This window comes from Vicia villosa, unplaced genomic scaffold (genome assembly GCF_029867415.1).
Source record: "Vicia villosa cultivar HV-30 ecotype Madison, WI unplaced genomic scaffold, Vvil1.0 ctg.002106F_1_1, whole genome shotgun sequence".
NCBI lineage: Eukaryota > Viridiplantae > Streptophyta > Magnoliopsida > Fabales > Fabaceae > Vicia > Vicia villosa.
Window position 1 is genome coordinate 64,352 of NW_026705842.1, and position 72,089 is coordinate 136,440.

The window sequence follows — 72,089 nt, forward strand, 5'->3', positions numbered from 1 at the left end:
CCTATAGTTCCAACTAGGTTATCTGCTTTGGAAACATAATCCATCTCATTCTAGCTGTACTATCACAGTGCCTAGTTGTAGCCAAGTAATTGTATATTGCAATGTTTTAAAAATCGGACCGGCTATTAACTGGTGAGGCTACTGAGTCACTAGTTTATTGGTCGAATCACTGAGTCACTGGTCAAACCGCATGACCAAACCGAATTAAACCGGATAAAACCTGTCATTATAATAAAACTATATAGGTGTAAAACCGATCGAACCATATCATTCAATTTCTAAAAAAAATTATATTTAGCACTTAAAAATTGATATTTTCCCTACTGCTCCTTCATAACATTCACACTGATATATCAATATTCAATGTTAAAGAATGTTAAATGTTTCCATGTTAAATGTCAAATGTACAAGTTGCCAAAAGATTCATCAACTCTAATATTTCATTGTTAAATGTAAAACAAAAACACATTTTAATGTTAAATGTAAAAGTGTAAAACAAAAACACGATGCATCCATTTTATGAATAAATTTCACGATGCATCCATTTTTATGAACAAAAACACCAACTATAAATAAATTTCACAAACAGTGTATAATTTTATCAATAAATCTCCAAGAACAACAACTCTCAGACAACAAAAAAAATCAATAATATTAATTTCAACAATTTCAATTTCAATTTGAACTAACCCTAATTTTTTAACACATATCAGAATCAACAATGAAAAAACATACGGTGGTGCGGTGAGATTGAAGATGGAGGTTCGGTGAGGGGGAAGGAAACAGTCGCGACGGAGATTTGCAGCAAACGGCGGTTGTTCTTCTTCTTCGTAAGTGTATTTTCTAATTTCTATTCTGGTTGCAGATTGGAAATAGAGTGGGGTGTGTGTGCTGTGTGGGGCTTAGATGAAAACGTGTAATATTTTATTTAAAAATTTAAAAAACTCAAAAGTTAAAAAAAAACATTTGAACCACCGGTTTCCTCCGGTTCAATGACATAGGCGATCCGACAAACGAACCCGGCCGGTTACCTGGCCGGTTCTCAGTCCAACCGGTCCGACTGGCCGGTCCGGTCCGATTTTTACAACACTGGTATATTGACTTCAAGAAATGTAAATGTAATAATTATTAATTTCATAAGTATCAAACGTCTTTCAAAAAATATATATCATATTAATTTTTTTTGTTGCGATGAAGTTCGACATGTATTACAAATTTGATTATTAATTTTTTTATAAGCAAAATTCAATTAAAATGAGTACTAAGGGTACTCTAACCCGTTTACAAAAGTCATGGATTAAATTTGGAAAAGGAAAATTTCCTACCAACTAAAAATTATCCTAGATTATCCACCGGATTTTTACATAAATCATAAAAATTTCACTTGGATAAAGAAATATTACCTACACACAACCATTTCGACATTTTCAACTTAATGTTCCAACCCAAATCAATACACCGTAAAGAACCGTTTAAAATAATTTCATTTTGATACCTCCAGATACACCACAAACCGTTAACCAAATACCACAAGCACTATCCTTTAAAATCCCCACCTTTCTACACTCCCTCAATCACCCAAGCATACTGACAGAAAACGACCCTCCCAAAACCATCTCTATGTCCAACCATAAGCTAATATCATGCCAAACATGCCTAGAAAAAGAACAATCCAAAAACAGATGACTCAACTCTTCTTCCCCCGCAAAACACAAAACGTAACTAGGATCCAAGCTAACTCCTCTTCTTATCAACGATTTCTTTAAAGGCAGTCTGTGAATCATACATCTCCATCTGAAAGCTTTAGTTCTATAGGGGACAATAAACTTCCAACACGCAACTAAGCTCTGCCTGGTCGAATCTGAAACAGTCAGAAAAACATGTAAACCAAACAGCGCCAAGTAACCACTCTGAATTGAATAACACATATGTTTATCCTTTAACCAAACCAACTGGTCTGATTCAAAAACAGAGAAAACGACATTTGCAAGCAAAACTTGCAAAACCTGCAGATCCTCCAACAACATTGGCTCATCTGAAAGGATACCAAGATTACCCTAGACCGACACAAAACCGCACCAAGCTCCCATCTTATTAACACTGCCTCCCTTATCATCACTAACCAAAAACAGACTTGGAAAAATATCCACCAGCCTCCCCTCCTGCAGCCACTTTGCGCTCCAGAAAGGAATATCCTTTCCATCACCCAAATTGAACTCACAGTTATCAGACACAATTGAAGAGGAGAATTTAGATTCGATTTTCAACAAATCAGACCCCCAAGTAGACTTGGATTTATACTTTCTCCTTATACCAGAAGAAAAAGTTATATGTTTCAAATTAACGTGCCTAGCCGACAAAACTTTTGCCCAGAGAGAGTCAGGCCCTTGCATAATCTGCCAAATCCATTTGAATAATAGAACTACGTTAAACTCCTTGAAGCTCTTAAACCCCAATGCCTCCATCCATTTCACCCAAAGCTCCCCAAACCCCATTCTCTTCAGCATATACTTAAGGAAGCTCTAATTAACTCTATCGTATGCCAATTTACTTAGTTTTTATTTTGAAAAGAAAACATTAAAAAACCTTAAGATAAGGCACACATCTCAACTGTTTGAGCCTTCCTCCTCCACTTCGATGAAGGAATCCTTAAGATAAGAGTTTGTCAAAATAGTAAGAATGTTCTTAGGGGCTCTTCGTCGACGCGTGCATATTTTTTTTCATTTGGGGGTGGGATATGTTTAGTGAAATTTTCTTACCCATTTCGACCTGAAATAGACAAAGGAAGAAAAATAATTTAACATATTACCAAAAAACACAAAGAGGAAAACCTTGTCCAAGGTAACGAGTGTTAGAATCAAGTTGGTTAAGAAACAATGATCTCCAATTTTAGTTTTAAAGATAACAAGATGTAAGAGAATTAGATGAGGTTCATTTGGTTTTAATGTTTTGTGAAGGTTTGAAGATTTCAGGTTGGTAGTTCTTGTGTGGTTATGGAAGAGATTGACAATTCAACCATGAAAAATAAAGAGGTTTTTTCCAAGATTGCTTTAATAGAAATGTGTGAAAGTTTCTATAGAAATAGTTGGAGTTTTTATTGCCTTCAGACAAGCCAAGGCACAGACAAGAAACTTGCAGGACTTAGGAGAAGTTTATATGGAACAGATGATTGGAGTAAAATTCTTGAATCTGGAAGGTGGAATTCAAAATTGAGTAAAGATCTTACAAATATTAGTTTCAGACATTGTATACATTTGAAGCAAATTATTCAGGTAAAAGATTGTTTAATTTTTAGCATGATCTTGAATATTATGATTGTATTAAATAATATATAAAACAATTGTAAAATCATAGTAGAATACTACAAATTTTCAATTGCAAACCATTTGATAGTGGATTAAGCACAAAGCAAAGACGAACGTGTTCAACCACTATAAATCATGTGTACTATCTCTCTCTCCCTATATCTTTTAGATTCCGTTAAGAGTTGTATGCTTTTGATTTATCATTTTCTTATAAATTGCATGTAATAAGGTTTTATCGCCATCATAGCGGTTTGTTGTATAAAATTTGGTTTGTATTAAATCAATATTATGAACGATCTTACTTGTGATTAAACCTAGAAACTATAATAATAATAATATATTTCTCAATTAATCGAATAACTTTTATTTATACATCTCATGTAAAAAAATTAGACTAATTGAGGCATTAATTGTTTTAACTTCTTCATCCTTCATTCATTTTGTTTTTGAATACAAGTGTATGTGACACAATCATTTCAATCACATATATTGTACAAAATTCTACTATGTCGAGTGATTTCATAAAACTCAAATTTTGAAAAACAAACATGTCTTTAAATTGGTCTTTTTAGAAACAGACTATTCAACCTCTCTCCTCTAGAACATTTGATTCCATATCCTCCTCCAATAATTAGCCTCAGAGTTGGTCTTTTAATCAGTTGTGACTCCAAAATTTGAGAATATAGGAAACGATCCAATGGTGCATACAACAGATCCCTGATTTTTAAAGGCAAAAATTATGCCTATTTAAAGGATGATATGTATGTTAACTTAATGTTAGTAGAGAAAATGATTTGGGTAGCTATTGAAGGTGGGAAAATACACAATGAAGGGGGTTTAATTGTGTATAGTGAATTCTTTTTAGCTTCTTAAAACCAACTTCGGAAACTAAACTAGTTCATAATTCAACTACAAAATTGATAGCAACAGAATGAAATAAAGAGAAAAAGCAATAAGTAAATTCATACACAGAGTTATCTTGGTTCCTCCCACAAACTAAGAGTAGTCCAGTCTCCTTGTCCAACAAGTGATTTTTCACTATAATCAATTAGATCCCACTTGCTCAAGCAAACTAGCAAGAGACTTCTACTGCTCAATAACACTTGAAATAGACTTCTACTCAAGCACACAAGCATGAGACTTCCACTTCTTAAGTAACCTAACAAGAGACTTCCTATACTCTTAAATAAATTGCTTAGGAGGAATAGATAACTAGTATACTTGATGTAATATTAGAAGTATAGAAACGATACAAAATATGTATAGAATTCTGTAAACACTTAAGATTTCTAAGATATACAAGGATAAGAATATATAAAATCAAATCAAATCTTTCAATGGCTAAAGGTTTGTAAATATATCAGCCCATTGATGATCACTATGAATGAATTGAATATCTATCACACCCTTCTGAACATAATCTTATAGTGGGGAAAATTTGAGATCAAAGCCATTGGATTGACTTGACTCATTATTTCAGTGAAAGTCTCCACCGCACTTTATTGTTTCCAAAGGAAATGGGGAAAGAGCGAAATAAACCCAAAAAATAAGTTTTTGAAAAAAACAACAAAAAAGATATCTTAGTTACGCGTGTTGATTATACAAGGGGGAGGTTTTAAGCCCCCCTCATATCTGTGATACTCCACAGGAACCTTTTTGGAAATCTGTGTTTATAAAAAAGATGTTGTGTGCAAAAGAAATGGTCTTGTTTGTTTTTTTAAATAAGCTCGGCAAGAAATTACATATTATGCCTACATACCTTCTCGGTGCAATGGAGAAGTCAGAGCTAATGTAGTTCCACTTAAAAGGAAGATTTTTAAAAAAGGAATTAACACTTTATGATCATAGGAGAGAATACTCAGTCATTGATCTTAAACATGAGAACTAATAGATCATTTGCATCACAAATGAAAGAAGGGCTCCAACTTGGATAAAATTAACAAGTATGCCACTAGCTCTCTCAAGTGGAAAATATTCCATCGTATCAATCAATATCAAGATCGTGGGGGTATCACAACTCACCATAATAATTAATAGTGTATGAACTTTTAAAGAAAAGCCACTAAGGGCAAAAGATATTTTTTTTAGAAAGATTTTTAAAAGAGTTTGCAAACATAAGAAGGTTTTAGAAAAAGAGAGAAGATTTTGAAAATCTAAGAAGGGGGAAGAAGATGAAGGGACTATCTTAGAGCATAAAATAAAAGCTAAGGAAAAGAACGATCTAACCAAATAAGAAACCAACACTTGACATTAAGAGTCAATGTAGATTTCCCATCCTTTAGACTACCATAAGAAAGAAAATATAATACCAATTAGGAATCCAGATGAACTTGATATCTTTAACAAAACTTTCACCAAGCCTTTGGAATACATCATAAGCTCTTGACAAAAGTCGGGTAGAGTAACAGCTGTGTACAAATGATTTCCTTATCACAATGCCTTGGAATTAACCATCAAGGACTTTCAAAGAATCACCTGCATACACAAAGAGAAAACATAATGCCTTAGAGTAAACTCCAAGGACTTCCAGACAAAGAGAATATAACCACAGTCAAAGAACTCAGATGAAACTCTAAGGCGCTAGGGTCAAGGTCCTAATTCTAAGTCCATAGATCCTTCTTCCGAGTTTAGGGTATGGTAACCAAAGTCCAAGTCCACATTAAGTCTTTTAAGATTTAGGTTGAATATTAATATTTTAGTGTAAAATTAAAGTATGGTCCAAGTGGACAAAAGAAAAAATGGCGTAAACATAAACATACGTCTAGGTGGACAAAAGAAAAACTGCATAAACATAAAAATAAGTCAAAGTGGAAAAAGGAAAAATGGCATAAACATAAAGATGATGATGAATGATAAATGATAAAATAAAAGTATAAAATGATAAAAATAAAGGACAATATAATAAGGATCATAAAAGTAAAGTTAGTTGTTAATTTTTAATAGTTAGTAAATGAAGATCAATGGTAAGTGAATGATGAACTCGAGTTTAAATTCAATGAAAGCTCATCAGAAGATTGGTAGAATAAAAGCAACTACACGATAATCTTTCAAAAGTCTTAAACCAACCGCATATAATCTCGGCCATTTTTTTTATTATCTTTTTCCAATTCTGGACAAGAAATGTAGCGCTATGTTAAGCAATCGCCAAATAACTTATATAGAAGTCACCCTACAACGAGGCCGGTCAATAACGATTTGTGTGCTAATGCATGCGAGAGAAACGATATGTAGATCGTTTTTCGAAAGCGATGCCGCACGAAAAGAAAAGAGGTAACGGTCTCATCTTCATCAAGAACTCAAAAGATTTCCAATGATATCGAAGATTTTCATCGACCAAAATAAAAGTGAAGAAAAAGATGGAATCACATTAAAGGTTCCTTCCATCTTCAAGTTCAATCACTTAATATTGTGGATTAGGATTTTCACCCCATCAACACCCTAAGTCCATTGAATTTAAAGAGGAATTAGACCTCTAAACTTGCAATTTAAAGTAAACATCAAAAGAAGGAAGTAGGAGAAGAAGAAGAAGAACCAAAAACAAGTTTAAAAAGGCAAAAAACAGGATTCTGTCAGCATGAAATTGATTTCATCAGCTTCATTTTTCAAAAATTGTGTAAAACAACAGCATGAAATCGATTTCATCTAGAGGGAAATCGATTTTATCAGTGCATTTCTCAGAAAAAACAGCATCTAAAGGGAGAAAACTTGTGTAAACATAAAACCAAACACCTTGTGATCTTGGATACAATAGTGCAAAAAAATACCATCAAATCACCATCAAATAGCACCAAAGTAACACCATAGATGTAGCACACATAATCAACAAAGGATCACATCTTGAAGGATGGAAGTGGATCTAGTAATTACCAATTGAAATAAACTTCTTCAAGAAAAAATACCAACAAGCCTTGATCTACCAAGAATGGATGAAGAAAAAGTATTTCGATAAAGGTTTAGCTCAAAGATTAGTAAGATTCAATGTGAATCTCACTAACTTTTTGTGGAAGAAGAGCTTTGAGTGATTTGGGAAAGGTTGGGAAGAGAATTTGCAAGGGTGATTTTGGCTCTCAAAAGTTTGTTAATAAAGGAGAGGAGACCTCTATTTATAGAATTGGGAGTGAGGGTAGTGGCAAATTGGTAATTGTCCCTTGGAGATTAATTTGAATTTAATTGGTAAGAAATGGGATTAAAATGAGGTTTTTGAAGGAAATTAATTATGGTAATGATGTGGAATGTTGGTAATAATAAAAAGTGATCCAAGAAATGATCAAGTGGTGCACATGTCATCAAATGAGGGTGTATGGTAGGATTTAATCATGACGAGGCATGGAATTATGAGATCAAGAATATTCTCCCAAAAATGGTGCCCCAATATCACAAAGCTTTAGAATTGCTTCTTTTTGGCTCAAATTTGCTGCATGAAATCGATTTACCCAGGAGGGAAATCGATTTCCTCTGGGAAAAAGTGAGAATCTGGCCCAAAATGCATTAGGGAAATCGATTTATCCTAGAGGGAAATCAATTTCATCTGTCAGAAATGTTGAAAACGCCTTGTTTAATGGATGTTTTGGCTTGATACCTACAAAACACAAACATACAAAAGGAACAAAGCAATATTTTTGGTATTTTGGTTAGTGTAACATATACAAGCTAAACAAACATAGGTGCTTGATGGTTCCCCTCAGAGATGAAGTTAGCATAACACCAAAAACAAAACTTTAAGATGTAACTCTTGATTAATGATCGAGATGCAAATGATGTATGATATTAGGGTCAAAATTTGGGGTGTGACAAATCTCTAATAAAGTGATGTTTTATTTAAATATGTTTGGTTTTAGAATGTTGAACTGGAATCTTTGTTAAACAAATAGTAGCAGTATTATAACAGAAAATAGGTATACTGCTTCCACAAATTTGATAATCCTCTAGCTGGTATTTCATCCAGAGAAGTTGTGTAGAACATTTAGCATCTGAGAAGTGTTCTGCTTGTGCTATAGACAAAGAAATAGTTGGTTGTCTTTTACTAGCCCATGATATTAGGTTTTTACCAATGAATTGACAGTTTCTACTAGTGGATTTTCTTTCAATTTTATCCCTAACATAGTCAACATCATAGAATCCAAATAACTTATAATCTATGGATTTTTTATAAAGAAGTCCTAGATTTTTTGTTCCTTTCAGATACCTAAAGATTTTCTTAACAACAATTAAGAGAGCCTCTCTAAGATTTGATTGAAATCTTATACAGAAGCAAACACTGTACAAAATAACAGGCCTAGAAGTTGTGAGGTAAAGCAAAGAACCAATCATACCTAGATATAGATTTTGATCCACCTTAGTGTTACGCCCTTCTTTGTTTAGGTTGTAGGTTGGAGGCATAAGAGTTGCCATAACCTTATAGTCTTCAAGATTGAATTTCTTCAGCAGCTCCTTTGTGTATTATGACTTATGAACATAGATTTAATCTTTACCTTGCTTGATCTAAATTCCAAGGAAGAACTTCAATTCACCCATCATGCTCATCTCAAATTCAACCTGCACAGTCTCAGAAAATTGCTTGCAAAGAGAGGCATTAATAGAACAAAAAATTATGTCATCAACATAAACTTGGACAATTAAGATATCCTTATTCAGAGTCTTTTCGAATAATGTAGTGTCAACTTGACCTTTTTGAAAACCGTTTTCTAACAAGAAACTGCTCAATCTCTCATACCTAAAGATAATTGTAAAATAATGATTTTCACAAATTTGATTTCTCTTAAGCTATTATGTTTTATATGATTTATTTTATAATATCGTACTGTATGTTTTGTTTTATTTGATATGGATGATGGAAGATTGACCCCTTACAACCAACATTTTAGGTACCAATGAATTTGAAGATGTGAAATGAAAATAGTGTGATGTTTCAAGTGATCGCGGAGAGAAAATTGAGTTTTTTTTATCAACCTCATTTATTTTACTTTAAATTATATATCTTTCCAAACTTGTAATTATAATTTTATATTAAAAATAAATTGCAGCTTTTTTTCAAAGTAAATATAGTTTTTGAACAAATGTTTTGGATTAAAATCTGTGGCATTACAGAATGCGTCTATTCTCTTGCACCAATCTTTTTCATCTTTCTTCTTTTTGGTCAACGAGAGTGTGTGTCCCCTTAGAGAAAAAAACTCAAAAAATGTGTGAGGAAACACATCTCTAATACCATTGTTGTTCTTGTGTTCTAGTTCTTTTTGGATAAAGGATTATATTAAAAAAATAAGATTGATACACAAAAAGGTGGGGGGACTAGACCAAAAATCCACTCAAAAGTATCTAAATCTATAAAAAGTGAAAAGAGTTTGATCAATCAAGTGATATGATTGATCAATCTACGAACAACCACAAATGAACCTTGAAATTCAATTTTTCCAAGAACCTTGAGAGAACTTAGAAAGTGTTCTTCATTCACCAACACCTAATTCCTTGTTGATACATTGTGATTAACCTCCTAGAATGTGGATCTTGTGAATTTTTCTTGCGCGTGTGAGATTCTTCAAATACTATTAATCATCTTCAACCTTTTTCAAAAACCATTGTTATGGACCTTCAACTTTAAAGATTGAGTATAAGAGGTAGATAAAAGGTACATTAGGAAATCTAATGTTTTTCTTTGAAGTTATGTTTTTGGTGTATTAGGTGGAATAATCGATTATTGAATATGGATTTTGTTTGTGTTTTATTCACAAAGAAAGAAGACTGTCCCTATACTCCATTGAAAACTTTGACAAAACCATGTGAAGTATTTCGTAGAACAAAGTTGGGATTTATCCAATTAATCGAGGCGAATGGCAATCGCTTAAACAAGTTTTCGTCAGATTCGAGGGAAAAATGTTGCAGAAAGGAAGTTTAGAGTAGACTATTGTGGATAACAAGATTATTGGATTAAGATCATTGAGGATCTTGTATGTAGTAGTTGAGTATTTGCATCAATAGAAAGAATTGTTATTGAATTCGTGCGTAGGCTAATGCAGTCTAGCTATTAGCATCCAAATTGATGATAATTCGTTGTATCAAAATACTTGTATATTAATTAACTCTTGAAAATAGTGGAAGATTTGGTTATTTTTCCCAATGGTTTCATACCATATTGAATAGTGAAGTAGGCATAGCGAGGCCGATTGCCGAACTAATATATATATATATATATATATATATATATATATATATATATATATATATATATATATATATATATATATATATATATATATATATATATATATATATATATATATATATATATATATATATATATATATATATATATATATATATATATATATACTTTCTTCCTTCCCCATCTCTCTTTATCATGTAGAAGTTAAATCATAGCATGATTTGTATGTCATTTATGTTAGATCAGGTTTGTAGTGATTTGTTATATATGCATAGGTTTGTGTTGCATCGAACCTATTGAATCATGCTTAAGTTGATTGTGTTAAACAACATTCTAAGTTAAGATATAAGATTATTTGAATTAAGCAACTTGAATTGTCTTAATTGACTCAAATCATTGTTTGATCATTCTCTTATCGATAACATTAAAATACATTGGATAGAATCAATATTGATGAGATTGCATGCTTTCATGTTATGTTCTTTTTACTTCCGCCCAACAAACTCTAATTTTTTAATTGAAAATTTTCAAATTGTTTAAAAGGGAACCAGGCTTATTTAACTCACTTCTAAACTTTTTTTTCATACTTATATTTTCAACCAACACCATCAACGTGCAGAACATCCTTTAAAAATAACTTATATAAATCAAGTTTGATTCTCTATCTCAAATCAAGAACCCACTCTTAAAAATAAATAATTACATATTTTAGCATGATAGGAAAATGACTTACAAAGACAGAAGATTTAACTCTAGCTATAAATAATAACCTATCACAAATTTGAAATGTAATAAAGGAATTTTGTACCGAGTTTTTTTATAGAAAAAACTAGAGGAGTTTAGTATAGAATTTTTTTACTGTATAAATAAAGAATAAGGAAGGTGTTGCTTAACCAAAATCATAATTGAGTTTGGAGAGCACCAAAATCTTTAACCAATCCAGACACAAAGTAATGGACTCTTTGATACGCCAAATCTCTAAAATCAAATCAAAGTTGGATCCCTTCACATGAACCTTACAAATTAGTGACTATTCTTTATTGTACTATTAAAAATCTAAAACATATTTGGGTCACATGAACCACCTTAAATCAAAGCACCAATCACCGCCACCTTTCTCTGCATTTGCTCTATTGGTTAAGCAAAGAAATAGGAACAAAAACAGCATATACTAATACTAAAGTCTAAAGACCAAACATCATTGCAAATCCATGTTATGCCACTCACTTAAACAGAATCAAAACACATGCAAAGGTCCCTTAAACGTGGGACCCTTTTACTACCGTAACAAAATTTGTCACATGTATTCACATGATGGGTATGGAATGCCATCTCTATTCTCACAAATAAATCACCATTAAACCATAATTTCACTGTAATAAAGACACATAGAATCTAGGGTAGCAAAACGGGTCGGTAGGTCAGAAATGTCTGTTTTGTCCGATTATTTTTTGACGAACTTAGGCTTTAAATTCCCTCCCCCTCAAATATCTCTAATGAGTCAAAAATCTTAGACCCGCATCTTTAATTATATATGTTTTGTTACTTTCTCATTTTTTTTTTCAAAGTTTTACCGGTCGTTCTAATCGGGGTGGACATGGTACATAGATTCCACCATACATTTCAAAATTTAAATTTCAAAGAGGCATTTTAGCCAATTAAAGCACCTACCCTAAAAACCAATTTCACTTTTTTTTATACATATATTTAATGTATTCATTTTATAATATATATTTTACATGTATATATTGCCATTACCCATAATACTATGAGACATAAATTCCAAGCACTCTTGTACAAAAAAACTCCTTATTACCAATGGCAGAGCTTGAGAATCCTAATGAAATGCCAAAGCTTATAGCTTTTCTATCTTCTCTTCTAAAAAAAGTAGCTGAGTCCAATGATATCAACCAACAACAACAACTACAACATCAAAAGATCTCAGTTTTTCAAGGCTTAACTCGACCCAACATCTCGATTCAAAGCTATCTCGAAAGAATTTTCAAGTATGCAAATTGTAGTCCATCATGTTTCATTGTTGCATATGTTTATCTTGACCGTTTCACTCAAAAACAACCTTCTTTGCCTGTTAATTCCTTCAATGTTCATCGGTTGCTCATTACAAGCGTTCTGGTGGCTGCTAAATTCATGGATGACATGTAAGTTTATTCATCTTGTGTTCTTATTAAGATACTCATATTTTTGTTTCTTTCATTAAATAAATATGTTATGAAAGTTTATGGTAAACAATGATGAATTGTGAAGTTTTCTTATGTTATTCATCGGTATAGAATTTATGTGAAATCATCCTTTTGGTGGAGTTATTTAAATTTGAAGAAGAGCATACTCTATTTTATTTTTAGTTCTAAAAGATTTAGCTGCAAACTTCAGACATATATATGTTTAGAAATGTTGGAGACTGAAAATTCTAAATTTTAACAGGTTCCATCATATCAAATATTTATGCAATTTTTTTAATATATATATATATATATATATATATATATATATATATATATATATATATATATATATATATATATATATATATATATATATATATATATATATATATATATATATATATATATATATAAAAGTATTCAAATTTCTAATTACAATTATTACTTTTTTTTAATACCATTAATTTGCATTGGAATACAAAAAGTCGATATTAAATACATTATACAAACTATACAACATATTAATTATATTAATAACATTTTTTAATATGAGTAATAATTCAAAATAAGTGTTACATGAAAACTGAAAATCAATTATTTTAATTAATGGCATTTTTTTCAAATGTTACAAAGTATTATATAACGTGTGAATATTTAAAACCATTTGAGAATTTTTGAATTTCTCCACATGAAATTTATGATGTTAGATACACCTAATCAGATAAAAGCATTCATTTATGTTATTTACTACTCCTTTCTAGTTTGTACAATAATCATGTGATATTTATATGTAAATTGACAGCGACCATACAAGTTAAAAGAATATAGCTTTGCTTGTGAATAATATACTATGTCCAGCCTGTCGTTCCATTAGATGGAGACAACCCACCCATGTGATCCCCCTTATTACATGGAGATGCACACACCCATCTAACTTTTATTCATGCTCCACCAAATTTTCAATAAAAAACATTTTATTAATTTGATCAATTAGAGAGGATCAAATTAATAAAATAAAAAATTAATAATATGTGAGTGAGGGTTAGAATGATACTTTTTTCTTCGTCTTTAATTTTTATGTATGAGAGTTGGTTGAAGTAATTCCGTTCTGAATCAAATGTGTAATAACTATGATATTTAGGGTTTCGAATTCTGACGATGATATTCAATTTTTCTCAATTAAGCTATGGTTTGCTGAACATTTTATTAATAAATTATGTCATATATTATAATTTATAATATAATGCTTCCATATTTTTAAATTTTCAGATACTACAACAATGCTTACTATGCAAAAGTTGGAGGAATAACAACCATAGAGATGAACTTTCTTGAATTGGACTTCTTATTTGGTTTGGGATTTTGTTTAAATGTAACTCCAAACACTTTCCAAGCCTATTGTGTTCACCTACAAAGTGAAATGATGCTGATGCAACCTCTAAATTTTACAGATTATTCCTTAAGTTTAGGAAAATCACTAAATAATCATTTATGCTTTAATGAAGATGAATCTTCACATCAAAAGCAACAACAGTTAGCTGTTTGAAATTTTTCTTCATTTCATGTATGTAATGTAATATTCTGGTTGTAGAGGGTTGAGAACCAATTAAATTATTTTACTTGTGGTCTTCACTTGCAGTAAGAAATTCTCATTGCTACAGGTTTCATCCACCATACCAATTTCCAACTATGAATTAATTTTCTGCCATATGCATTTAGAACTGACACACTGAAACATCCGATGAACTAAATTCTCTTCTTGGCTGAAGCACATAAGAAAGACTATGTATGCTCATTGTACAGGATTCCTCTTTTGAATAATGATTATATATAAACATAAAAGCGCATACAAGTAAAGCAAAGAATTTGATTAGCTTGGTTGGTCAGGGTAGAACTTGTATTTTCCAATCGTATGAGTTAGATTTCATTTGACATTATTTATAAAATTCTCCATCATTTCTTCTTTTAAAAATTTTGGTGGCCGAAACTTCTTCATCATCTTTATTATTCGAAACATATATTCTCTTTGATGAAACTTCTTCAACATATATTCTCTTTGCCATATGCATTTAGAACTGACACACTGAAACATCCGATGAACTAAATTCTCTTCTTGGCTGAAGCACATAAGAAAGACTATGTATGCTCATTGTACAGGATTCCTCTTTTGAATAATGATTATATATAAATATAAAAGCGCATACAAGCAAAGCAAAGAATTTGATTAGCTTGGTTGGTCAGGGTAGAACTTGTATTTTCCAATCGTATGAGTTAGATTTCATTTGACATTATTTATAAAATTCTCCATCATTTCTTCTTTTAAAAATTTTGGTGGCCGAAACTTCTTCATCATCTTTATTATTCGAAACATATATTCTCTTTGATGAAACTTCCTCATTAGCAGACAATGATTCTTTGGAAGATCATTCATCTACTGAAATTATTTTTCAAACGAAACCATGAAGTTGGATTCACAATTTCTTCAATAAAAGAATCTCTTTAATGAATAAAGATGATTCTTTTAGGATTCTTAAAGTAATCCTTTCACACTTCAACATTTGAACTAACTTGTTGAACTTTTCACCTAGATTTTTATCTTCTGAAAATCACAATCATTTGATATTTTGATTTAAAGATTAGATCAAGTTTTTGATTCCAATTCTTAACTCTTAGATATTTGTACACAAAAGAACTAACATATCTTAAAATGTTACATGATTTTGTTAGAATTTTTTAAAAAAATATTAGAAGTTATTTGAATTATTTTTTTATAAATTAAAAGAATAATTTTGACTTTTAATTATTTAAATCTTTATCATTAAAGATTATAATATAACTAAAATCATATAGTTTTTTAAAATGATATATCTAAAAATTAATGTTTTTAATAAAATAAAATTATATTTAAATGATATTTTAAAATCTAAAAAATAATAAAATATTCAAAACATAATTTTAAGTGTTTTATAAAAATTCAGTTAAATTGTTGTAGTTTTAAAATAAAATTAAACTTGAAAGCTTTATAATTATTTTGATTTTCAAAAAAACAAAAGCCAAGGATTGAACTCATAACATATGGATCCAACCGTTATAGCATTAAGTTACCATCACTACCGCTGGGACGTGTTGAACGTTTTGTACATTTAATGAAATATATTATATTTAATATTATCACTATATTCTCAAAGCCCATAAAATAAAAATTTTGAATGAGAAAATCAGAGTCTCGTAGTTCGTGGGTTGAAAAAAAGTATTTGTTGGTTGTTTTATTAAACAACATTAACGTTCACTCGCGTTCTAACAATTAACATTGCTTGTATGATGCTTACACGTGAGGAGGCTTAAGCATATGTTCGTATTGTAGTAGAACGAAAATAACGTGTTCTTTCTAGAAAAATTTCAAGGTTGCCCTAAGGCGAAAAATGAGATTTGATTGGTTGGAGCTGATTATTAGGAGATGTATATCAAATGGTCCACTAATACAGCGGGTATTTGAATATATAGGGAATCGGGAAGAATACACCACCAATTCCTTTTTCATCCTTTAATTACAAAAAATTGTCCTAATTTAAATTGCAACAAAGTATATGAATGGAGATGAAAGTGACATGATCAAAAGGATTGTGTACCAAAAATAGGGAAACTAACCTAATTTAGTCATGCAAGTATATACCTAAATTTCTAGGATTTTGAAAAGGGAATGGTATTTTTTTACTTAAGGGAACATTATGGTACAAGTCCTAAATGCTTTAATTCAAATTAAATTGATCAATTGGCACTTAATCACTTAACTGAACCAAGAATCTAAGGGAGCATGCAAGTACTATACGTCATTATTGTCAAGCATACAAGCCTTAAGCATATAATCAATGATCATGACCCAAAAGAAAGAAAAAAGAGAAACATAAGGTCGAATATGATCAACCCTGATTTCTAACACATTTGCTAAACAAAATTTGATCAAAACTAATTTAAAGATAGACAAAAAATTAATCAAATGTGGTGTTTATTACTTTATTATTTTTTAAAAGCGAAAAAAACCTAAAGAAAATGAAAGAAGAAAAAGGAAAAAGAAAAATAGGTTAAAAGGGCCTCTGGGGATGTATACCTAAAATTCTGAGTGTATGGCCACAGTGGCGCTGCTGGGCATGGGGCTTGAAGGCCCAAGTTCGTTTTTGTTTCAGAAATAAAAAATAAAAAAAAAAGGGTGGAGAATAGGAAATGGGGTGTACGCTAGAGTAATGGTATTGGAATTTGAGAATCAAAACATGGGCAACCTCTCAATCTCCCTTTTCTCTCAGACCAAGTTTCCTCGCTGAAAATCGCCCCGCCGCGGCGGAGGCGGTGGAGCTTCACCAAAACCACGACTCCTCCCATCACCACACACCTCTCTCCACACTTTATTCCTATCTAACCTTCATTTTCTCATAAAACCCAAACTCATCCCTTCAATTGATTAGAGCATTGAAAAACCCTAATCCAATCAAATCAAAATTAAATGCTCATGACATATCGAATGGGATGGCAAGCTTAGGGCTATGATTCAGTGATGCAAAGGCTACATTGTGGTATCGAAAAAAAAGGAGAAAGGATGAATAAATAAGAGTATTGTGCACTGACCTACGGAGCAAATTTTTGATTTGGTAAAGGTTGTAAGTTGAAGATGAGGAGCGAAAAAAGAAGACCAGAAGGGAGATTCCTAGGTGCTCAAGTAAGCTTGCTTAACTTTTCGTGCATGAATTCCCGTTCCTTTTTCTTCTCCCTTCTTATTTTTGCTTAAAGTTTCTTGTTGAATTATTGTGAATAGTTGCTGAGATTGTTGTTGTGTTGATGGAATATGATAGATGATAATATGATGATGTAGATAGAACCATATGGAAGTAATTAATTGAGATAGATTTATGATGAGGTATTGGTGATGATGCCTCAGATATAGATGAAAATGATAAGGTTAAGCTTCAGCTCAATCAGAACTTTGATGAAAAGCTTTGAAGAAGATGTTGAGGAAGCTTTTCATCTAAATGTGAGGGTTTGGAGAGATTTTAGCATAGTAGCTTTAGAGTGAAAGTGACTTAGGGATGAAGAAAGAAATGATTGTTTAAAAGGCGAGGATTGAGTGATTTTGGGAGGGAAAACAGTTGGGAGGTAGTTAGAGATGAGTGGATGTGAGCTATTAAATTGGAATATGTGGCTCTATCTTATTATCAATGGTGGAAATTTAGTTAGATTGGGTTTTAGTGAAGATTTGAGAGTTTAGTTTAGTTTGATTCATTTTTGGCCATTGGATGAAGAATTAGTTTGGTAGAGAGATAGAGGGCTAGTATGAAGGTAGTTAGAAGTTGGTTTAAAAGTTGGTTAGAGTAGATTTTGAGAGAGTTTGAGAGAATGCGTAATGTTTTGAAAGCTGGAAATAGTTGGAGATTCGGGTAAAGCAGTTAGTAGTTGGAATCTTGTATATCCTAGGTAGTTGAGTGGAAGTTAAGGGAAGATAGGTAAATGAAGGTTTATGGAGAAATAGGTAGTTAAAGGTAGAAAATGTTGGGATTTTGAAGAAGTACAATGTTGGAATGTTAGGTAAAGAGGCATTAGTGAAATGAATGAATAAAACTTGAATTTTGGCTATGAACTTGAAACTTGAATGCTTTAAACTTTTATTATTTGATGAATGATCCATGGATGATATAAGTTCATTGAAAAGTTCTTTTTTATGTTGAAAAGTGGATTTTCGAGTGGTGTAAATTCATGAACCAACTTCTGATTTTTTTGTCATAGAATTGCCTTGAAATACCTTGGGAAAACTCATGATTTCAATTCAACATTATGTAAACTTTTCTATGCTTTTCCTTGAGTTATTTTCATACTTTTCCATGACTTTTTGATTGTTTAAGTTCATGATATGGAAGGTTAACTTGATTCTCCTTTTTCCTTGTAGCTAAGTGTTAGATACATGGTTTTAGCATTGGTAGAATTTTGCTAAAACATGATTTTTGAAAGATGTTAAGCAATATGTCATAACATTTTGATCAAACAAATACAGCTGAGTATGAGTTTACATTGAAAACCTGATGTTCTCACAAATGTCGTGACATTCTAAACCAGAACATCAATACAGGCTATTTAAATATTGACATATTTGATTTGATTTTGTGATATCTCTTTTGGATATATATCAATGATTTGCACAGGTCAAGAAGATTTAATTTTAAACAAGTGAATCAAATCTCCAACAGAATTAAAGATTCTAAAATTGGATGATTGAGACGATTTAGGAAACTTGAATATTTGTTCCAAGATTCAAAGAGATTTATCTGCAGAATTTGTTGCAGCTCTCAGCTTGTGGATCAAGTAAAGATTTCGAAGCCCATGGATTGTTGAAGACTATTTAAAGAGAACCCTAGACCTAATGTAACCAAGTCTTTTATAATTGAAAAATTAGGTGAAGGTTAGAGGTCTTAGGTTTTGAGAGTCTCTTGTATTTTAAGTCACCCATGTATCTTTTGATACAATGTGGTAGACTGATTGTTACTTGATTGTTTGTCAAGTTGTTATTCTCACTCTTCAAGCTTGTAAGCATAGAGTTGAGTATTGGTCTTGGTTGAAGCTTTTAAGTGTTATCTTATAAATTGGGTTGCACTTGATATAGTCACTAGGATTGAGACTGTTAGATATCACCGAGGTGATTTAGGAAGTGAGATGGTGATTTCTCATTTTTATATGTCAATTTCTAGGTAGAAGTTGCACAAGATAGTGATTAAGTGAGAAGTTGTAAACTGGGACAGTTTAGGCTTTGAATTAATATTGTCATAGTGGATTTCCTTCATGGCTTGGTAGCTCCCAGAGTAGGTGTTATTGCACCAAACTGGGTTAATAATTCTCTATGTTATTTATTATTCTGCAATTTTTAATTCAGTATCAATTTCATTTTGGTTTGTTTTCAGATGTTGTAACATCTGTCTTGACATCATGTGTTGTGGAGACAAGTGTTAGTATGTGTAGTAAGTTCCAGAATTTCAATTGACATCAGAGCATGCCCCCTGGTGTGTTTATTTGGTGAGCTTCAGGGAGATATTTTTCTGGTACTATTTTTCTTTTGGAAAGCTAGAGTGATAACATTCTGGAAATCAATGGACAGTAGAATTTTGAAGTTTGTCAGGTTAGAAGAATCTTGGTGATTAAGAAGACAGAAGGGAAGAGTATGAGACTCTTTATCACTTGTATTGTGGCCAAAGATACTTGGGAATTTCTCAAGTCCACTCATAAAGGCACATCTAAGTGTGTTTGGAAGAAAACGGTTCAGATGTGAGGCTGATCAAGAAGTATTATGGTCTCTAATCAAGAAGTTTGACATGAAAGTGACGAGCTATTGAAGAAGAACAAAAGAATTATTTTTGTTCCTAACTCTTTAGGAGCTTGTGTTCTGGTATCTAATGTAGGGTTTCTTATTGCTATTATTTTCCTTGAAAGGCAATCCAACCACTTTTGAGGAGAATGGATTGTATGTCTAGACAAATGTCCAAAACATCTGTTCTAACATCAATAAGTCTATGATGCTCAAGATAAAGCTAAAGCTAGGGGTAATTCCTTGGCTTCTTTGAAGACCTTGGATTCTTTGTGGAGTAGAATTCCTTACCTATCTCAAGAGCAACTGTATGGGTTTTCTATTTCTTGGCATAAATGAAGGATGTGTTCCTGATTTTATATCTACCAAGGATGTTACTGGTTTGACAGGAAGATGAACTTCTAATGTAGTATTTTGAATTGAAGAATTATCTTATGATTTTTCAAATTTCAAGTGGAATATGATTTTGGTAACACGATTGATGTTCTTTTGCTTCCATCAAATTAATAAGATAAGCCAACTGATCCAACGAGTCTCCCATTTTTTTATATTATTTTTTACACGAAAGAACAAATATGATTAAAATAAATTCAAAAAAAATACAAAAGCACGAAATTTAATCTAAGAAAGACAAATAAAAAATTTGAGAATTTTTTTAGAATTTTCTGACACTATGAAAACAGTAAAAAATTAATTAAAAATAGAAAAAAGAGGAGTTTGCAATTTTTAGGGTCGAAAACTTTTGGAATTCTATTGTAAAGGAGTATCATTCCTCAGTTTTTTTTTATTGTGGAAAAAAATCGGAGCAAATTGAAACAGTAGGTTTCAAAACTTACCTGATAGGCTGGAAAACTTATCACTGTCTGTAACTGGTATTGCAATCCTGAAAATCAACAAACACAACAAAAATCAAGAAAATGCTAGCAAGAACCCTATACCTATGACTCTAAAATTAGTTAATAACAACAAGAATCTCCGGCAACGGCGCCAATTTGATCCGCTGTAGCGCGCGGATCAAAAACGAGTGATTTTAAAAACGTAATATAGCGACAATGACTCGAGTCTTATCACAAGGATTCTTGTTTTGTTATTAACTAATATAAATAAAATTGGGGGTTTATGATTTTAGAATCAATTTGTAAAACAGAGTAAATAAGTGATTATCAAAATTAAGCTAAACGGTTAATCCTATTGATTCGGGTTCCGACTTATCATCGGTTATAATAACACCAATCCCTAAACGGCTTCGATCCTATTCGATTATGAGATTAATCAGACAAGCGCTTATCAAAATCATATGAGTTATGTTCCTATTTATCGAATTAAGCAAACGGTTAAGAATATGACGAGTTAACGAATTAAGCAAACGATAACACGCAATTAAATTTAGGAACATGCATACAATTGAATTTAAACAATTATATCCTATGAACAACAATCGAATTAAGCAAACAATTGTAATCAAATTAAGCAAATGATTTCATAGAAAAGAATTGAACAGAAACCAAATTTAAATTAGTATTAGAATAACCTCAAAGCAATGGAACCCATAAGCAGCAGGATTTGCCTTCGGGAATTAGTTTTTTATTCTAATCAAGAAAACAAAAGTAAAATTTGTGGCAAAAAAAAGGTAAAAACTACTGTAACATGGCTGAAACCCTTATAAACATAATAAGGGTTTCCACACCTAACTCAAACTGGGTCGGAAACATAACCCTGACCCATAACAAATGACCCAAAACTAAATAAAACTAATGATGCAGCTTCAAACAAAATTCTGGAAAATTTGCGCTCCAAATCTGACTTCGACACCAACACAAAAGTTGTAGCTCTTTCTCTTAGCTTTCTGGAGATTATTAGAACACATCGATCTGATTCCCGGAGCTCCAGTTACGATGGTTTTAGTGCAGGCTGCTAAAGTTGAAAAATAAGTACGAAAATCAAATAACAATAAAAATAAACTCAAATATAAAACATAATAAAATAGAAAAATAAACAAACCAAACCATAGAAATTCCTAAGTACAAACATAAAGGAACGTGCATCAAAATTCACTGATCAGTAACTCTATATGATGATCAAGTCTTTGAGGATAGCTCAGATCAGTTGGAAGAATTTCCTCAAAACGGGGTGATTGGAAGCCTAGAAAGGGATTGGGTTTTCAAGATATTATTAGCAAAGATAAAACTCAAGTAACAAAAGGATGGTTTCATCAAAAGGCAGGCTGAGTCAAGGGTGTCAGCATAAATGTATCAACATTGTGCTAGACATTAGGTTACTCAAACTATAGGTAGATACTTGCACTGAAGATATTTCTTATGTGATAAGAAGATCTTAACAAGTTCTTTTGTTTGTCTTTTCTTTCCTTAACTTCTATAAGGTCAAAATTAGCATTGGTTAACCAAGCAGTGGTTAAAACTCAGGGAAGGTAATAATTGCCTAATTTCTCATACCTATCTTAGATCTTCAACTAAGATCATTGGTATCTTGACTCTGACTGCTCTAGACACTTCGCTGCAGTAAAAGTGTTACTGGTAGTTTATTTAGTCTCATTCTATCAACTATTACTCTTGTTGTTGATACTAAAAGGGAAATTAAGAGCATTGGATAGCTGAAGATTACAGGACAGAGTATCCAAGTTTTGGTAATGATCTTCTTACTAAAACGACAGATGACTATTGTGATAAACATAAATCAGTTGTGTGATCAAGGTCTGAAGGTACATGTCATCAAGAAATAATTTTGTGTCTCTAATGAAATGTATGGAGTTCTTATGAGGATTTAAAAACAATTTCTATTTGTGGACTCCACAAGTATTTAATTGCTTATTCTCTTGCTTGGTGTTCAAGGAAGATAAAGTCAAGATGTCACACCAGAAGGTGCAACATCACACAGTTACAACAATGAGCAAATCTTCCAAAGATACTGGTACTAAGAAGGTTCATCTACTGGAATCTAAGAAGGATAAAGGCAGTGATCCAAAGAAGGATGGGTTTAACATTGCAACAAATGTTGGAACATATATTGGAGCATCCATGACAGGGAAAACATTTGTAACAAATATGAAACCCCTTAAGAAGAATCGGGTTCATCTACATGATTTAGATTTAGATGCTGATGAAGACTGGGTCACTCTCATTGACTCAAGAGGGTTATTTTGGATAGTTGTTATATGATATCGGTTTGAAAAAAAAAACAGAAAAACTTTTTAAAAAAGGGATTTTTTTGGTTTTGCTTGTTTCTTTTCTGTTTAGAGCTTTTTTTTGGTTTTTTTTGTCTCTTTGGGTCAAGTTCTTTTCTTGTTGTTTCCATTTTTTGTCAGTCCTAGTTGGGTGAGTCCATTTCTATTGAGTCAATTTTGAGTCTTCTTTTGGTTTGTCTTGAATCAACTATTGCTTTTTTTTATTCTCTTGCTTCCTTCTGTGTAAATTTCTTTCTACTCAATTGTTGTCAATTTTTGGCTAAAAATGGGGAGAAATGTCATTGAATCTAGTATTGTTGTTGCTTGACGTATGCAATAATTTAGGGGAAGCATGATTGTCTGTCATTTGAGTCGTGAGTCTGAGTTTGATTTGTTTCTGCTTCTGCTGCTACTTCTATTGTGGTTGTGTTTGCACAATGTCATGTAGGATGTTCTAACATCCTGTTTGTGTCTTGTGTTCTGAGTTATGAGCATAGTTGTGTCTTGTGCGCTCTGAGTTATGTGTGTTGCTTCTGCTGCATGTTCTTCTAATGTCCTAAGCCCGTGTTGGTTTTCTGGAGCTGTGGGCTTTCACCTAGAAAGTTCAGGATGGTAAATTGGGTCGTGTTTTAGGGGGAGTATCATTTAACCTATTCCTCATGTACAAAGGTTACATGTTTAGCATGTAGCTTGTGGTTGTGTAACTGTTGTATCTTTGATACAATTTCTGTGCAATTTGCTTTGTGATTTTATTCCTATCTCCAGGTTGTACCTTAGTTGTTTTAGCCAAAATTTGCCAAAGGGGGAGATTGTTAGATCCATGGTTTTAGGAGTGGGAAAATTTTTCTAAATCATGGTTCCTGAAAGATCTTAAGCAATATGGCATAACATCTTGATCAAAGTGATACAGCTGAGTATGAGCTTACATTGAAAACTAGATATTCTGACAAATGTCGGGACATTCTGAACTAGAACATCAGTACATGTTGTTTAAATCTTGACAGATCTAATTTGATTTTGTGATATCTCTTTTGGATATATCTCAATGATTTGCGTTGGTCAAGAAGATTTAATCTGGAACAAGTGAATCAAATCTCCAACAGAATTAAAGTTTCTAAAATTTGATGATTAAGACTATTTAGGAAACTTGAAGATTTGTTCCAAAGATTCAATGAGATTTCTCTGTAAGATTTGTTACAGCTCTCAGCTTCTGGATCAAGTAAATATTTCAAAGCTCATGGATTGCAGAAGACTATTTAAAGAGAATCCTAGACCTAATGTAACCAAATCTTTTACAATTGAAAAATTAGGAGAAGGTTAGAAGTCTTGGATTTTGAGAGTCTCTTGTGTTTTAAGTCACTCACGTATCTTTTGATACAGTGTGGCAGACTGATTGTTACTTGATTGTTTGTCAAGTTATTGTTCTCATTATTTAAGCTTGTAAGCATAGAGTTGAGTATTGTTCTTGGTTGAAGCTTTTAAGAAAGATCAAGTATTTTGTATTTGTAGTTTAATATTCTAAATTGGGATATTCTTGATACAGTCACTGAGATTGGGACTGTTAGATATCACTGAGGTAATTTAGGAAGTGAGATGGTGATTTCTCATTTTTAGGTGTTAATTTCTCATATTTAAGTGTCGATTTCTAGGTAGAAGTTCCACAAGATAGTGATTAAGTGAGAAGTTGTAAACTAGGAATGTTTAGGCTTTGACTTAATAATGTCATAGTGGATTTCCTTCTTGGCTTAGTAGCCCCCAAAGAAAGGTGTTATTGCACCGAACTGGGTTAACAATTCTCTGTGTTATTTATCATTCTGTAATTTTTAATTCAGTATCAATTTCAGTCTGATATGTCTGGTCTTTCTCCAAATATTGTAACATATGTCTTAATATCATGTGTTGTTGAGACAGTTGTGTTAGCATGTGTTGTAAGTGCCAGAATTTCGTATTGTAATGGAAGAATGAGTTAGGGAAAACATTGGATTCCTGAAGGAAAGTCATGGAAATTGAAGCTTGGAGGATGAAAACTTGTTGGAAATTGCTACATCACTAGTAAAAATACTCGATTTACCTGTGGAAAAAATTCCGCAGGTATTCCTGCGGAATTTCCTGCGGAAAATATTCGGCAGGTATTCCTGCGGATTTTCCTGAGACGTTATTAAATAAAATAATTTTTCCTACGGATTCAGAATTGGTAGAAAATTCCGCAGGAATACCTGTGGATTTTGCTGCGGAATATATATTTCAAACAAAATATCTAACTAAAATATAATATCCGCGGGTAATTTCGCAGGAAACTTTCCTGCGAATTTTTCTGCGGATATCTGTTGTAATAAATCAAACGGAAATACAATATCCGCAGGAAACTTTCCTGCGGATTTTGCTGCAGATGTAACATATTTAAATGTTTTCTCAAAATAATAGTATTTTTTGTTAAAATTTATAGAAAAAAATTAATCATTATTTTTTTATTTTATTAATTATTTGAGTTTAATGAATATTATATGTTTTCATTATATTCCATCATTGAGTGAGTTCTATTTTCGCACACATAGCAAAAAGGATCAAAGTTGGGATGGAGTTTATGATGAATCTGCATATGTAAGTATTTTGGAAAATGTTAATATGACTATTTTCACCCAACAATTTAATTTTTGCTTTTAATTCACTTTAGTATTATTAGCATAAATAGACACAAAAAATATTATTCATTATTAATTAATTGATTTTATAAATAATAATATAATTTATAAATACTAATATTATAATAAACAAGTAGACTATATTATAGATGTTATAAATATAATACGTGTGGCAATCTTAGTTTACATTAAAAATAAAACAAAATGCACTTGATTATCTATAAAATAAGAAAATACAAGTACCTGGTTAATACTATTATGCCCTTTGGTTAAAAAATTCCACCTATTAATTTTAGGGTTAAAAAATGTCTAAAATTTGCTTTTTGTGACTAAATTATACTTTTGTTGAAATGTAAATAGTTGTTAGCATTGTTTATCCTATAATCTCACTATTCCAAATTCCAATTTGATAAAGTATTGTTGCAATAGAACCAAATACTTTTGTCATTGACCTTTCCAATGCAGACCTGCAAAAAAGTTGGTCTTTGGCTGCATCCACACCCTTCTGGTCTTATCATCAAACAACTCTTCTCTCTCTCTCTCTCTCTCTCTCTATCTCTCTCTCTCTCTCTCTCTCTCTCTCTCTCTCTCTCTCTCCACTACAACTTTTGTTTCTCTTTTGTCATTTGCTTGTACTCTCTCAACCGCTTCTACTCTCTCAACCGCGGTTGTATTCTCTTCAGCAGTTTCTTCTCCTTTCTACTCTCAAAAGGAATGTTTTCTTTGTTGATTTTACCTAGATCCATATTATTCCGAGTTTGATTTATTCTTTCCACTCTATCACTTTTTATTGCAAATTAGGTTTTTTGAGTAGCTATGGAAATGAAGAAGGTGAACAGTTGAAGAGATGAACCACGGGTTAGAGATCGAAGAAATGGAGGTTCTGGCGAGATGATGTGAGTGTTTTCCATTTGTTGAATATTAGTTGATTGTTTATATATTTTTGGTAGTTTGATTTCAACTATTTTGATTTGTTGGCAGATTTAGAGTTTATCCCTTATTTTGTAGATTTGCTTATTCAGATCCAGTTTTTTATTATGAGATATACTTGCATCTGGTAAAGATACTGATCCTGTGATAAAGAATGTGAATTTCTCAAGAAAAAAATTATGACAACTTTAAACTTAAACTTTTGGCTTATGGTATTTTCCCTTTTCTTCCAGGTACTGTATTTCGTGAGACATAACTGTTTGGCTTGTGGTCATAACAAAGAATAAAAGTATAACATGTGAAACTTTTATTTTTGTTAAATCTAAAAATAGCTTATTCTTAAAATCACTTTTAGATTCAAAAGCTATTAAATATGTAAAACGTCATGATTCGTGATTCGATGCAGCGACTGGGAAGGGAGTAACGGGCTGCAAAAAGCTTTGGTTTTATTTGATTTCAAATATGGTGTTTATACATTTTATGTTTGTATCGATTTTGTTTATAAAAGTATGTTTGTATGGAAACACGATGGTTGTATCATGGTGGCTGGATCTGAGACGCAGACGACAATATCAAACCGTGACAAACGATGTTCAGATTGTAGACCATGTTCTTCCTCTTCTTATCGACGTTGTTTCTGATCTGTTTGTAACATGTTTCTTGTGTTAAATGACCAGATAATGATGGATCTGAATCGCAATCGACAAAATCAAAACGCTGAACAATGTTGGGTGTTTAACCCTATCATAGATACCTCTTCCAGTGGTCCCAGATCTCATCGAGTATGTATTTAACTTTAAGGTTTTTTTGTAACATTGAAGTGTTCATTTACTCATTTTCTTTATATTTTTCATATTTGATGCTTGTGTGATATCATTTTCTTAACGATTATACAAATCTACTAGGATAAAATTCTAGAGAAAAGGAGTTTGGAAGCAAAGATGGCCAAGTTAAATAGTTTGATGATAGATGGAATTACTAATAAGGATCCTATTGGAGCAAATGACTCAGTAAGTTACTTTTTGTTGTTGATATTCATTTGTTTTTTTCCTTCTTCCTGTTGGTGAATTCAAGAAATATATGCTTAGTGTTTTTTCTTTCTGCTTTTCTGTAATTTTAGACATGTTTTTGTTAACTAACAAGACTCTTATTTCAGCTTTTTTTTCTTTCCGATTGTTTGATATTTGTAAATGTTTTTTCATTGTTCATCTATTGAGAGATATGGTTTCTGGTATTATTTTTTCATATTTGGTTTCATGTTTCGCAAGTGAGCAATGTATAGTTTCATGATCTTGGAATTGAACAACGGTTAACTATGCGTTTAGCTTTCGACGATATCTTTTCAGGTTGTAGTCGGCGAAAGACTACAAACTTTGTTATTATTGCAATTTTAATGGTGTTTTCTTGGATTGTTGAGAGAAACCATTTCAAGTATGGCTACAGAGAGCTTACGCAGTAAAACCAAAGATTACTTTTAAAAGATATCTGTTTGGTTTTCCAGATTTGGTTTCCTACTTATTACATGATCATAGGGCTCTGTTACTAAATTTCAATCTGGTTATTGGTTTTACTCTGCATTTTACAGTGACTCAACTAGAATAGTTATGTGCATGCAGATGGTTCTTAGTGGTAAAGTGCAATGTTGTAAACAAATAGTTGCGCTTTCTAGCGATGAGGGGAAGGTGATCGTACTAACAAAAAGCAGTTTATAAATTATAATCCTTTTCATTTTGTTTTCAACTCCATAACAGCTGCAGTTTCATGTATAATTGAACTCCAATACAGTCACATTCTTTGTACACAGTAAGTTATATGGTGCTTAATTCTGCAGCTTCTGATCTCACATTTATGGCTTTATATGTTCTGGTGAGTCCTAAAGTTGAACAACATATAAGCGATATCAAAATCCTGATAAACCACTGGTCCACACTATTCTTTTACTAATAAGCTTCTGATCCACACTATTTTTTTACATAAGAATATTTATTTATATTTAAATATTGACATAAGAAAATATAGAAAAGAAAACCAAATTTAAAATTTGATAATTATATAAAAATAATTAGTTATCATATTAAAAGAAAATGCAAAGATATTTAAAAGAATAATAAACATATTAGAAAAATATTAGAAAACCAAATATTCAAAAATAGTACATTAAAAGTACTCAGGAATAATGTTGAAACAAATACAATAAAAATATGAGTGACTTATTGAAATTAATACAATTAAAATATGTCTCATTTATTGAAATTTATACAATAATTAAATAAATTTGTCTAATAAGTTTAATTATGAGAAAAATATTTATTACTCATACACAAATTTATGCTATTTATTGAAATTTATTTATAGAAAATATATTAAAAAATATTAGTGATCCAAACACGAGAAAATTATATACAATTATAGTTACAAATTTGTCACATTAATAAATTATATACAATTATAGTTATAAAATTAAATACAATTGTGGTTACAATAATTAATACAATTATGGTTATAATCATTATTCGTGTTTTGGCACACAAAAAATTAAAATTATGATTACAAATTTATGTGTCATTGATTCATATTTACTCTATTTTATTATTTATATCTTTTTAAAATGGTCGTTCGTAAATAATTATTAATACAAAATTTTTATATCTTTTAAATTTATTATTTCTTTGATTATTTATGGTGTTTTTTGTTAAATAAATAATTATTTATATAAACTTCTTTATATTAAAAGAATTTTACCGTAATAGTATCAGTTCAACAAACTATGTCACTTATTATTTTCAATTTTCATAGTAAACCGGTGACATATTCGCAGTCCACATCAGTACTCGTGCGTTGCGAACACACGGGTGACACATCAGTATCATGTAAACGCACGAGTAATTAGATCAAAACCCGTGTGAACACATGAGTAACACACCAATACCGTATGAACGTACGGGTAACCAGATAAAAATCTGTGTGAACAATATAACTTTTGATCTATAAATAAACCATTTTTTTATAAATAAATACTACTTTTGAATTTTTTTTATCAATTTAATAGTTTTGTTTAAACAATATAATTTTTATATGTCACTTTCATATAAAAAACTTTTGCGATTTTTTTACTTAAGACTATATGTATCTAATAAACTCGATCCAACCCACTTCTTTATTATTATTTTTTTATGAATCTTAAAAAATAACATATTTTTAATTTTTTTTAACATTGTCTTTGTATTCTTATTATTTTTTATAAATGTTCAAAAATAACCTATCTTATAGTATTTCTAACATTGTGTTTGTATTCTTATTATTTTTTGGTAATTTGTTGCAATATATTATTTTCCATAATTTATTACAATTTTAATAACAGGTTGAAAGTCATGATCAAATTTTTATTTTTTACCATCAAATTATTTTTCCATTCTAATCAACTATCTACCCAATACTAAAATGTAGCCCAAAATTACTAATTAGCCCTTACAACAAATATTTTTTACACTACCAAAAGGTCTTTCATGTAATTAACAAATTCAATATTCATCCATGCCATTTGTTCACCTTCCATTGGTCAATTTATTCAATTTTTGTACTTTGCCAAAACACTTTGCCAAACCCCCATTTCTCACGTTTCTCTCTTTCTCTCCTCTCCTCTTCTCTTTCCTATTTTTGATTTGCTCTCTCTTTTCTCTTCAAACCCTAAGTCCGCCGCCGCTGTCCCCTTTCTTCACATTGTCTACGGCCACCACCTCCAATAAAAAAATCTAAGCCATTTTCGTACTCCTCATCCCACGTTCTTTCTAATGAACCAATTGAAATTTTATTTCGAACAACCTCGATGTCGACCATGTTACTCCATCTCCGACGGGTTTGTTAAGAACGGACATCATTCTCCTTCTCCAACCTGTTTATATTCCTATTAACATGAGAAAGTTAGGTATGTGGTATTTTCACTAAAGAATCAACCTTTCTGAGTTTTTTTTATTGCTTGCTTTTTCTTTTTACAGGCAGATAAAGAGGAAATTGAAGAACTCAAGCTTCTTGCTCAATGGAAGAGAAACAAAGGTGGATTCATAGCTACCATGGTTATTTTTGGTTGGTTCTGTATTTTTGTTGTTGTTGTTTATGTTGATTTTGTTGGTTTTAGATTTTTTCTGAATTTCAATTTTAGGGTTTTGATTTTTCTAATATTTCTCTGTTTTGTCTTTAACACTGTTACTTTTTTCTTGCAGAGATTTAATTTTTCCTCATTCAACATCAAACTTAAGGTATGTTCTTCCTCAAGATTTTCATGAGTAAGTTTAAAGTCTCAACTTTTATTTTTGATGAATTTTTTGAACCTTACCATTATACTTGATGAATTCACTGGGTTCTTCCTCAAGATTTTCATAAATAAGTTTAAGCAATCAACAATTGATTTTCATTGTTTTGATTTGTTAATCTTTTGTTCAAACCCTTTTAACTAGGGTAAAGGAAAAATGATAACTTCTTGTAGATTACCTAATCACCATTCGTTCTTAAGGTTTGATAATGATATATGAATAATGTTACAGACAGTTACAGTTCCTTGAAATGCATAAGCACAAGGATTGAGTAAGTATAGTTTTATGTTGTTTTATAATTCCTTCTCTTTGTTTTATTGCATGTCTTTTTGAGATTTTTGAGTAATCACTAACTTCCCCAAAATTCAATATTGGTTGGATATATGTCTAAGACACTATTATTTTGAGATTGAGTGTCTTTTGAGTATTTTATTATGTGAATTCTATTAAGCTATAGCGCCACAATTTAACAACACTAGCATTATTTAGGATTTGCATCCATAAGATATTATTCATTTCAATTCTGATTGTATAGTGCTTTTTTGCAGAATGTCTGTTGAGAAATATCCAAATAATCTTATGCTTGGTAACAGAGAGATTGTGGATGGGAAGGTAAAGCCTCAGATACTGTGTAAGACTTTTGTTTTTGGAATTTCTCTTGCATTTCTTGACCACTAATGGCTTTTGCATATTACAGGTAGAATGTCCTATTATGTTGTTATTTGCTAATATGTTGTATCTTCTCACTTTCTAGGTAATGAAATTTGAGTGGAAGAAGTTGTATGATTCTGTTTCATCCATACTACCTGCTCTCAAATGATCATGATTTTTGTTGCAGTAAGGAGCACAATATATTCTATAAAAAAATCAGAAGAACACTTTAGGTGAGCCTTTTTTCATCCATATTTTTTCATCAAAACAACATGTTGCTTTTAGTTTAATAGTTTCAACAAATGGCAGAGGATGACACAAGTGATAGCTGGTGTTTTGCTCAGGTCAGGTTCTGTGACTGGAATGTGAATTCGACTATGTGACACTAATTATTTTACTCCTAATTTGTTGTCCATGTTGCAAGATATCAACAATCAAGTTGCTGGCTATATGAGAGATGGAAGTAGAATGATCAAGCAGATACAACTTAGCAGATCAAATATTATTAACGTATTCGGATCCGTAAGTCAGTTTATTCTTTAGTAGTCTCTAAACACTAAGTCGAGTATTAATTTATCTCTCATTGACACTTACTAGCATATGTCTCAAAGTTTCAAAGATTAGAGATAGCTCTAAATATTAGAGATATCTCTCAGTGACACTTACAAATACTTTGTTCTCGCAACTTCTATTAACTAATAAATGTTTTCCAATTTTAAGTTTTTTTACTTTAAAATGTAAAAGAAGAATTCCTGCATAACATATTACTTACTGAAGAATTTAGGTATGCATGCCCTCTCTGTTCAAAGTCAGTCTGTGATATGTCGAAGGTTTAGGAGAAATTGGACATGGTGATTCCTGCTACGCCAATGCCCAAGTCTTATCAGAATAAAATGATTGGTCGGAGTTCAATCTGCGACGAGCATATGACGTTCGAGTTAACAATCTGCAAATAATAGGTGAGAAAACTGAAACATAAGCCTTTCTTAGGTGTATATACAAAGGATAATCCACTATTCTGAATTGTTTACTATGTACTATATTATAGACAGTTGATTAGAATGAAATTAATCAGTTGCGACAAAGATTACATATTTCTTCCTGTTTTCAAAGTGTGCAATTAGTATAATCTGTTTATAGGCACAAACCAAACAATTCAATTCTGTGTTTTATTTTTTGTTTTAACTGTTTTCTTCGACGTTTACCATGTACTTGAATTTATACTCTAATGTGTCTCCACTTAGTGTAAGGTTTGGTTCTTACAGATTAGGATGATTTTGAAAATGTTTTTGCTATATTTGGCAGTTCTGAGAAGAAAATAGTATTAGGTTATGAATTGGGAATCAAGTTTATGATTAGGCAATTAAATAGGTAGTCTACCAACTATTGGAAAAACCATCATTTTATTGATCAATTATCTGTTTTAAGTTGAGTAATTTGGTAATTGACCAGTAGTGGTATACTGTCAGTGTGTATAAGTTTGTAGTGTCATTTAAAATTGTATGTACTTTTAGTTCTAATAATGAAAAACAACTCTTCCATAGAAAACTGTGATATTATACGACCCTGGCTTTATCCATGTGCTAATCTTTGTACCACTATTACTGATGTAGTTAAAACTCATAACCTAGAAATTTTCAAATAAAATGAATTTTCTAAGTAACTTGACTTTCTGAACTGAAATATTTTTACATATTTTTACATATTTAAATGTGATAGTTTTAAAAAAGTGACGGATATAGTCAAGTTCTTTAATTGGAATTACGCTTTATGTAATAATGTATTGAATAAATAAGCAAATTTTATTGAACAAAAATGCATGTTTTTGTATCTTATATGAAATCAGTAGTTTTACATATGCAATAACTTTTTTTTATGAGGTGCAGAAAGTGAACCTACTAAAGGTGTCCTTAATTGCAGCTTCAAATACTTATAGTTAGCATATGCAATTTGCTAAGTAGTTCAAAGTTGTCTTTAATATAATTATTTAATATAATTAAATATATATATATATATATATATATATATATATATATATATATATATATATATATATATATATATATATATATATATAAATATTGCTTATTTTACAAATAAGTAAATTATTTTAAATTTTGTATTTATTTAGAAAACTTAGCATCAGTTAAAATTTTATTTTTTTTCTATGATTATTTAATCATAGATATATTTTATATGATTATTTAATACAGTAAAATTTATATAATTATTATTTATTTATAATAAAATTATTCATTTCAAATTTACAATTGTCTAAAAAAATTTCAATCTCACTCATTTAAATTTAGTAAATTTCAATCTCACTCTTTCAAATTTAGTTAAACTTTTAATTTTACGGGTCACTTGCATCAAAGTTTTTTTTAAGTGATCAAGCCTAATTAAAGGAAAGATGTGAACAAATTTATCTTTGCGGTTGTATGAGTTACCATCACCATAATACATATTTTTTTAAGCAATCAAGCTTTATCAAATTATCTAAGTTATAAATGAAGGCACCCGTGCGAACGCACGGGTCTTCTACTAGTATGTATAAGAAAAACTCAGTCCAACCCACAACAGAACCCGTGCGGATGCACGGGTTTCCTTACTAGTTTCTATAATTAGAACATAACCTAAAACAATACGTGTGGCAATCTTAGTTTACATTAAAAATAAAACAAAATAATCAACAAAGAAAAAGGAAAGAAGAAAACTACAGAGTATCGTAGCTTTCATGTAACGTGAAAATGCCTTCTTCCCATAAGCACTTATGAGAAGTGCTTTTTCATTCTAAAAAAAACACTTATTTTCAAAAGCCATTCTCTCTACTCTCCTTCATCATGAAACACTAACAAATAATCAACTAATTGATTCACTCCTAAAGAAGGAGAAGGAATTACCGGCGAAAAATATTATGACGGAGTGACGGGATTCCGGCAGGGGGCGTTTCCGGCGGGACGTTCAGTTTGTGGAGGCGGGGAAATCGAGATTGAGAGGTGCAGCGGAGCTTTGAGGTAACCGTGGAGGTGCGCGGTGGAGTTCCAAGGTTGTTCTCGCGTTTCCGTCAACAAATCCGGTGAGGCAAGTATTCACGCGTTTTTGAATTCCTCTTATTCTCTTCTGTTCGATTCTTGGTTTCTTAGTCGTAGTTGTGTTATAGTTGATGATTGATGCTCAGTTTTTGCTACCAAATGATTTACAAGTGAAGAGTTTTAAATCTTGCACACAAGGTGTTTGATTAAAAATCTCAACCAAGCTCTTAGTCTTAGCATGTACTTGTATAAAATAATTGTTGAAGTTTAACATGTTGTTTCAAGTTGAAAATCCACAAAATTTTGTGATAACTCTAATTTGTTGTTCTGGTATCTGTTAATATCGTGTATGACATCCTCTTACTCTTTTACTGAAGGTTATCTTCTTCATAATGAAGATGGAGTAGCAATATCATGGTGTTCCATACTCTTTTACTGAAGAATTTGTAGTTAGAAATGCTTTTTTTTAGAATAATATGCAACAAATGACTCTGAAGTTTTCGATTGATTGTTTTTTTGGTGCAGAATGGTTTAAAAGAGGATGAAAGTCCAGATGAAAAAACATTGGGTGTGAGTTCAGAAGATGGAAGACTTAGTTGAGGTAAAACATTTGTAGTCTATCTCAAATTATACATGATGAATTGAATCATATCTGTACTCTTTACTAGTTATCTTCTTTGATTATTTTTTTCAATTTTAATTCCTCTTATCTGTTTGTTTCTCTGTAGTATAGTCATTGCTATAATGCTACTGTTTTGATGTTTTCTTATCAGCTGATTACTGTCTTTTAAGAATAAATTATGTGTTATTCAATAACAGTTTCTCAAGGGAATTCTCAGAGTTCTAGGATTCAAGCATTTAGTACAAACTGAAATTGCGTTGATGATAGAGATGTATGATGATGTGTCGGTAAATCACTTTTTTAAAAAAGCAGACATGTGTGCGGATGCTTTGACAAACTGAAATTGTGTTGATGATTTATTGAGTAAAGTTGTGTTTTAACTTACAAGCTGTGTTAATTTACCGGTTGTGTCGGTGTTTGTTGTTTTGGTTTTTGTGAATGAATTTTGTAGGCTGAATTTGAATGAAGTTTTGAATGAGGTTAATGGTAGTTATAAAAAAAGTTTCATGGGTATAGAAGATCATATACCAAATGTGTTATAGTATGTACAATAGATATCAATCAGTATGTAGTTGGCTTGTAGAAACGCAAGGCGACTTTTGTTGCAAGCTTTCTCTCTTCTTAAATTGTCGGCAAAGCCTGTTTTTGCTGGCTTAATGAAATTGACATTATGTATTGATACGAATATATTAGAGAAGATGTTTTTTCTTAATTATACTTGTTGACTGAGTCAAATAAAAATTAGACCTGTTCATTCCAAGACTTTTATTCAGTATTTATAAATTTACTTGTTTAGTAAAGAAATATGTGGAATTATTAATGAAGTAAAATGTTGCTGCGATGATCGATAGCATTAATGGAGTTTACAATGGAAAAACCTTCAATCAAGTTGAAATTAAACCTGAAGTCTAACAATGGCATAGCTTTTGCTTCATCTGAAGCCTTTATGAATGCAGTTGCAACTGAGAGCCAACTCAAGCATTCAAATGATTCACTACTTGTATTCTCTTTGATCTCTGTAGTTCTGAATGTCCTACTAATAAAGCTATATGGGTCAATTGGCTTGATCATGGCAAATTCTCTTAGTATCCTTTCTACCTAGTTAAATCCTATTAGTTCTACTTTTGATTTCTCACATTTAATATACATCATCTCTGAATGAAAAGTTTTGCTTGGATCCTTCACTCAACTAAAGATATGACTTTGAGGATTTTATATTCCACGATGTACATAAAGGATTAATTTAAGGTATGATAATTGGCTTTGATTCAGCTGACCATAAATTGATGCAAATATTAACACTGACTTTCATATGTGATGGGTTATTCTGTTACTTTCAAGTGTAATTACTCTCGTTTCTGAGAATGTAGTTTTGGACCAAGATAATTTCCGGCCAACATTTATGATCCATTCCTCTGTTGGGATGGCTTGCTTCTGCGTGTCATCATATGTGATGTATATTCACGTTTCCTTTTATTTTGACTTCTAAGATCTTCTGTTGAATACAATTGTTTATTTTTCACTTTATTTTTTGTTAACATACTATTATTTTTTATCTTTTAGCTACTGCCGGGAAAAACCTTTCACCAAGAAAATTATTCGCTTTCGTGACCACTCTGAATGATGAACTCTGTAAGTTAACTCTGAGGTGAGTATTCTTTTTGCAGATAGTTGAAGATGATGAATTAAACTTGATTCAGATTTTGGTACATGCATAAAATACTACTTGATACAGATTTTTGTAAATTAAACTTAATTAATAGATAATGACAGTGCATTGTAAGTTTTCAATTATCTCATTCACTTATGACTAAAAACCTTGCTTAATACTTACAAACTATACCGCCAAAAAAGTCCTAGAAAAATATATCTACTCAACATGAAATCACTCAACCTTTGAATTTTGATTTGTACTTTTTTTCTTTTTTATTTAGTTGACAAATGATTAGTAATAGCTTGGTTATTTGAATCTATTTTAGTAATGTGGCTATATAAGTACTTGTTACATAACATATTTAACAATTTGAATTTGTCTTATTCAAGTTCATTACATTTTAAATTATAATTGTATACCCATATTATGGTATTTTAATATATAAAGTATTAATATATAATTTATGATGTTTCAAAAATTTAATAAAATAAAAAATTATTTAATTTGAAATAGAGAGTACCTGCGGAAATTTTCCTGCGGAACTTCCTGCCGAAAATATTACCCACGGAGGTTTTAACTGGGGACCAGAAACCGCAAGAAAATCTGGAAATTTTGCTCAATTCCGCAGGAAAACATAGTGTTTTTAGTAGTGCATGTAACATAACCATGAAATCTTTTATTTCCCAATAAATGATGATGACCCTTTGGTCAAATGCTTGTAGAATAGGTCTAGAAAACTTCACAAATCAAAATTGAGTCAACGGTCAACAGTTAACCAAAAGTCAACAGTTGACCAAAAGTCAATTATACCCAAATTTTGTTGTTTTTCTCGTAATAGATTCTTTTCTCCGTAATGAAGCTTGTAACAAATTGCAATGTATTCCATTTGTCCATGAATGAAGACTCCCCTTTTTATGATGTGCATCAATAGCCATACTTTAAGTATGAATGGAGATTCCAAAGCTTAGGTCAAAAAGTCAACTTTGAAAGTTGACTTTGACTAAAAAATCAACTTTGAAAGTTGACTTTGACTAAAAAGTCAACTGTATCCCAATATCTTCTTTACTAAGCAAACAAATACCAAGAACCCTTATAACATAGGACTTGTCATAGAGTGAAGCCTTGATCCAATAGCGTCCTATGGAATCTTGCACGATAGGTGATGACTAACAATTAACCTTAGTTGCATGATTAATACCAAAGTGTTGAACCATAGAATTCAAATCCAAGCCTTATGGACCTAGATGAATGGGTGAATTTGAAAGCATAAGCCAGATGAAATTGCAAGAGAGGTAGGGCTAATTTGAGGTATGACCGTTAGGGTGTTCAAAAATATGGTTAATTTAATTGTATACTTGAACTAAACTACATTGCACCATAAAAAATTGAACCACTTAAATGGTTAATAAAATGACCCATTTAATTTAAACAATTCAAATTCAGTTTAAAACCGGTTCAGAATCAATTTTCTTTTTATAAATTAGTTTCTCATAAAAAGAATAAAAAATTAATTGATAGTAAAATAACTTTTCTAAAAATAAAAGGTAATAATATTTTTGAATTTTTTTTTAAAAATTTAAAATGAAAAACTCCAAAAATGAAAATAAATTCTCAAAAGCATTTGTTTCCCTGAAAAAAAAAAAAAAGGAAAAAATATCGGTCACTTCTCACACGAGACTCTACCAAGTCCCTCATCATTGGACAATAATCTAAAACCGTTAGATTAAATAGATTTGTGTTTTTTCTAGACAATACCACACTAGATTAGGCCTCCATGCAAATTATTTCTCATTACTAAACAAGTGTTCTCAACATTTTTTATTATCTCTCTGGGAAAGAAAAAAACTAAGCATGTCGTTAACTATCTTATCAATTCCTATATCTCAAATAATATGCAAAAACATAATTGCAATCATCTTCGGAATTTTTTTTTAGTAACTAGTTTTTTTAAAAGAAAATTCAAAAATAATCAATTTTTCAAAATATTTACGCAAATGTCCACTTTTTTGCTATTTTAACACGTTGTCGCCGGGGGGTGGCGACAACACTATTTGTTTAATGAAGTCGCCATTGGGCCTGGCGAACATGTACAAAAAATGGGTGTTGTCGCCACCCCTTGGCGACAACACCTCCTTTCTTTTTTACGTCTTCAAATTTTTTATTCAATTTTTTTTACCTTCATGCGTGGGCCCAAGTCGCCTCCTTGAGTGGCGACAACACTAAATTGAGAATTTTTTTCCCTATAAATAGCAGTCCATTCCTCCATCAAAATTCATTAATCTCTCCACAAATTTTCTCATTTTCCCTGCACATAGTTCATGTCTCGCATAAGGTCGGACTCATGGCACCGAACATCATCCAGTCGTCCCATGTCGGCCCCGAAATACAAAAGATGTTATGGGCATGTTATTTTCTCTCTGGTCAAATCTCCTATGTCGATTATGTTTTGGAACATTCGTACCTTCAACAACCTAAAGAGGACTCTGATGTCACAGTTAAAGGGGGAGTATAGTCCCGGAGAAGAAATCAAAAGGATCTAGAGGCTTAGAACAAGGGTGTCGCTTATGACCGAAGAGACAATACGTTGGTGGGTTGATGTGAAAACCGACCTTGATACTGAACAAAAAATGGATGGAACAGATGACATTGTTTTAACCGTTGTAATTTCTTAGATTTTAATTGTTTGTTGTGTTGTTGTTTTAGTCATTGTGTTGTTTATTCAATTGTTGATTTTAGTTGAAATTTTATTTCTAGTTATTGTTTATGTTATTTGTCATGTGTGTTGTAACTCATCTGACTAATGAAAAAAAAAGTCCATTTCATTGGTAAAATAAATTACAAATAACATTGAACCTAACAACTATGTTGTGGAATTAGATCCACGATTGGGACACTTGTTCTTATTATGTCCTACCTCACAACATATACTACACTTCCTTTGCATTTTTTCAGTGGCGTCCATTTCGGTTCTAATACGCTTGCTGTTTGGTCTACCGCTTTTATTCCGGCGCATTAAATCGTTGTGCCAAACTGTTTCCCCTTCGTACACAGGCCAATATGACTCTATCGCTACCACCAGAAAGTAATTGTCGTATACGTTGAGCAACGTTGATACCTTGTAAATGGGTGATACCAATGATAATGCATCAACGTGATTATGTGAGCATACTGCAATGACATGTGAGCAAGGCATGCGATACGCTTAAAATTGGCCATGAAGGTCGAACTCTATAACTCGATGAGTGTTTCCCTTGGCAGATTCCTGTTGTACATATTTCATGCAGACATCGTTGTATACCTGTTATGTTTGTAACACAGAATTCCACCGCTTACCTCTTGTGGCGAACAAAGTTGCCATCCGAAAATATGTTGCACTCACCAAAACCGTTACAGGTAGGTTTCATATGCCCTTGAAAATGTCATTCATTGATTCCACAAGATTTGTAGTCATGTGGCCCCACCTCGCCCCATCGTCGTATGACCTAGTCCATCTCGCTCTGTCAATGCTGTCAATCCACCTCCCCGCATCTGGGTTTGACAACGCTATTTCACGGCGGTAGTATTGAAATCCAGGTTGGTTTAAGGCATACCCCGCATTCACCAAATGGTTCTTCAAAAAGTTTTCTTTGATCTCTCGCATAAAATTTTGTGCGATATGCCTAATACAGTAAACATGCGTAGACGGGGGGTCGTGCCAACAAATGGAAAACCAGTGTTTGGAAATGTCCAACAACCCAATGCTCTATGGGAGAAAATGTTGGGTGTAGATTTAATTGAGGGTGAGGGCCGAGAAAGAGGGAGAGGCCAAGGTATTAAGCTATCGGCCCTTAAAGAACGTTATGACGCAATTACGTTGGACCAGTTTTCTAACGAAAAAGAAAAAATAAGTAAAGCTAGAATTTATATTATGTTATTATTTGGTAAGTTTCTATTTCCCAAAGGCACGGGGAATAGTGTAAATTTTATGTACTTGTCTTTGCTTGAGGACATTGATGAAATCAAGACGTATAGTTGGGGTTCTGCGGTGTTGGCTTACCTCTGCAGCTAGGGGTGTGCATGGATCAAAAACCAAACCAAATTGAACCATATATATGGTTTGGTTTGGATTTTAAAACCATTTTCATAAAACCAGTTTATTTTTTTAAAACCGGTTTACATGTGGATCGGTTCGGTTTAAAACCGGTTTCTCAAAAAAAAAACCAATTTTCAAAAAAGTTAGTTTTAAACCGGTTTCTCTCAAAACCAATTCAATATTTAAAATTAATTTTATTTACTTTGAATTAATACCAATTTTTTAAATCAATTTTTCACTTAAACTATTTAATTCATTTTAAACTAATACCAACTTTTTTAAAATCAATTCAATACTAACACGTAACATAACTTAAGCTAGTTTAAGTGGTAGTTGGATAAAATAAATTATTTGAAGATATTATTTTTATGTAGCAGTACGTAGTTATCAATTACTTTATGATTAATTGTTTAAAATTAAATTGCTAATAGCGCAGGACTAATAACTAAGAGATGTGAATATCATAAAAAAAAACATAATTACGAGACGTGAATAGTTTGCACAGTGTATTTTCATTTTCAACTTAAGACTATATATTAAATAGGTGAGAGTTAGAATATTTGTCTTCCGTAAATTTTATTTTCAACTTAGCATCTAATTTGGATTGACAATAAATTAATTTTTAATTGAGTCTCATCATCATATATTATATTAAAAATAACAATTTTTTTCTAAAAATATTGCAAGCATGGGCTATTAGCAATTGATAACTACTACCACACGATAGTATATTAAAAATGAACATAATATTATAAATAATTTTATTTTAATTTAATAAAATAATTGTTTAAAATTAAATTTTTTATTCAGAATTTATTAATGTGTTATTAGAGAAATTTAACTTTTATCATCATATATGTATGTGGTTAACCATGAAAAGAGACAAAAATATAAATTTAATACATAATAAAATTTGGGTACCCAATAACTAAACCACATTATTATTGTGGGTTCCGGTTTATAATTGGACAACAAAATGGATACCCAATTTTATATTTTAACATTTGGATTGGGTTTTAAAAAGTGGAACAATTTGGATACTAATTTGGTTATGAAAAACCGGTTTTTTTGCACACCCCTATCTGCAGCTCCTTTTGCAAAAATGAAAAAAATGATAGTTGTACATTTTATGGATGTGCATTCTTGCTACAAGCATGGGGATGGTGGAGAATGCCAGTATTAGCCCCTGAAAACCCGCACATATACATCTTCCCTTACGCGTCAAGGTAATTTAATAATCTTATTTCATTTAGTGTATTTATTCTATTATTAATTGTAACTATATTGATTTTTATTTTTGGATGTGTTTAGGTTTAATGCAACTGGGTTGGATTACACCAAAACGCCTGTAAACAAAATATTTTTTTACCGCCAACTCTAGAATCGACTTCGACCCCAAGATGTAATACCACTAAAACTTTCCAATATCTAACTATATTTGTAAAATAAACCATCTTCTCTAATTTGTAATTAATTTTTTTTACGTTGTAGTTTATTTGGAGACCATACTTGGAATTGGGCCATGAACCCGAGCCAACAGATGCGGCTGTTTGGACAGAAAAATCACCTATCATATGGTTCACCACTGTGGAGATGCACCAAAGTGACCATGTCAAGCTTCAATTCGGCATGCATCAAAATATCCCCGTAAAATATGGGCCCGTCGTTCCACCAATGTCCTACATTTTCCTGTGGCGCCGACCGAAATGAAACCAATAGCTGAATATGTCAACTAGTACAGAACGGTCACAAATCCTGAAATGTTTGTGTCTGACCCTTTCTATTTGGCAGACCCGCGAGCACAACAACCGTATTTCCAACAACAACAACCATAAAATTTCCAACAACAACAACTACCACACAATTTCCAACAAAAACAACCACCACCGAATTTCCAACAACAACAACCACCACCGAATTTCCAACAAAATCACCAAAAACAATATTACCAACAACAACAACCAAATTACCAACAACAACCAATAAACCAACAACAACCTATTTACCAACAATAGCAACAACAACAATACCACTAACAACAATAATTTCAAACTCAACCACAAACTCAACCCCACCACCTACGCTTCCAAGATCTCAATGTGGCGGGCTCTTCCAGATCACCACCACTTACCCCCGACATAGGCATACATGAAGAATACGCGCCATACAGCTCATTCGACCAACAAACATCACAATACCCCAACCAACCATTGAACTTCAACACACCACCACAACCATTGCATTTTAACCAACCCGATTCCACCACCAACTACCAAAGACCAAACTTCGAGGCCGCACCCACCAAGAGAAATTTCGTCCCACCAAGACAAAGCTTTGAAGGCGTCGCGGGCACCCGCCTTTCCTATAGCGGGAATTCTATAGGTCAAGGACGGCTAACAGATTTTATAGACCCGGAGTGCATTGAGGGCCATCGACCCAAACACAAGAGGAACCAAATAGAGGGGGCGTCGTAGGAATAGGGGAGCACTACCAACTCGTGAGCCGTCTATACGAGTTATTAGACCTCCTGCGAGCGGATCGTACCAGGGTCACCCACGCTTGGTCATTCGAAATTTTATTCTTATGATTAATGTAATTGTACTTTTTTTATTTTAATATAAATTACTTGTTTTTTATTTTAATATGAATTACTTGTTTTTTATTTATATTATTTTTCTAACTAACAAATTAAAGTCAATAAATATAATACACAAAACAGTAATAATAGGGAAAAGAATTGAATAAAAAATTTGAAAAAAAAACAGAAAGGAGGTGTTGTCGCCGGGGGGTGGCGACAACACCCATTTTTTTAACATGTTCGCCAGGCCCAATAGCGACTTCTTTAAGCAGATAGTGTTGTCGCCACCCCCCTGGCGACAACGTGTTAAAATAGCAAAAAAGTGAACATTTGCGTAAATATTTTGAAAAGTTGGTTATTTTTGAAATTTTTTTTTAAACTAGTTATTAAAAAAAAATCTCATCTTCGTGTCTCATCTAGCATTTTTCCCTTTTGAATCAAACCTTCAATTTAATTTTAATGGAAAAATTGAAGACCAAAACAATCATAAATTTCTATCCAAAGTAAATCTGGAATAAAAAAATTCCTGGAAATAAAAAAAATCGATTTTTTTTTAAAATACATATCATGAAAATATTGTTTTTAATTTTTTTTTGAAATTTAAAAACTGACTTTAAAAGAGTTTAAAATATGAAATTGGTTTAAAATTGCAAACTAATTATAAACTAGTTTTAAATTGAATTGAAAGCATTTTGACAGTTGACTGGATTTTTATTGAAGTGGTTATTGCAAACTGAACTGAACCATAAATGTGGTTTGGTTCAATGCAGTTCTTGAACCATGAACACCACTAATGAAAGAAATCTTATTTAATCATCTTAAACCTGGAGGTATGAATGGAAACGGTCTTCAGACATTCAAGGTAGAAGAGGATTAAATACAAACACCTGAAAATTTGTCATGTGAAGAGAAAATGCATAAGTGTTGTGATATTCCTTGAGGATTTACTGAGAAGGTTTGCGAAAATAAAATATGGTGATGAATTGGTGGTTATTTCTAACGTGGCAATGATGCCCATACAAGAGAAAGATCATCTTCAACTCGGTGACCGGTGATGTCTGTTGGGAAAGGAATGATTGGCGTCAGTACGATGATTGGACTACCAGCAACTCGGTGGTTGTGAAAGAAATTAGTGTGGTGAATGAGGTAAGATCAACTCGGTGGTTGGAAAACAAACATTAATACAGTTACTTAAAACAGTACGGTTACTAGGATAAGATCAACTTAATGGTTGAGAAAACAATCATCATTATGGTTACTGGAATAATATCAACTTGGTGGTTGGAAAATAAGCATAAGTAGGGTTACTGGCACAATATCAGCTTGCTGGTTGGAAAACAAACATCAGTACGGTTATTGGGACAAATATCAACCTAGTGGTTAAGAAAATAAACACCAGTGGTTTCAAAATAAACATCAGTATAGTTACTGGGATAATATCAACTCGGTGGTTGGAACACAAACATCGGTACGGTTACTGGAACAGTGTCAACTCGGTGATTTGAAAAGAAACATCAGTAGAGTTACTGGAATCAGTATAGTTACTGGGATGATATCAACTCGGGGGTTAGAAAATAAGCATTAGTAGGGTTACCAAGATAAACAATCATCAATAAGGTTACTAGAAGACAAATAATCATCAGTAAGGTTATTGGAAGACAATCATCAATAGGGTTATTGGAAGACACACAATCATTAGTAGGGTTACTAGAAAACCATCAATCCTCAGTAGGGTTACTGGAAGACAAACAATCACCAGGAGGGTTACTAGAAGAAAAACAATCATTAGTAGGGTTATTGGAAGAAAAACAATCATCAGTAGGGTTACTAGAATACAAACAATCATCAGTATGGTTACTGGAAGATGACCAATCATCATTAGGGTTACTAGAAGAAGACCAATCATCAGTAGGCTTACTGGAACAAAAACAATTATCCTTAGGGTTACTAGAAGACAAACAATCACCAGTACGGTTACTGGGAGACAAACAATTGTCAGTGGGGTTACATGAAGACAAACAATCATTAGTTGGACTACTGGAAGAAAAACAATCACCAATAGGTTTACTGGAAGACAGTCATTAGTAGGGTTATTGGAAGACAAACAATCACCAATAGAGTTACTGGAATAATACCAACTCGGTGGTCGAAAAGTAACGACTATTATTAGTGTGGTGACTGAACTAACATCAACATGGTGGTTGAAAAATAAATGATTATTATCAGCACGGCGACTGGAATGACTTCAACTTGGTAGTAAAAAAAGAAATGATAATATCAACACGGCGACTGGGGAGATTGTATGACATTGGCACGTCGGCCGAATAGTAACTTTGTAATATCAATATGGTGCCTGGAAAGCAAGAAAGGATATTAGCGCGTTGGCTACTTTACTGGGGATAAAAAGGAATGTGAGCATGGTATTTGGAAGAGGTCTAAGATATTTCCAGCATTGTAGCTGGAAAATGAACAAAAGTATCAGCACGGTGGTTGGACAAGAAATTGTATGACATCAACAAAGTGCGGTGACTTTGCTGGGGAATTGAATTATAAAGTATTAGCACGATGGCTAGAAAGAAAACAAATTTAGGTAATATCAACGTGATGGCTAGGAAACAGATTTTGAGATATTGGCGAGGTGGCTGGAAAAGGATTGTATGATATCAATACAGCGGCTGGGGATTGAAAAAGGACATCAGTGTGTCAAGAATGAGAAACTCAAATAAGTCTCGTCAAGAAGACTTGATTATGTCTCGCCCGAAGGACTCAACTAAGTATCACATGTAGGATTTAATAAAGTATTGTCTGAGGGACTCAACTAAGTCTCACCTGATGGACTCAACTAATTCTAGCCTGAGGGACTCAACTAAGTCTCGTTAAGAAGATTCAACTAAGTCTTGCATGATGGACTTTACTAAGTATCACCTAAGGGGCTCAACTAAGTCTCTCCTAAGGGACTCAACCAAGTCTCATTAGGAAAACTAGAGCCATGCACAAAACTTTAATAAGGCTCCTCTAAAATGGAAAAAGGTGAGAAAGAAAGCTAAAACTATTCGGCTTCTCTGAGTCCTCATGATTGAGGGACTGTAAAGTGGTGTAATTGGAAGGATGTGTGGAGAGGGTATACGCTTCGCCTATCGACCCTTCTAGGTCACCAATTTTCTGGTTCAAGGGCCCCTGAATTTCAAGGAATCAACTACAAATTCCTTGAGTGGTTGCTACATCCCAAGAAGTCTTTGGTCTAGGCTCAATGTGGCTATATATACCTTAGTACTACGATAAAGAAGAACAACCCAACTCCAATACAGAAATACATGCATACATAGTTTATCACCCCCTATGTGAGCTAGCTCTCAACCTCACAACAAACCTTAAAACCTCTGACAACCCTTAATCACTAGTGGTTGTCTCGCATTTGTACTTTTAGCAAGTAATTATAAGTGTGTGTGTGTGTGTGTATACCTAAACATTCAATCATGTTTCACTATTATATTATTTTACTATTTTAATTATCCAACCATTTTTTAAAATATAAGTTGTTCCATTAGGAAATTAGGAATGTTTGGTCGAACGATGGAGTATAGTCCTAATGCGATGGAATGGCTCTTCGGTATAAATGTACGAGGATAGGCCTGCAATATTAGTACTTTAATATCTAAGTCAAGAAGATGGTGAAGAATAAAGTGAGTATGGGTTATAGAGATAATACTTCAATATTCACTTATAAATAAACAGTGGTTATAGAGGTTCCTTATGATTTTGATGTGGAACGAGAAAAGACTGGTTGATGACACCTAATGATCAGTAACAACCAATTTCATGGAGCTCAAGAGTAGGGTTGCATTGTACCTTAGGTGCTTTAGTGGAGTTGCAGTATTGATGATTAGGCTTTCTCTTTTTGGGCCAATTGTCGGCTGAGAACAGTTTCCCACAATCCTTGTCGTAGTGCAACAATGGTAAGTGTTTAAGATGATTAGATCGAGCATATTTCACCAGTCAATCATTTGGAGAAGTGGAAAAGATTTAGGATTCACTATGGATGACCTTAAGAGCATGCACATTAAATTGTTAGTCTCATCGTTGAAATGTTTAGCAAAATCACCTTTATACGTGGCCATAGTTCCTTATACTAGGTAGTGGTGTTTCCCTCTAGGGGTGCTCAAATTTATTCAAGTATTGTTATAATATTGAGGCAAATCTAATCGATTTTTTCATCTTCTCATTTTATTTTTTTGGAACCGCTGATTTTCCTACTTCACTTAATATATAAAAAGTTATTTCAACTTCCTAACCATATTTCCATTATTTGTACAAATTGTAAGCCTTTTATTCTTCTATGAATCCAAACTACTTTCTCTTGAGCTCCTGTGATTTTAATCTACCTATATTCCTTTTCATCTCTAGGCCGAACATTTCCTTAATTCATTGCATTCCTATAACTGTTCTTTAATTTAATCATTCCATAAAGCTTCATCTTTTCAAGGTATCGTTTATCTTTGTGCTCACTGCTTATTATTTAACCCATCCTCGCTCTAAACATGGCTAATATGGGAGACGACCCTGCAAATGAGCTGGAAACTTATAGTGATGACAATGATGCTTTATTTTTCTCTAAAATAGTAAAATCGAAAATAACAAGTGTCGCACCTTTAGCAGATAATCGCTCACTACAAACCTCATTGTTCTTAGCAACGATTTGGCTCTGATGGGGATTCTATCAAATATGGAAGCGAACTCTCAAGTTCCCATCCTGGTGGAAATATGAATGGTTCAGTTGGCCCCGTCATTAGGGATATTAATGTTAATACTTTTTCTCTATAGCTTGTTAAGGTTCGCCTGGATGAACCAGGAACTCTTCTCTTTACTAACTCATTTAGAACTCTAAAAAGGCGAGAGTCTAGTATTAAGGAGGTTAGGGATCATCTCAGCTTTCATAACCATTCCCTGATTTATGACAAACATTATTGTTTCACTAGGGAACCAAAAATGCTTGGTGAAATGGTGGAGTAGAGTCACGATGTGTTGGAATAAATCTCTTGTACGTCCGCGTGACAGTAAACATGCAAGGGTAGTACTTCAACATTTAAATTAGTAGGAGAATAAAGAATAAATTGAGTTACGGGTTAGATATAGAATACCTCAAGTCTCTTGTGAAATTCCTTATATATGAATGGTGATTATGGAGGTTCCCTACCATTTATCGTGGAATGAGGAAGAACGTCTAATGACATATAATTGCTAGTACCAGATCAAGGCGTGTGGAGCTCTAGAGTAGGGTTGCATTATACCTTTGGTGCTTTAATGGGTTGTCCATGATTGATGATTGGACTTCCTCCTTTTGGGACAGTGGTCGGACCATAATAGTTTTCCTCCAAGGCATACTATGGCGCAACAATGGGAAATCTTTAAGAAAAAATGGATTGGGCATATTTTGTCGGGTTTATTTTCTGGCTCATTTGATATCGGTGTGATTGGGATGATTGATTTTCTTTACTGTTGGTAAACAACATCAGTAATATGTTTCTTTAACGTTGAAATGCATCATACAAATATGGTGAAACTTCAATTGGCTATCAACAAGAGATATCCAATCCACCTATATACCTTAAATAACATCAGAAAATGAATATGACCAAGTCAAGGAACAACAGTATACATTGTTATACAAAGGTGAGAAACGCCATTGCAGGAACCAATGTGAATTTCTCTTGAGAGGATCAATATTTGAGGGAGAAGTTAAGCCAAGCCAAAAGCCAAAAGTATGTGACTTGGTTTAAATCACTACCTTATACATACACCTCTAGCACCCGATTTCTTAATAACCATTGTGATCGTGATTCTTCCTTAACTCAACATATCCATCCTAAACAAGAAACACCCCCCCCCCCCACACACACACACACTCCAACAATCCAAACAATACCATTACAACTAACCCAACAAAAATATATATACACCCACCATTTCGAACAACATACACAATACTCATAATCTCAACAAACAAATTACACATATCAAACACCAAAACAATAAACCTCATTCTAGTATCCATACACAATACATCAATCAAACTTTGATTGCTCAAACCCCCAACAACACTACCATAACACATCATACCCTCAATATCTTACAACCTCCATAGAACCAACAACGGAATGTCATTTCCCTTTCATAGAACTAATGAACCAAAACATCAAACAACCAATGTCGATTTGGACATTGAGTTTGATTTCAAAATATGGAACAACACAAACTTGATTAATATAGATTTCTAGTTGTTCATACTTTTTTCGCTACACCTTGTTCTTCGTCTCCTCCTCTGCCTCCTGCGTCACAATAATATAATCTTAGTTTTTGTGAACCTAGAGTTCGTCAATATGGAACCGACGATCACCTTCATCCACCATATTATTAGTTTAATTTTTAATATGTCATTGTAACCACTTTATATTATTAATAATATTTTATTTTTTTTTCAATGACTATAAATATATATTTCATTTATTTTATTTTTATTTTTTGTTTAATTAAATATTATTTTTTATATTATTTTTAATTAATTAATTAATTACTATATTATTATATTATTTTTATTATAACTCTTATTATAAAATAGATTTAGAAAAAATGATAGACTTAAATTTACTTTTAGTCCTCCTATTTTGGGCGTTTTAAATTATTGATCCCCCAACTTTTTGGTCCCTGAAATTTACTTTCTTTGGAAATTTTGGGCCCCCCTCTATTTTTGCATATGTAGATTTCTAGCCGTTCTTATTTTCTTCGCTACACCTTGTTCTTCGTCTCCTCCTCTGCCTCCTGCGACACAATAATATAATCTTAGTTTTCGTGAGCCCAGAGTTCATCAATGTGGAACCGACAATCACCTTCATCTATCCTATTATCATTTTAATTTTTAAATGTCATTGTAACCATTCTATATTATTAATAATATTTTATTTTTTCTCAATGACTATAAATATATATTTCATTTAATTTATTTTAATTTAATTTTTTGTTTAATTAAATATTATATTAATATATTATTTTTAATTAATTAATTAATTACTATATTTTGATCACCTATTTTTGACGTGTTAAATTATTGGTCCCCAATTACAAAACTCAATATAATTTTGGTCTCTGAATTTTACTTTCCTTGGAAATTTTGTTTACTTTTTATGATTAATTTAATTTTGTAATATGATTAAATTATTTAATTTTTTACATAATAAATTAACTTTTCCATTGATGGTTAAATTATTTAATCTTTTACATAATAAATTAATATTTTTAATCAATCCAATAATTTTAAATTTTTCAAAATTATCGTTTTTTTGGGTGATGAGAATTTTGCACGTCACTCTTTCTCCATTTCATGCGTTTCAGGTTGCAATTAATGGGTTTACTACACTTTATAAACATTAATACCATTTTTTTAATAAACAAATGTGAGACTTCATTCATTACTCTATGTTTATTTATTGCTACAAGCCATTCTTATTAATCAGTCATTTTCATCTCATTTCAACCTCATTCCATAGTCTCATTCCCTCTCTATTCTCCATATCCTCTCCAAGTTCATCATTCATCGTCAATCATCAATTGAATAATGGAAGTACAATATGCCCCAATCCAAAACAATTTCAAGATGAACATCAATAACAACACATGGTGGTCGATGTTTAAAGACACCTCTTCACTTTCACAACAAAAACTCTCCAACAACGACATTGTTTTCAATGTGTTACTTGTTCAAATTCATCAAAACCAATCAACTCAAAAGCAACAAAAGGATTCCAAACAAAGACAAAACAGTGATAATCATTTAGAAGAAGTGTGATTAAATTCATATGCAGTAAACTAATGAGAAGGAAGGCCCACACAATATAGATACCATGTTCACTGTTTTGTAAGAAATGAGGAACAAGCTTTTTAACATTGTTGTTATGTTTCATATACTTGCTCCTAGGCCCGCCCACACAATATAGAGAGTCAGTTCTATTTTTTTAAATAGGTCCTCTAATAAAATAAAATAAATTATTATATATTTAAATTATAAATAATATATTTAAAAACATTTTTGTAGAAATATATATATATATATATATATATATATATATATATATATATATATATATATATATATATATATATATATATATATATATATATATATATATATATATATATGATTTACATATATGATTTACATATCATTTTTTTTCTTTATATTATTTATAGACATTAAATCATTGTTTCAATTCATATTTATAAAAATATAAGCATTCACAAATTTAACTTTTAAAACTTTTTACATTTATGAAATCATTAAAATTTAGATACATCATGCTAAGAACCTATTGCACTTTCATCAATAAAGTTGAACAAATTGTGAAACTGATGTGTAGAATTTACAAATATAAATTTTTTATACAAAACATATATTAAATTTTTTTTTAATTATTTAAAGATTTTATTAGGAGCTAGACAAGAAGAAAATTGAATTAGTAAGAAAGATTATAAAATATTATAAATATTATATTAAATTATACAAGTTGTTAATAATTTAATTTGTTAATTTATTATAAATGTAATCGTAATTATTTAATTTAAAATAAATTAATTTACTGTTTAATATGTTATTAAATATATTATTTAATAATACAAAAAAAAATATGTTTATAATTCTGTATATTTCACTTAGAATGTTTTAAAATTGAGAAATACCAATATTGATATAATATTTTTTTTTTACAGTAGATTCAAGTGGTAATAATACCAATATCAATATAATGTTTTTTCACTAGATATCTAGCAAAACAAATAAAAAATTAAAAGAGTCATCGTGGTGGCCGATGGGGTCATACCCACAACTTTTTTAGAAACAGATAGCCAGTTGTTAGCTATGCATTGCAATACATTTATATTCTTCCTAAACAATATATTATTATCCAGTTCCTTATTAACCTCGTATAAATAATAGATGGATATGACAACTATTTTGCATTGTGCATCTTTCTGGAAGAGTTGTTAAAAGTTGGAAGAATCGGGAAGAACATGCAGTCTGAAACATCTACCAATGCCAAAACTAATGCTTTGCAGTTATAACTGTGGCGTGAGAATAATATGACATTTACTTGCAGACTAACAAAGAATGGAGTGCAAGGGTCATACTTTTCAATTAGGATTTTCTTGTTAGGATACTTTTGTTCTCATTTGAAACATGGATAAGATGTATTACCAAATTATTATGAAAAAATGCTGACCTGGCCCTACCATGATTGTGCCATGTCATAAAGAGGACACATGCAAAAGTAGAGGGGTTACAAAAATCCCAAAGAAAATAAAATTCAAAGATAAAAAAGAAAGTAAAATTCGAAACCAGAAATTTAGATTTTGTAATAAGAAAATCAATAGTTTAAATCGTCCAAACTAGAGGGGCCAAATATACATTTAAGTAAAAAAAGATAATTAGACAAAAGTTTGTAACAATCCAAATGTAGGAAGAGCGGGTAAAAGGACAACATATTACATGTCAATATTCAGTCAAACATGTTACATAATTAAACAATTACAATGAATGTATTTGTGTATTTTTAAGGGTATTATAACGGTCATGTGTGAATCAAGTCGATGTGAATATTTTGTATTAGTACTGTATATTTAGTGTTACAAATTCACTTAGGAATTGAACTAATATAAGGCAGGATGTTTAATAAATGTCATATGATTGCGCACAAAATTTGTCTTGCGTGTAAATTATGCATAGGAATGCTATATAAAAACTTAATTAACCTCTCTATCCAAACAAGGCTTAAACTTTAGAAATTAGACGAAGGTGTGTAACAATCCAAATGCAGAAAGAGTTGGTAAAAGGATAATAAGAATAAACAAAGAGACTTTTTTTGAGTGAGCTTAATATTCCACTAAGATTGTAAAATTGTAAATCATAATGGCAGCTTGCGTTATTTAACTTCAATTTCATAAGGGTGTAGAGGAAAGATTAACTATAGGAGTGATTTGGTTAGCGGTGGTGTGGAACATTTGGACGATGAGGAATGCAATTATACGATGAGGAATGCAATTATCTTTAATGGTTGTAGTTTCAATTTCGATGACTGCTATAGCGCTATTGTTTTAGCTTCTTGGAAATGGTTCTGCCTAGTTAACTCTTCTACTATATCCTGTAATTTTCATTTTTGGAACATTTTACCTCTATCCTGTATAAAGAGGTAATTTATCCGTGTGTTTCTCTTTTTGTGTTTAATACCATTACTTATTGAAAAGAAAAAAAAATTCAACATCCTCATTGAAGAAAGTAGCAGCTATAATGCAACAACACCATAAAACAACACTTTAACTCAAATGTTATGAAAATCTCACCATCCCTCTTAAGTAACTCATGTGTCCGAATGATCTGAATGATGTGAAAATTCTACGTTAAAACTTCTCTTCACTAAGAATATTTTCTTGTTCAAACTTCTCTTCACTAAGAATATTTTCTTCTTAACTTTTTTGAGTTTTGCCCCGCGCAACTTATAACATGAGAAACTAATACTCTCCAAAATTTGACTTTTTTCCATAACAAATTTAGCAAAATTAAACTCTGGCTCACCACCTGCAAACTTTTCAAATCTTACCACTTTAAGAGTAGATAGAAAACATTCAGGTACGGACGCAAAATTTGGCGGTTTGTTGTCAGAATATATTGGTCCCTGGTGAGAAGAAATAAAGAAAATGAAAAAAAAAAAACTTAAATACATATTATGTTTTTATATTTATCTTCAATAACAAAAAACATTAACACAATTTTTACATTTCATATATTTTAACTTGAAATAATTAAAACAAATAAATATCTTATTTTCACTTCTTTTTGTTTATTACACCAAAAGGTGCTTATTATCTTAGTTGGATTTTGTAAAATTTAAAGATTATATCAATCACTAACCTCTAAAACTAGAGTCTCCAAACATGGTGACTTTAAAAGTAAGTGTAGCAAACTTTCAATGGTAACAAAGTAAGTTAGATGCAGATTACTCAGCTTTTCAAATGCCGAAATATCAGCCAAAAAATGTTCCATTTGTGAAAGATCCTGGAAAACAAAAAGAAAAATGTGTTGGTGTTAGGTCAACAACATATTGAGAAACCTTATACAAGATAAAGTAAATGAAGAATTGGAAGTATTCACTATTGAAGAATCAACACTTCATAACCATATAATATGTTTTGACCACAAGAGACTTTAATCTCATCACATCGTATGGGCGTAACAATTTCTTCTAATAAAAAAATCATACCTGAAGTCGTAAACATTTCAAATTATTAATATTGAATAGTTTACGAACAAAAATCTTCATTTCTTGCCCACTCATCTCCACCTCTGAATCATCTCTTAGATAAATGGAAGCATCAGCAACATGTGCAGCATCTAGCAAAGTGGTCTCTGATGATATATAGGTACTATAAAGATAATTTGTAATATAGGAAGCACGAATCACAATTTCAGCATGTGACACATCGAACGACATAAGCCATTGACGGACTATTTTAACATTTTCAAGTAGAGGGGCATCGATAATAACACGCTTTACATCTAACCAAATGCAATCAAATGAGATATATTCTCTAAGAAATGGGAATTTAAGTGTTAACTCTTTTGATTGATTGGAGGAGTAACAAGTAATTTTCATTGGATTTCTGATTGCAGTCAATTTAAGGACAGTGAGGGATGAAAGAGAAACAAAAGACGGAAATTGGATAATAGAATGACCCAGACCCAGCACCAATTTCTCCAGGGACTGGCATTTGAAAATGGGATAGCATGAAATGTTGCATTCTCCCATGGAAAGGAGACAAATCTCTTTAACTTTTTTATTCAAAACTAGAGATATCAGCTGATTGATAATGAAGGGGTCATATTTCTCTGAAAGAGCAAGATCGAATAAATTGATGTTTGAAGCATTGAGGTGAAGCAGCATCCTGCATACAAAGTTGATAAAAGTAGTTTTGTTTATCGGGTAGGAGCACTGAATTTTAAATTTATCTCCAAGATATATGTTTGGGACACATGTCCACATGTATACCCATCTCCGTGATAAAACACTAGTACAAATTGCCTCTTTATATAAAAGAAACGAAAGAATATGGATAATGATATCGTCAGGTAGCTTACTTATCCTATCTTCTTCGCCTTCGCTGTATTTTTGCCGCTTTGACGGCTCGTTCTCATGTGCAGTAACAGAACCACCAGAATCCATTTTTTTTAGTAAATTCCTACAAAAAAAAATGTTATCATCTATCATGAAATTGATACTATTTTTTCGGATTCCAATTATTGGGAAAAACATAGATACTGTGTGAAAAAGCATAGACAGTGAAAAACCCCCCAAAAACAAATTGAAAAATAAAATGCTGATTTACCTTCCTCTGTCTTAAGCAGCGTCGTCCGAATCGAAGATCTATAGCACCGCCCAAACTTTTTCCGATCGTCTAACACTAGCAAAAAAAAAAGGATCTGGAATGTATGAGTTTGGTTTCCCGTCCAAAATTATGAAATGCAGATTGTACAGATGGGCGAAGGAGGGGGAGATTCCCGCTATTTGGTGGAGAGGGAGCCTTCTCTCCGAAACAGAGAAATAAATTTTAAAATTAGGGTTCTTCGAGGAAATCGAAAATTCACGAGATTCCGTGGAGAGGGAGCCTTCTCTCTGAAACGAAGAATGAAATTTTGAAATTAGAGTTTTTGGCGGAAATCAATGAAAATATACAGTCTTTCTCTCTTAAAATAAAGCGTGACAATTTTACAAAATTATTTTAATTATTATTAATTAGAAGATATAATTTAAAGGTAAAATTAAAAATTGCATTGGAACTAAATGCAACATTTATTAACCAATCGTTAGTTGGTCTATTGTGATTGGCGTTAGACTTGATAGGGAGAATCAAATCAGATTAAACCAGTAATGATAAACCAAAATAAATAAATACAACATTTATTTGGACATATAATTATTTATTGAGTTTAATGGTTATGCACTGACAATGTAAAAATGTTTTACACTGTCATTCAATTAGAATATAACGTTCTGTCATGTCATACAAGTTTTTTTAAATTTTCAGTCTGACCTGTTCTGATTCATGATCGTCATTGGTTGACAGTGTAAAACTATTTAACACTGTCAGTGCATAACCATATTTTTATGCGAATCCCTACAGGGCCAACACAACACATTTGGAGGCCCGAGACAAATTAGCTAATTATTTCTTTATAAACGTTAATACTAATCCTATAAAATTATTAATTTTTTATTTAAATATTATTTTTAAATTTATCTAAAATAAATTTATTCAAAATACTCTAAATTAGATAGATTTCATTTATTTAATGGTAAATGTTTACTTATATTAATTAAAAAAATATAAGATATAATATTTTATAAAAACCTAGTGAAAATATTAAAAGCCCACAATTTATTCATGTTTTTATAAATTACAAATGTTTTTTATAAAATTATTATAATTGTGCAAATATCTTAACCGATAATAAAAAATATTTTAATAATATAATATTGATTTAAGTAATGTAGTGCTCATTTGTTTTCTTTTATTTTCAAATCTTTAATTATTTGTTTTGTTCTAGACTTTTCTTTTATTTTTTATATTACAATATTGATTAAAGTAATAATATAAACATAACTAGTAAGGAGTAACGCCAAATTGTAAAACAGCCACGTGACCACCAAATAGCAAAACAACCATGTATGATATTATTGATCATCAATGATAGTAGTGGTGTGTGTGTGTGTGTGTGTGTGTGTGTGTATATATATATATATATATATATATATATATATATATATATATATATATATATATATATATATATATATATATATATATATATATATATATATAATGCAAATCAAAGTAATATTGTGTTTTAAAAAAGTAAGGCCTTAGACGGTGGCCTTGTTTGCCTACCCCTAAGGTCGGGCCTGAATCACTAATACTATGTTTGGTTGGTAAGAGAAAATGAAAGGACGGAAATTTTAAAAGAAAAGTGAATAGAAATAGAGAATATTGATTTAGTTGTTTAGAACGAGAGAAAATCAAATGAAAGAAATGTCAAACTCTCTCTCCTTTATCATTGAACGTATCTTTTGGGTTTATCCCATAATTTTTTCCACAACTTCTACCTTTGCTCGCAAAGGTAGCCTAGAAAGGGCTTTCCTTGACGTGGGTTCTTCTTCTAACTTGGTGATATTTGGAGAAGATAAAAGAATTTGCAATATATATGGTGAGCATATCCTTCAATAGTTTCAAAATGGAGGTTATGATTATATCAAGGTCTTCGAGTAATGGTGTGATTATTGGGGAGGGAAGCCATCTTTATCCCTTTTCTTAAACCTTTTAGGGTACAATGTAGCTCATCAAACCATGCGTAGGGCCATGCCTTAATTACATTTGTGCAGCGTTTCCCAATGGCATGAAACATTTCTAAGATCGTTTCTTTTTTGTTACCCCTTGTTGCTACGCGAAAAAAAAAAACAAAGTCGCCATAAAACTATATTTATCCCAATGGGGAAAGGAAAAAACATCGAGAAAACCTCATAAGGGAATAAAAATGGTCTCGCAACCAAATTCAGGTTTGGGAGTCGATTATGCAAGGGGGAATGTGTTAGCACCCCTCACATCCGTTGTACTCAATGGGATCCACTCAGGTTGTTCTAATCAAAGGGTGTGTATATCTAGAGCTAAACCTACTAAGAAATGCATGAATGAATTACTAAAGGAAAACAAAAGGTTTTTATTATTGAGTTCGTCCAAGTTTTGCAACCTAGTGCCTACATATCCCAAAGGGAATCAAAACTCTGTAGTTCTTCTCAAAAAGGTTTGTTTTTTTGGTGTTGTTTATGGACGATGATAAATTCGCATTCTAGCAGTTAGACGTATGGCCGCTCGTAAGTCGTATGCATTGTCTGTTTGCGTAGACTGGAAATAGCATGTCCTTTCTAAAAAAGATTTTAATAAGAAAAAGTCCAAAGGCAAAAAGAAGTTTGAATTTTTTGAAGTGTTTTGTTAGGGATAGTAGTAAATGGTTCCCAATACAAGGGCACTTAGCTAATGCTCCATCTTAAGTTTTAAAATTATTTGTGAGTTGAATCGCACTAAAATCTATGAATTAAAAGAGAATAAGGTTGGGAATACACCGCCTCATTCTTTTCCATTACTTAAGGCTCAATGACGCACGATTCACGTGTTTTTTAGTTTGATTTAAGAAAAATATGTAGTCTTATAAAAGAAAAGAATGCCATGTAAAAGAGAAATAAAAAAATTAAAGGGAACTTCAAACTCTAATTGTTGTCATGCATTGATGGCCCTAATATTGAGATTGAAGGGAAATCTTATCTACGTTATTATGCTTGGATTAAAATTTAAGGTCTTATTTTAATTCAATTTAATCAATGATTAATTTGAATTGAGAAAATCCTAAGAGAACATGTGAGCACACAAGCAAGTCATCAAAAGCATCATAATCAAACACATCAAGAAAACACTCATAGAAACATTAAGAAAAGCCAAACATGAAACATATCAAGATTACTCTACAAGTATCATGCCAAAACTCAACAAAAGAAGTTCTCAAGATCATGTCATGAAGACATTAAGAACATGTCAAAGGAATAGTCAAGAAATGATTCAAGACATCAAGAAGATCATCACAATTTATCAATATATTTCATCAAAGACATGGCAAAGAGAATGATCAAAACATGAATCAATTAATAGGACCATTAACAATTAAACTCTTAAAAAACAACAAAAGTCCTAAAACTAATCATGCAATTATATATTATTTTTATCATTTCCAAATATTAAAATCAAATAAAAGAAAATTAAAATAAAAGATCAAATAAAAAGGAAATGGAAATTAAAGGACTAAAGTGGAACAGGGGGGTTGCAGCGAATAAACTGGATGTCTGGAGAAGTAATCAGTCTCAGGCCCAAAACTATGAGCCCATTAGTGTTTTTTGGTGCAAATCTATATCAGGCAACAAAAACAGGTGGTATAGGCCTCTGAGGGGGTATGATTCAGCAGAAAGATGGATCAGGCCCAAGCAAAATTCAACTAAGTCCAATATCATTTTCTACTTTATGATTTTATCATTAAAAAATTATTATTATCAAAATTATTATTAAAAGAAAAGAAGCAACCAATGAGATGTTGATACCTCATATATTTGAATTCAAAATGTGGCACCAACACCTTCATCTTCTCAAGCGAGCTCGCCGCCGGGCCGGTTGCCACAACGATGTTTTCATCTCCAGAAATTTAAACAAACACCACTACTCCTCTTGATTTTGCACGTAGCTTCCAAAAATGCGATTAGATTTCACAGATCATGTCTCAATCTCAAGAAATCACGCAACTCACAAAAAAAAACCCTAGATATTTCAAAATCAAATTAAATCATGTATAACAACAATCAATGCCTACGGGGTGCTCCCGCACTCTTGTAAACAACAAAAAATTTTATTAGAATCTGGAAATGCATTTCTTGACGCATCCCATTTTAAACCCCACCCCCCAAAAAAATTGAGGTTAAAGGTAGTGCACTGACAGTGTAAAAAAGTTTTACACTGTCATCCAATAGAAACAAATTGTTTTGCCATGTCATATAAACTTTTTTAAAATTACAGTTTGATTTATCCTGATTCATGGTAGTAATTGGTTGACAGTGTAAAATCACCCATTTTCTCAAAAAAAAAATTATATGTGTTTATTATAAATACTCTTGGTACCATCTATAATAAAAGTGGGAAACCAACTATGTCATGCAGTTATTTGAAAAAACCAGGATCGTAAATGAACCTTATCACGACTTGAAAAGTAAATGGACTATTTTCTTAATAAAATGGAATGTGGCTCGCTTAAGAAGGAATGTGGCGTATATGAGGAAGGAAACATTTTTATTTTTGGGTCTTTCTTTATGAACAACACATTTTATGAGAGACATACCACATAATCACTTAAAACTTTAAGGTAATAGATATATGTGTTCTCTTCATTATAAATTTTAAGTCTCAACTTTTATAACCAATGAGAAACTTTCCCGTACTTTGTTTCTCAAACTTTTTACCTTATATTTTCTTTTTCTCAACCGTTAAAAAACAAAGTATTGGCAAATATGGAAAAATAACTTAGGAGAAAAAATTGATTACTATTGATAAAATGCTAAAATTTAGTTACCTAATGAGTATAGAAAATAATTTGTTACTGCCTATAATCATCTCTAATTAAATACTAAAATATGGTTGCATTTAGGGTTGAACCATCAACTAAATCGTTCATGGTAGAACAATGAAATTAAGTCATTCTACAATAAATTATAATGTACCGGTTAATGTTCTTATCTCTTCCGCTCATGTTCCCAATTAGAGTTGTTAATATGGGCTACCCGGCCGGCTCTAACGAGCCCTGGGCTTTTCAGGGCTGGGCCAAAAAGGCCTTGTATAATATGGACTCAAGATTTACTACCCGAGTCCGGTCCTAGATGAGCTTCGGGCTACTCGGCCCTAAATGGGTTTTTTATTTTAAAAAATTAAAATAAAAACTCCATAATATTTATTATAAATAAAATTAAAAATTATGTTATTTTAAACATAATACATTTTTAAGTACTATATTATCTCTTATAAATACTATAATGTGTTTCTAAATACAATATATGTCTAAATTGTATAAAATAGTATTTGAATATTTATTATAAGAGAAAAACTAATATAATATGATGAAAAAATGTTGATTATATTAATGTATAATATTTAAAAGAGAAAGATTGAATAAAATAGAGATAAAATTTAGTGAAGTGAGAAAAATCAATATGCTATTTTGGAGTAAGATAATATAAATATTAATGTATTTTTTTAAAATTTATAATTATGCGGACCTGATGGGCTACCCACGGCCCATATGGGCTAGCCCTAATGAGTAGCGGGTTTTTCAGAGCTGGGCTAAAAAGGTCTTGAAAAACATGGGCTCTAATTTTAAGACCAAAACCCTATGATTTTTCGGGCCTGACGGACCGGCCCGTATGTGCTAGCCCATTTTGACAGCTATACTCCCAACCACCACTATGCTTCCCATATCACAAAAATTTACTCAATTGATTCTCTTTCTTTCTTTTTCCATAATCTCTTTATCTTCTTCCACCGCCATTTACTTATCGTAAGACTTATTCAATCTAAAAAAAAATGAATATTTTATTTTGTATTCCTTAATCAAATAGAAAAATTCAATTAGAATAATATTTTATTTTTGTATTCCTTATTTTTTATTTCAAACGTTGCATTCATCCACAAAATAAAACACAAAAAAACAGTAGAATAATATACTCTTTGAAAAATATACTTTCTTAAAATAAAACACAAACTTCCTCTATCTAACTTAGAATATGGAAATGTGAAAGGGAGAGAATTAATGAATTGTTATAAATTATAATGCAGATTTAGAGAACCGTCTTTATGGAATATTATCAAATTATTGAAATTAGTGTAATTTAAAGGACAAAACTTAGATACAATTCTTTAGATGTGGTTCTTACTATTTTTCAATAAAAATATGATAAGTGTGTATAATTTTCTATTATACATAAGCAAATTTCTCCTATTTTCACTCACAAAATGATATTTAAGTATATTTGTCATATTTTCATTGGAAAATAGTAAGTACCATACCTAAATAATTGTACCTAAGTTTTGTCCAAATTCAAATAACTACTTTATTGGTGAATTATTTGTCCAAAAGGTAACTTAAATATAAACATTTAAATTGACTATTTTAATTTTCAAAACCCTTATTTTTTTCATCTTCAAATGCATCTTTCCTGAATTAGAAAATGGCAAGAAGGGAGGGGGAATTCCAGAAGGAAACGCACGTGAATAACTCTGCTTCTAGGGATGTCAACGAGGCAGGGAATGTTCGGAGGATGCTTTCCCGCTCCCCGCCCCACCTTTCAATTTATTTTCCATTCACATCTCCAATCTCCGCAACGGTGGGATATGTACCCATCCTCATCCCCACAGATCCCCACGGAGATCGAATCTTAAGAAAATTTCTATATTTTTTTATCAAAATTATGACACTAACATTTCGTTATTACCATACATTTGAAGAGTAACTACCATAAGCACAATGAACAAAGAGAGTGGTTGTTGTGGTGATGATGAAGAGAACAAAGAAGATGATGAATGGAGGAGACAAAGATAATTGAGAAAAGAAAATGAAGAGACGGTGTGTATATTTTATGATTGGGTGCACTTTCTAGAGTTAGTACTTGGGTAGTGAAACAATACATTATACAATAACACATAAAAATAAAATGTTACACTAATGACTCATCATTTTCTAATACATTATTATTTTTATGTAAAATTTTATAATTCTATAATATAATACACAAAATATAAAAGTTAAATAATATGGTCGGAGTCGGGGAATCCACGGGGCGGGGGTACTTTCTCAATCCCCGTCCCAAAGTGTCATCGGAGGAACTTTTCCCTCCATCCCCGTCCCCACAGAAAAAAAGTCTCCACTTTCGGTGCTCCAAACAGATAATCGCCACAGGGATCTCCATTAATAAATGCAAATTGACATCTCTATCTGCTTCAGTAAGTGCCGATTTTAGAATTTGCAATATTTAGGATAAGAAAAGAAGAAACTATTATTAAGTGTGTATGTCCATATTAAGATTTAATAGACGGTTTAATCCAACCGTTGTTAGTAACCCTCACCCTAGAAGCAACCCTAAAAGTTGTTATTTTTATTTATTTTTTAAATTGTTGAACTATTTATTTACGTTAATATATGGATTTAAATAAATGTTGCCGTTTGATATTAAACTTGAATCATCAACTTACAGATATCTAACTCAACTTGAATTGCTTCCCTTACCATCTTTTATTTTAACATGTAAAATGACATTGTATGTTATTTGAACTTAAAATATAAAAATTGAAATTAAAATCATATTTATCATGTTGTTCTAAGAATTATATTTGGCTTATTGTGGTCCTCCTCACTTCGAATATTAATCTCTACAATTGCGCGTATAGAATATCCGATTTATAGTACAAAAATATATTCTTTTTTTAAAATTGGTTTTAATTCATTATTAAAATTACTTTTACATCTTTTTGTAAAAGAAAAGATTAAAAAAAAAAACTATACTCTAAATTATTATGATTTAGAAGTAAAATAAGTATTTATTTTTAATTTTTAGAAGAAAAAAAAACATAAACATGGATATCTCAATGAGATTGTGCAATTTAATTTGATGGCATGTAACAATGTTGACATTGTATTGAATGGATATTTCAGGCTATTCTTCATAGAGAAGAATTTGTTCTTCCTTTATACTCAAAGGAATTAAGAGGAAACGCCCCACAGAAAGAAAATACTTTCACATGGAATACTTTTATGTCATACGTACGTGACAGTGTGTTCAACATTCCTCCAACATATCATGGGGCTGTACTACTATTATCTAGTAGTTTTCTAGGTTATCAAGCAAAAAACACAACACCTCCATTTGATTTAGTATGAAAATTTCTTTGCCAATCTCCCAACTCTCTAGCCCATCTCTGGTGAAAAATCCAAACTACCCCTGACTTCGGAAGTTCATTTCCGAAATGCAAGAAAAAGGTGTTTTCGGATATGCATCTCCGAAAGCGCCTTTTTTTTTGAAAAAATTATCTTATTTCGGAAGTTCATTTCCGAAACCAGCATTTCGGAAGTTCATTTCCGAAATACTGCGTGTTTTGCAGATTAAGCAAAACAACCCCCTCCCCCAAACATTTTACCCTAATCCTATTCTAAACACAACCCCTCTTCAAATTTTCTGCAAAAAGCAAGTGTAAGATCAAAGAGATTGCCCAAGTCTTCTTCCAATCTCAACCAAACTCATCATCAAACACTAATTGGTAAGTTTATCATTGTTTTTTCAAGTTTTAGATCTATTTGAATAAACTCTATTAGGGTGTTTAGGAACTGAAAAAATCACATTAAGATAGGTTAGTACTGATATTAGGATGTTTAGTAGGCATAAAAATAGTTTTGGTTTAGGTTTTTGGGGCCTGCCATTGGAGGTTGCAGAGAAGCTCTGCGCAGGGGCGTTTCGGAAGTTCATTTCCGAAAACACCTTCATCCCAGTTTTCGGAAATGAACTTCCGAACTGTATCAGAAGTGCATTTTTTTTTGTTTTTTCATTTGTCTCGCATATTAATCGATTTCGATTGTTTACAGGAACATGTCAGGCAACCAACCATCACGCATCAGACAGGGTAGGGAGACACAGACTGCGTCGGCTAGAAGCGAGCGGGCGGCGGCGCAGCTGGCGTCGACACAGGGACGGGGGCAGGGCCGGGGATGACGTGTGCGAGTTCCCGTGGGTGACGGAGAGGGTACATCTGCTTCAGGATCTAGGAGTCGGCTGGCTCGGGTATCTTCTTCCCGCCAGCGAGAGGAGGAGGAGGATGAGGAGAAGGTGGCGGCAGTGCCCTACCACGAGCCGGAGGGGGTACCGGATGTTGACCCTCCAGCCGGGGAGGAGGATGAGCAGGAGGACAGCTATCCGGGAGGGCCCATTGACACTTCCGTGCTGATTCACTACCACGATCACGTCGCTCGGCGTATCTGGGAGGGAGAGGTATTTTTTATAAATTAACCGTTTATTTGTCACCATTTTTTATAATTTAACCGTTTATTTGTCGCTTATTTAATATATGTCGCTTATTTGTTTTTTTTGTAACAGGAGAGAGAGCCGTTGAAAAGGGTGAACCACGCCCGGAAGATTTTCAGTTTGTTTAAACCAGCAGCTGAGTGGTTTAACGACCATGTGCGAGGTTCAGGGCTTAGCGGGCTCTGCATGACGGGGTACACCACCATCAGCACTTGCATGCAGGGGGTATTTGTGGAGCGCTGACACAAGGAGACGTCCTCTTTCCACTTGCCGGTTGGGGAGATGACGATCACCTTGCATGACGTGCAGTGTCTTCTCCACCGGCCGATTAGGGGGCCGATGTTGCACCACTCCCGGATCCAGAGGGTCGAGGCCATTGAGTGGATGACGCTCTATTTGGGCATGGAGCACGAGGTTGCTCACTTTGAGTGCGTCACGACATCTGGGCCTCATATCCGGTTCACCACACTGAGCGCTTATTTTGAGCACCACCTGGACGCGGCGGCCGAGGCCGAGGAGGCGGGTGACAAGCTATTCACACAGTATCACCGCGACTGCGCTCTCCGGTGCTGGTACATGCATGTGGTAGGCGCTGCATGCTTTGTGGACAAGAGTGGAAGGTACGTCGACGTGACCTACCTCCGCTACTTCATGGACCTGGATACCGTTCACCAGTGGAACTGAGGGGCAGCTACTCTGGCATACCTCTACCAGAAGCTGACTGAGGCCTCCAACTGGAGGACGAGGCAGTTGGTCGGATCCTGCACACTACTTACGGTACGTTTTATTTTAACACATTATCGTATTTATTTATTTATTTATGTTTCGTATTTATTTTTAATACATTATCGTGTTTCTGTTTCAGAGCTGGATCATCTCCTACTTCTCCCGCATCCACGGCTTTCACATCGATCCTGCATACGTGGACGCCATGCCCAGGGCCGCCAGATACGCTCTCCAGAGGGGAACGATGCGGTGGGACCATACCGTTTGTACTTGGACCGCACGATGCATGACGACGTCACCTAGAGGCCGTTCGTCGACTACGCTCAGATTGTCCCCTTTGACGGCATTGCTCTATATTCAGGCTGGCTGGCATGCGGAACTACCATCATGGTCCGGTATCTCCCTAAGCGGTGCATGCGTCAGTTCGGATTCGTGCAGCGGATACCCAGGTCACCCTTTGAGGCTACTCCCGACACAATGACCCGAGTGCAGCTCACTGCCATATGGGAGGACTGGCAGCATCATGTGGTACCGCAGGAGTACCGTCTCACTCGGGTCACACAGGACTGGCACAGTGAGGAGGGGTACGTCACATGGTTCTACTGGGTGTCCCATCCTCTGCTGAGACCCGACGTTCCCGGCGCTCCTAGGCCATCACACGAGGAGATCCTGGAGAACCAGCAGGCCGAGGATGACCACGCCATTGATCTCATACCGATCTGCCAGCGGATAGAGATGCTTGGGCGGGACGCGTTGGATCGAGGTATCGTTGATCAGGGCGGTCCAGAGGCAGTCGCTGTGATGGAGATGATCGTCACTGATGCGGGCCGTGCGGCGGGGTACAGGCGGCAGAGGAGGGCCCAGGGTGAGAGGGTTAGGCACACCTAGTAGTGGTCGGCTTTATTTATTTTTTAATTACGGATTGTATCTTTCGCACAGTGTTATTATTATTTTCGGTTTGTATATATTATTTGGATTGGATTTATCATATTAGTATTTTCAGTTTATCTGTTGCTTATTTTATTTGGCGTTTGCGTTTAATTAAAATGCGAGACTGTTAAGAAAAAACATAAAAAAAAACACAGTTTCTGCATAATTCGGAAGTTCATTTCCGAATTCACCCCCCATGAGGTGTTTTCGGAAGTTCATCTCCGAAGACACCCCCCCATGAGGTGTTTTCGGAGATGCACTTCCGAATTGTGGAAATTTTTTTAAAAAAAAAGCGCTTCGGAAGTTCATTTCCGAAGCAGGGATATTTTGGGATTTTCGCTGGGGGTGACCCCCATAGGGAGGTGGCTAAAGAAATTTTCTTTAGTATTCAAATATTCAACAATCACTAGTGTTGAGTTTTGGAGAAGCATTTGAAGCATTCTTTCCAGAAATGACACACATCACCAAGTTCATCTTGTGTTATTTTCTGACTATGGTGTTGGTTTTTCCACTACAACCTGGTCTGCAAATTTTGTGTATGTTGTTATTAATATCTGCGCCTCTTTTTTATTTTCCCGGGCTGATTCAAAATTCTTCGGGCATTGGTGTTGCTTGTGGATCATTTAAGTTGCCTCTGGTTTGGTTTGCAGCTTTAGGGGCTGTTGGACTTTCTCTTGTTTGTGGGATAGTGACAATGATAATGGTTTACTTGAGCTGGAGATTCGTATCTAAAAGGAAACCAAGAGTTAGAGTAGTTGATGTGAGTTTTGATGGTTTGTCTGAAGTTTTAGAAGGATAAAACTGATCATGTCATATATGATGGTGATTAAAACACATTGGTGATGAACTTACTATACATATTTTCTCTCTTTTATTTGTTTCGACGTTTTTTATGGACACTTTAGAAGTTTGAAATGAGTATATAAATGGTTTGTTGACAGTTTTTTTGGGCACTTTTGAAGTTTGAAATGAGTATATAGATGATTTGTTGATTTGCATTATCATGAATTTTCTTCCGAGTTTTTTTCTTACAAACAAACGATATTAAGATATTTTTAAATTATCAAATTTGTATTTAAATTTAGGATACGTTTGAATTAGTGGTATGATAGGGAGTAAAATGATAAATAACAAGATTTTATTGTTTAAATTTGCAAATAATAGATGAGCGGAATGAAACATAATAGAATCCAACATATTTCATCCAAATCCTTCAACTTTCTTTTGTACTCGGTTTGGAATATGTTTGAATTAGTGGTATGAGATGGAGTAGAATGTTAAATAGTGAGATACTATTGTTTAGGTTTGCCATAATAATAGATAGAGCATAATAGAACATGATGAAAACCTTTCCAACATACTTCATCCAAATCTTTTAACTTTCATGCCACCCAATTTTGAGTGTATGCAATAGAATAAACTAATTCAATCAACTCCGTTCCATCAAATTATAAAAAATACACAATCAATGGAATGAAATCTATGTCCACAAATCTATGTTTCATTTAGAATCGACCCTACTTCATTCTTCCACTCAGTTTTAATTGTTCTATTTTATCAATCCAAAAACTCCATTCTTCCACTCAGTTTTAATTGTTCTATTTTATCAATGCAAACATAAGAGGGAGATGTAATGTGATAATCCCTCTGGCCATATTATTATAAGCAAATATTTTCTTTTTAGATTCATTGAATATTGAATGTATCTGGTTTTTTATTTATTATTTATGTAGACCAGATACATTCATTACTCAATTATTCAATGAATCTAAAAAGAAAATATTTGCTTATAATTCAGACCGGAGATATACAAAACCCGAAACATTAACATAATTCAAATTCATTCTTCAACCAAAGTGAGATAACCAAGTCAAGTACTAAACTGACAGAACATATTGTGTTCTGTGAATACTACCTAAACCACACTTCCAAAAACACATGCCAAAAACACATGCCAAAAACACATGCCATCATTCTTGAATCGTATCTATAAACAACAAAAAGGGCTTAAGCTCCTAAAAACAACAGAAAGCATCAACATAACAGAGATTCAGAGACTTCATTTTCAATGTCTTTTCATGTTTCAAAAGTTAACTATGGTTTCTAGTTTTCTACAATGAAATATTCATAGATTCCCTTGAAATACACATGACAACAATGGTCAGCATCAAAACACAACAGAACATAGACATACTAAATTAAGGACATAAATTCATGATTCCATCAAGAGATATCATATAATAACTTAAATACAAGGCAGCAACACTAGAAAAAGATACTCAAACTTAAAAAAAAAAAAAAAAAAACTACTACACTCACCAAACAAAGCATTAATCTAAAGCTATAATCAAGTTCCAAAATTTACCATAAACAAAATAAAAAAGAGTGGTCAACATATGAATATAGCAAGTAACATCATTATATCAACCTACCTAAAACAAAATCTAAACTAGTGAACAAAAAAACAAGCATGATTTCATCTCATGAGGCTGCAAATGCAAACACAGAATCGAAAAAGCTCCAACCTTTATTTTCATCATTATCATTATAGATTTATCTACGATTCCGAAGGCGAAGCTATGTTGTTGTTGCTGTTACTATTACCCTTATGTAGTTTCCTCTTCTTGTTCTTCTCCGAAACCGCTTTCGCAAAGGCTTCAACAATCCTCTGCTGAGACTCAAGAATCATCTCAGTTCGCTTCATCTCCATCTCCATCCGCATCGTTTCGATCTCTCTAGCCATCTCCATCTTCATCTGCTCCATCCTCACAAACCCATCTCTCAAAAACTTAATAGCATTCACCATTTCACCAATAGGATCTCTTTCTCTCTCCACCTCTCTCTCTCTTTCTCTCTTCCCCAACCCAATCTTCTCCTTAACAAGCCTTGTTCCGCCGTTGATATAACCACCGCGAGAACCTGATTCTGATTGGTTAATATTCATGTTCATGTTCATGTTCATTTTCTGTTGGTGTCCACCGTAGAATTTAGATCCAGGTTGCGCAACACTCACACCGGTTGGGATCCGGATCCGGAATCCACCGCCGGCAGATCCATTCCGGTAGAATTTATCAAGATTTCTGGTGTTTCCGGCACCGCTTCTGAGTTCCTCGTATAGATCGTCATCGTCGAGATCATCGTTATCAACTAGGGTTTCACGGTGGTTGAGATGGTTATAGTTATGGTTATGATTTTCTAGTTTTGGTGGTGGAGAAAGTGGAGAAGGTGGAGAAGGAGGAGAAGGACCTTTTTCCATGGAATCCATGGATTTGAAATGAGCCCAAGAAGAAGACGAACGAGATTTCGGAATCGGGAGAGATCTGATTCGTTGAATCTCAGATCGGTAACGTTTCCTCAGTTTCTCCATTTTGTGACGGCACTGAACGGCGGTTTTGTTCGTCGGCGAAGCGTTAGGGCAACGAGCGGTGACAGCGTCGGCGACTTCCTGCCAGTGGATGGCTTTGAGATTTGTTCGGCCGAGAGAGTACCATTTGTCACGGTAAGCGTCGATTAGGGCAGAGGTTTCCTCCGGTGTCCAGCAGGGAGGAGGAAGACGACGGGAGGTGGTAGGTGGTGGTGGGGCAGGTAGGGAAAGAGGGAGAGGAACGGCGGAGGGAGGGTTTGAATCGGTGGGTGAAGAAGTAGCAGCCATGGTTGTGGCGTAAGATAGCAAAGGAGGAGAGAATGGAAATTTAGGGTTGTGGTGATGGTGGAGGAGGAGGGAGAGAGGGGAATATATCGGGAGAAAAAAAGGGTGACATGGTGGGTGGATGGGTTGGGTTAAAGAGGGTGGTGCGGCAGGAAAAGTGACGTGGGTGGATGAGGAGGCCACCACCGCTTAGGTGAGAGGGAAGTAAGGGCTAACGTGCGCGGAGGGGTGGAGAGGTCCACACCTCTGACTTTGGTTGTTGTTATTATCATCATGATCGTGATCATCAAAATTAGATACATGTTTTGTGGGACTTTGGCTATAGTCTAGAGTAATGTGTTTGTTAGAATTAAAAAAAGTTACCCACGGTGCTAAGTGGGTGACATGTGATTTTCTTGGTTTGGTTGGGGTTATGGTATGGTGGGTGAATTTTGGTTTCTCATTTTTTAGTAATTACCAGTACTTTTTTAATTGGAAAGTGGTGTGGTGGCAATAGAGGTTTGGTTTCTTTCATCGATAAATAAAAGGTGAGGTGGTGTTTCCTTTTTCATAATTGATATAAAAAGTGTTACTATTAGTGGTGGGGAAAAATACTGTTGTTCCAAATTAAATATCATATTTTCTAAAACTTATTTATTTTAAAATAAATATCGTTTTTAATTTCTATAATAAGTAGAATTTTATATTTTAACGAGTGACAAAAATAAACCATCAAATATAAATAAAAGTTAAAGGTAGTGTACTGTGGATGGATGTAAACTAGTTTTACACCATCACCTAGTTTTTTACTATTTGACATGCGTTTTGTAAGTGTTTGTTTTACAAGTGAGACTCGTTTATGTGATGCTTTTGCTTGCATTCGCTTTTCCCTGTAAGTTGCTAGTTTTAGCATAGTGTTTTTCCAGTTCCTTCCCTTTATTCTTATTCTAGGTATTTTCATGCATTGTTTAAAATACAAACCAATGTAAAATTATTTTATATTGCCAGTGTATACTCTTTTTTCTTAGATAAAATATAAAGATCGCGTATGTACAAGTTCATCACAATGCATAATTATAATTAGATATTTATTAAATTTATATGGCTCATTAACTATTTAAATAAAATTAAAATTTAATCATAAAAATATGTGATATTAGTACTAAAATTTAATTTTAATAGTATTGAAATTATAGTTTTTTTTTATTAAAATGTTTAGTGAAAATGAAGTATAATCTTGATGTAGTGTAGCATATATCTAGTGCGATTGTGTAAGATGGATATTCTATGTCAACACTCCTCCAATGTCTAAGTTGGTAAAAGAATGAAAAGTAATGTGAATAATGGTTTAGATAATATACATCATATTTCACATGGGATGCTTTATATATGACAGGTGGTTAA

At 32.6% G+C, this 72,089-nt stretch overlaps 4 protein-coding genes and 2 long non-coding RNA genes across 14 annotated transcripts; 4 read left to right on the forward strand and 2 right to left on the reverse strand.

The window, feature by feature from the left end:
- The first annotated feature begins 12,203 nt into the window (after positions 1–12,203).
- On the forward strand, positions 12,204–14,279 carry LOC131637899 (cyclin-U4-1-like). Its single transcript, XM_058908466.1, has 2 exons — positions 12,204–12,623; positions 13,917–14,279. Exons 1-2 carry the CDS (start codon positions 12,283–12,285, stop codon positions 14,191–14,193), a joined length of 618 nt encoding a protein of 205 aa, XP_058764449.1. The 5' UTR covers positions 12,204–12,282; the 3' UTR covers positions 14,194–14,279.
- Positions 14,280–16,810: 2,531 nt separating this feature from the next.
- Positions 16,811–19,518, forward strand: LOC131637895 (uncharacterized). The gene is made up of 2 exons (XR_009294518.1): positions 16,811–17,358; positions 18,833–19,518. It is a non-coding gene; the product is annotated as an uncharacterized LOC131637895 (long non-coding RNA).
- A 6,652-nt stretch (positions 19,519–26,170) lies between these two features.
- LOC131637892 (uncharacterized) lies at positions 26,171–28,644 on the forward strand. Of its 6 annotated transcripts, none has more exons than XR_009294517.1 (5): positions 26,171–26,705; positions 26,818–26,866; positions 26,973–27,028; positions 27,417–27,521; positions 27,645–28,644. XR_009294517.1 is itself a non-coding variant. In XM_058908460.1 (5 exons), the coding sequence occupies exons 1-5, from the start codon at positions 26,701–26,703 to the stop codon at positions 28,449–28,451; spliced, it is 387 nt and encodes a 128-aa protein (XP_058764443.1). In that variant the 5' UTR covers positions 26,172–26,700; the 3' UTR covers positions 28,452–28,644. The 6 variants fall into 6 exon arrangements, 3 of the variants coding, with proteins under 3 accessions (XP_058764443.1, XP_058764445.1, XP_058764446.1); XM_058908460.1 differs by lacking the exon at positions 26,973–27,028 and having other exon boundaries at positions 26,172–26,705; positions 26,791–26,866; positions 27,645–27,749; positions 28,356–28,644; XM_058908462.1 differs by lacking the exon at positions 26,973–27,028 and having other exon boundaries at positions 26,172–26,705; positions 27,645–27,749; positions 28,356–28,644.
- Positions 28,645–34,373: 5,729 nt separating this feature from the next.
- Positions 34,374–41,123, forward strand: LOC131637896 (uncharacterized). Of its 4 annotated transcripts, none has more exons than XR_009294522.1 (5): positions 34,374–34,776; positions 35,258–35,333; positions 36,206–36,439; positions 36,550–37,002; positions 39,324–41,123. It is a non-coding gene; the product is annotated as an uncharacterized LOC131637896 (long non-coding RNA). The 4 variants fall into 4 exon arrangements; XR_009294520.1 differs by lacking the exon at positions 39,324–41,123 and having other exon boundaries at positions 36,550–36,809; positions 36,918–37,148; XR_009294519.1 differs by lacking the exon at positions 39,324–41,123 and having other exon boundaries at positions 36,550–37,148.
- A 12,846-nt stretch (positions 41,124–53,969) lies between these two features.
- Positions 53,970–56,361, reverse strand: LOC131637904 (F-box protein At3g59000-like). The gene is made up of 2 exons (XM_058908470.1): positions 54,610–56,361; positions 53,970–54,373 (listed from the first exon to the last, which is right to left on the reverse strand). The coding sequence occupies exon 1, from the start codon at positions 56,027–56,029 to the stop codon at positions 54,953–54,955; it is 1,077 nt and encodes a 358-aa protein (XP_058764453.1). The 5' UTR covers positions 56,030–56,361; the 3' UTR covers positions 53,970–54,373; positions 54,610–54,952.
- Positions 56,362–69,404: 13,043 nt separating this feature from the next.
- LOC131637914 (trihelix transcription factor ENAP1-like) lies at positions 69,405–71,137 on the reverse strand. The gene has a single exon (XM_058908480.1). The coding sequence runs from the start codon at positions 70,707–70,709 to the stop codon at positions 69,615–69,617; it is 1,095 nt and encodes a 364-aa protein (XP_058764463.1). The 5' UTR covers positions 70,710–71,137; the 3' UTR covers positions 69,405–69,614.
- Positions 71,138–72,089: the final 952 nt, after the last annotated feature.

What these genes read in the sequence shown, in the direction of transcription:
- LOC131637899 (XM_058908466.1), top strand. Translation starts at nt 12,283, where the DNA reads ATGGCAGAGCTTGAGAATCCTAATGAAATGCCAAAGCTTATAGCTTTT. An exon ending in GCTAAATTCATGGATGACAT is followed by an intron (nt 12,624 to 13,916) that starts GTAAGTTTATTC and finishes TTAAATTTTCAG; the next exon opens with ATACTACAACAATGCTTACT.
- LOC131637892 (XM_058908460.1), top strand. An exon ending in GTGGTCCCAGATCTCATCGA is followed by an intron (nt 27,522 to 27,644) that starts GTATGTATTTAA and finishes CAAATCTACTAG; the next exon opens with GATAAAATTCTAGAGAAAAG. An exon ending in CTATTGGAGCAAATGACTCA is followed by an intron (nt 27,750 to 28,355) that starts GTAAGTTACTTT and finishes ATGTGCATGCAG; the next exon opens with ATGGTTCTTAGTGGTAAAGT.
- LOC131637904 (XM_058908470.1), bottom strand. Translation starts at nt 56,029, where the DNA reads ATGCTTTTTCACACAGTATCTATGTTTTTCCCAATAATTGGAATCCGA.
- LOC131637914 (XM_058908480.1), bottom strand. Translation starts at nt 70,709, where the DNA reads ATGGCTGCTACTTCTTCACCCACCGATTCAAACCCTCCCTCCGCCGTT.